The sequence below is a fragment of the Capsicum annuum genome, chromosome 11 (genome assembly GCF_002878395.1).
Source record: "Capsicum annuum cultivar UCD-10X-F1 chromosome 11, UCD10Xv1.1, whole genome shotgun sequence".
NCBI classification, from domain to species: domain Eukaryota; kingdom Viridiplantae; phylum Streptophyta; class Magnoliopsida; order Solanales; family Solanaceae; genus Capsicum; species Capsicum annuum.
The window spans coordinates 21,718,143-21,790,231 of NC_061121.1; the positions used below are offsets into that span (position 1 = coordinate 21,718,143).

The following is a 72,089-nucleotide window of genomic DNA, read 5'->3' on the forward strand; positions in this document are numbered from 1 at the left end:
TATTGGTGGAGTAGGATAAAGAGGGATACTTTAAAGTTTATAGCTAAGTGCTCTACATGCCAGCAAGTTAATATTAAGCACCAGAAGCCTAGTGGGTCCATGCCAGAGTTCAGTATTCCCACTTGGAAGTGGGAGGAAGTGAACATGGATTTTGTGATAGGTTTGCCTCGTACCCATTATCAGCATGATTTTATTTGGGATATCATAGACAGGATGACCAAATCAACTAATTTATCACCAATCCATACCTCTTATTCAGTCGAGGACTATGCCAAACTCTATCTTATAGAGTTGCTTAGGTTGCACGGTGTTTCTTTATCTATCATCTCAGATAGAGGTACCCAGTTTACCTCTCATTTCTGGAAAGCATTCCAAAAAGGTCTTGGTGCCCAAGTCCATTTCAGTATAGCCTTTGTAACGCTCTGGATCTGGTACCCAGAATTCTACACGGTGCTCATGACCCTGAAGGACCACAAGCTAACCCATGACTGATGACTGAACATGATCTGAATGATATAATATCTACGCGGGGTAACAGAATACCCAAAACAAAACTAAAAATACTAAAGTCTGAAACATGATAGTCTAGAAAGCCTCTAACTTACTGAACTGTCTGAGTAAGGAGCTGATGGGGCATGTCCCCAACTAACTCTAACTAATAAACTGATTAATGAGATAACAGGGAAATAATCATGTACTCAAAAGATGAGGACTCACTTTTAACTCTATCGCAGGTATCTGGAATCTATTATTGCTCTAGAGCTTGTATCTCTGAACCTATGGTATAAGACACTAAAGCACAAATGTGCCAGTACTTTGAATGTACTGGTATTCATATGAAATAGGCTGAATGCATGGGGTTCATATGCATGAACAATAATAATAACCGACTAACTATCATGAGTGTGAGAATACCTGCATGAGACATAACAACAAATACTATTACTATGATAACATAATTACTGAATCTAAATATGACTGATAACATGAGTGACTGTATATGATAGTCTTGAATCTGATGGAACTATCTGAGTTCCGTAATATATCTGAGTTGACTGTATATGACAGTCCTGAAATTTGAAGAACTATCTGAGTTTTATTACTGAGACTGATTGACTGTATCTGACATTCTTGATTCTGTAACATAAAACTGTGGCAAGTAGTTATCTAACCGACATGCCCCTAATATGCCATTATGGCTGAGTTGGGGTCTAATCTGTAAACCTAATTGGAAAGGGTGTCAATACCTCCCCACTGGTAAGGACAAGCTATGGGTGACCTTTATCTGATAGCGTCCCTAAAAGAGAATGGTGGGGCCCTTATATGACAGTGCTTATCCACCTCATCAACCCTTATCGGACAGTGTTGATGTCTCAACCTATACTGGCTATATAGTTCTGGAATGCAAGGATGATTTCTAAGAACAACACCCTCATCTGATAGAGTTTGTTCTCATCCTTGGGTTCACTCGATGCTAATTCCTACTCCCATATGAATAGACTCTGAACATGATTTACTGAATTGAACATGGGCTGAGTTACTGAATTCCGTTGAATGATGAAATACTACTGATATCTGACAACTGACTGAGTTCATAAGATCATGGAGATTTCCTGAGTCATAAGACTATCTGAAGTCTAAGGATTCATAGCTTGACTGAGAGTATCATCAAAACATGACATGGCTCTAGGCACACAGCTAATGTTTTGGGTACGAGTACCCCCAGGACTCGATGAAAGGAAACTGACCAAGCATAACTTACTTGAACATATAACTAACATCATAATCCATAATACATTTATAGAAGCATTTCATCAAAACATATGGTAGGCATAACTTGTACATACATGGGGATTTCATGGTATCATGCTAGTTAGGTACTTTTCCTTCATCTAGGCATTTAATCAAACAGATGATAGGCATAATATATGTAGACACCATTATTCAACAATTACACATCATGATTCAACATCTAATTTCATCATCCTAGGATTTAATCATAGGTTCACATGAATATACATCTATACAAATCAATTCCACATAACATTAATAACCCAACATGGATTTGAATTCAATTGATCATTCTCAACATAAACAAAAAAAACCCAACATGAAGTTCATAAAGAAAATCTAAAATCTTGACTTTAGAAAAGAGGTTCTTGGGCTTCATGGACGAAAGGAGTCCATGAATGAACACTATGCATACCTTAGTTCATGATTTCGTGAAGATTGACGGAGGAAATTCTTGATTCTAAATCTTCTATGAAAAGCCCTAGGTTGTTCTTGAGAGGTTTTTGGGAGAAGAGAGTGTATTTTGGGTGAAACGTGAACGAATCACCTGTTAAAGAGCTTAAATAGGGGTGGGAAGTTGACCTTTTTAACCTTGGATATGTCATTTAATTTCTGTAAAATTTTCCTAAACTAAACCCTTGGCGCGACATGGCGCTATCGTGCCGTGTCACTGGAATTTGACAATTGGGAAACTGAGGTATGGAGCGATGCAGAGCCATCACGTTGCCTCTTCTTTTGTGACCTGGAACTTTGGCACGACGTGGATGAAATCGTGCTAAGACACTGGAAAAGGATAATTCTAAATTTGAGCCCTGGCACGATGCGCCATAATTGCAGACCCCTACTGGAACGGGAACTTAAAATAGTTGTAACTTCTGACCCGGTTATCAGATTTGGGTGAATCTTCTATCGATGGAAAGCTTATTGAATTTCCCATATGTTTAAAAGTGAAAATCTTGAAAATTCCTCATGGAATAACGATCATTCAATTTATAATCTAATACTAGACATTCTTGGGGTGAAATTAGCTAGGAAAAAGTATGGGGTATTACAATATCTCCCCTTTAAGAATATTCGTCCTTGAATGAGACTAGATGAGAGGGGAAAAAGAAAACTGACTTACATAATGAACATAAATAACTGGAATATGATCTCATGACTGACATGACTGACAAGCTGAACATATAATACTGAACATGTATATCTGATGCATGTGTAACTGATTCATGAATGCATGACTAAGTGTTTTGAAGAACTAAGTTTCTCACAATGAGAATGCATATCTAATGCAAAATTACATAACTGAACTGATACATGTGTGCAAGACTGAATATGCAATGGTTCTTGATACCAAGTTTCCAATGGGAACATGAGAATGAAACTGTATACCAAGTTTGTGATGAACACTGAACTTGAAACTGAGTAAGCTTAAGGAGAACTGTTACCTTGAGATTGATCTGAGTTGGCAAAGAAGAGGTGAGGATACTTGGTAAACATGTTTGCCTCTTCTTCCCAAGTAGCCTCCTCGACGGACTAGTTTTGCCAAAGAACCTTAACTAGAGGGACTTCTTTATTCCTCAATCTATGAGTTTGATAGTCTAAGATTTTGACTAAAATTCTTCATAAAAGAGAGTGTTCTGAACATCAATGCTCTGAATAGGGACTACAACTGATGGGTGACCTGTGAACTTTTTGAGCAAAGAGACATGAAAGACTGGATGAACTGAGTCTCGATATGAAGGCAATTTAAGCTCATAAACTACCTTGCTGAATCGATTGAGAATCTTGAAGGAACCGACATATTAGGGACTGAGTTTTCCTTTCTTGCCGAACCACTTAACTCCCTTCATGAGAGAGATCTTTAGATAGACATAGTCACTAATCTTAAACTTGAGATTTTTTCTACGAACATCTGCATAAGACTTTTGTCGGTTCTGAGCATCCCGGAGTCTTTCTATAATCAACTAGAATTTTTCTAAGGCGTAGAATACTAAGTTAGGCCTTATAACTGAGGCCTCACTTACTTCAAACCAACCAATTAGAGATCTACATTTCCTACTGCAGAGAGCTTCAAATGGAGCCATCTGAATACTGGAATGGTAGTTGATATTGTATGCAAACTCAATCAAAGGTAAGTGGTAATCCCAACTTCCCTTGAAATCGATTGCACACGCCCTTAGCATATCTTCTAATGTCTGAATGATCCTTTCTACTTGACTATCTGTCTGAGGATGAAAGGCTGTACTAAGATGAACTTGGGTATTAAGCCCCTTTTAGAATGCTTTCTAGAAATGAGAGCTGAACTGGGTGCCTCTGTCTGAGATAATGGACAACGAAATACCGTGCAATCTGACCAACTCCTTGGTGTAGAGTTTGGCATAATCCTCGGCTAAATCAGAGGTATGAACTGGAAAGAAATAAGCTGATTTGGTCATTCTGTCTACAATGACCCAGACTAAATTATGCTGATGACGAGTTCGAGGCAAACCCATCACGAACTCCATGTTCACAACTTCCCACTTCCAAGTAGGAATACTGAAATCCTGCATGGACCCACTAGGCTTATGATGCTCTATCTTAACCTGCTGACATATAGAGCACTTAGCCACAAGCTCTGCATTATCTCTCTTTATCCCACTCCACCAATAGATTTCCCGTAAGTCGCGGTACATCTTTGTGGTCCCTGGATGAATAGAGTAGCGTGCACCATGCACTTCTGCAAGAATTCGTTGCCTTAAGTCATCTAAACCTAGAACACAGAGACGACCCTGACAACGAAGAAAATTATCTCTCCCTTGGGAGAAAACCTCTATTTTCTGATCCTGAACTGACACTTTCAATTTGACAAGGCTGGGATCTCTATCTTGCTTTTCTTTTACCTCGGAAACTAGAGATAATTTTGAACTACTCTAAACCCATATATCACTCTCATATTTATCGACTAAGCGAATGCCTAGTCTGGCAAGCTGATGGACTTCCTGAGCTAACTTCTTCTTACTATCCTCAACATGAGAAACACTACCCATGGATAGTCTATTGAGAGCGTCAGCCACCACATTGGCCTTGCCCGAATGATAAAGGACACTCATGCCATAATCTTTCAAGAGCTCTAACCACCTTCTCTGACGAAGATTGAGATCTTTCTGAGAAAAAACATATTAAAGACTTTTATGATCTATGAAGACATCTACATGAACACCGTATAGATATTGCCTCCAAATCTTCAAGGAAAAGACTACGGCTGCTAACTCAAGATCATGAGTAGGATAATTTTTCTCATGTGGCTTAAGCTGTCTGGTGGCGTAGGCTATGACCTTACCATGCTTCATGAGGACACAACCCAAACCTACTCTGGATGCATCACAATACACTACGAAACCATCTAGACTATCTAGAAGATCTAATACTGTAGATGAGGTGAGTCGAGTCTTCAACTCCTGAAATCTCTTCTCGCAAGGATCTGACCACTACAACTTGACTTTTTTCTGAGTCAATATGAACATAGGGGATGTAATAAAAGAAAATCCCTTAACAAATCATCTGTAATAGCCGACCAAACCCACTAAACTCCTAATATTTAATAGAGATACAGGGCTAGGCTAGTTTTTTACTGCTTTGGTATTTTGAGGATCCACTCTAATGCTATCACTAAAATTAATATGACGAAGGAGTGCTACAGACCTTAGCCAAAATTCTCACTTACTGAACTTGGCAAATAGCTGATGATCTTTGAGAGTCTGAAGTACTGTTCTGAGATGGTCTACATGATCATACTCACTGCAGGAATAGACCAGAATATCATCTATGAAGACTATGATGAACATGTCCAAGTACTACTTGAACACACGGTTCATCAAGTCCATGAAAAGGACTGGGGCATTGGTAAGACCTAAAGACATGACTAGGAATTCGAAGTGACCATACCGAGTATAGAAAACTATTTTGGAATGTCATATTATCTGACTCTAAGATGATGATAGCCGGATCTGAGGTCTATCTTAGAGAAATAACTAGCACCCTGAAGTTGGTCAAACAAGTCATCAATTCTGGGAAGAGGATACTTGTTCTTGACTGAGACCTTATTGAGTTGACGGTAGTCTACGCACATTCTGAGAGAACTATCTTTCTTGCGCATGAATAATATTGAAGTGCCCCACGGGGAAATGCTGGGTCTGATGAATCCCTTATCTAAGAGATCCTTCAATTGTTTTTTCAGTTTTCTGAGATCTACAAGTGCCATTTTGTATGACGGAATAGAGATAGGTTGAGTATCTGGAAGAAGATCAATACCAAAGTCTATTTTCCTTTCGGGAGGAATTCCTGGAATATCTTTGGGAAAGATATCTGAATATTCATTCACTACTGGGACTGATTCAAGACTGGGAGCCTCAGAATGAGAATCCTTAACATGAACAAAATGATAGATACATCCCTTAGATATCAATTTTCTTGCCCGAAAGTATGAAACAAGCTGACCTCTGAAAATGGATACAGTACCCTTCCACTCTAGGACAGGTTCATTTGGGAATTAAAACTACACTATTCTTTTTCTGCATTCGACTGTGGCATAGGAGGAATGAGGCCAATCCATGTCGAGAATGACATCAAAATCAGTCATCTCTAATTCGGCTAAATTTGCTAAAGTGACTTTCTGAAATATCATAATCGAGCAGTTACCGTATACCCACCGGGCTATGATGGTTTTTCCCACTGGGGTAGAGACTGAAAAGGGCTCTGCTAGAATTTCGGGACTGACTCCGAATTCGACTGCTACATAAGGAGTAACAAAAGATAAAGAAGCTCCTGGATATAGCAAAGCGTAAACATGCACATGAAAGATCTGTAACGTACTAGTAAATACATCAGGAGAATTTTTTTATCCTATCGGGACTAAAGAGCATAAAGACGATTTGGGTGTTGCCCACTAGTAGCACTAGAGGTGGCACCCTGCTGATTTGGGCGACTGGACTGAGTTGAGGAGTGGAGATGACTTTGATAACCAGACTGAGGGCAGTCTCTAACTCTGTGTCCTGGCTTGACACAACCGAAATAGACATTGCTACCAGCTCTGCAAGCACCCTTGTGGTTCTTACCATAATTCTGACAAAGGGGATTTGTTTTGGTATTGCTAACACTGCCCTGAGTCCTAGAGCCTAGCGCTCTATCTCTGTTACCCTCCCTAAACTTAAGAACTGGAGCACTGGCTGAAGAAGGAGTTGGAACTGATGACTTAGGATGAAACTGGGAACGGTTTCCTCCTTATGATTTAGGCTGAGCGAAGTTGAAACTACCTTTCTTCGCTCTCTTATTCTGCTTCTCCCTCTACTTAATCTTCTGCTTCTCTATCTGCTGAGCATGAGTTATAAGCCTGGCTAAAGTTATGTCACTATTTAGTATGGCGGATCTGCACTCGTTTACCATGCTATCATTTATCCCTGAAGTGAACTTACTCATCTTGGCTCTGCTGTCTGCAACCACATGAGGGGCATATCTAGCTAATTGAGTAAACTTAAGAGAATACTCTTTCACCATCATATTGCCTTTCCTGAGGTTGATGAATTTTAGCACCTTAGACTCTCTAAGATCTTGGGGAAAGAATCTGTCTAAGAACGCAGTGACAAACTCCTCCCACTCTATAGGACCTGCATCATCTGGCCTTTCTCACTTCCACTATTTGAACCAACTATGAGCCACATCCTATAACTGATATGCAGCTAGCTTAGCACTCTCAATATTAGTCACCCCCATGATGTCTATCACCTTCTGAACCTGATTAATAAATTCCTGAGAGTCCTCATCTACCTTAGACCCGAGAAAGAATGGAGGATTCATTCGGGTGAAGTCATGAATCCTAGCTACAGTTGAATTGTCTACTAGGTTGGCCAGAATGACTGTTGGCCATTCATTTTAAGAGGTAACTAACTGAGCAATAGTAGTGAATATAGTCCTGAACTCCGCATGAGAAACACAATCACCCAAAGAATCTTTGGGCTGAAGGGCTGACTAATTTCCATTTCTTCTTTTAGGAGGCATGTTCTGTAGAAGAAAGGAAGAAATGGATTAGACTAAGAGATTGACTTGAGATTATGCTCACTGGTATGACATGAATACTAAAAGAGGGGACACTATTCCTAAAACATCATATAGCCTCTTGTACATAAATGAGGCATGAAACACACTCATGTATAAGATCTACTAGATGTGGCTTTCAGACTTCCTAGGACTCTATTGATCCTAGCTCTGATACCAAGTTTGTAACGCGTCAGATCTGGTACCCGGAATGCTACACGACGCTCAGACCCCGAAGGACCACAAGCTAACCCATGATTGATATCTGTACATGTACACTGCAAAATATGACATAATAATGTGGAAACATGCTCTAAAAGGCCATAAAGTTCAATACTGAACATGATCTGAATGATATAACATCTGTGAGGGGTAACAGAATACCCAAAACAAAATTAAAAATACTAAAGTCTAAAATATGATAGTCTAGAAGCCTCTAACTGACTGAACTATCTGAGTAAGGAGATGATGGGACATGTCCCCAACTAACTCCAACTACTAAACTGATTAATGAGATAATAGGGAAATAATCATGTCCTCAAAAGATGAGGACTTACTTCTAACTCTGTCTGTGGGTATCTGGAATCTATTGTTGCTCTGGAGCTCGTGTCTCTAAACCATGGTATAAGACACCATAGCACAAATGCATCAGTACTTTAAATATACTGGTATGGATGTAAGGTAGGCTGAATGCATGGGGTTCATACGCATGAACAATAATAATAATCGACTAACTATCACGAGCGTGAGAATACATGCATAAGACATAAAAACTAAAACTAATATTGTGATAAGATGATTACTAAATTTGAATATGACTTATAACATGGGTGACTGTATCTGACAGTCCTAAATCTGATGGAACTATCTGAGTTTCATACTATATCTGAGTTAACTGTATTTGATAGTCATGAAATCTAAAGAACTATCTGAGTTTTATTACTGATACTGATTGACTGTATCTGATAGTCCTGATTCTGTAACATAAAACTGTGAGAAGTAGTTATCTAACCGACATGCCCCTAATATGCCATTATGGCTGAGTTAGGGTCCAATCTGTAACCCCAATTGAAAAGAGTATCAATACCACACCACTAGTAAGGACAAGCTGTGGGTGACCCTCATCTGATAGAGTCCCTAAAAGAGAATGGTGGAGCCCTTATCTGACAGTTCTTATCCACCTCATCAACCCTCATCGGATAGTATTGATGTCTTAACATATGTTGGCTGCATAGTTCTGAAATGCAAGGATGACTTCTGATAATCACACCCTCATTTGATAGTGTGTATTACCATCCTTGGGTTTACTCGATGTTAATTTCTACTTCCATCTGAATAGACACTGAACATGATTTACTAAACTAAATATGGATTGAGTTATTGAATTCTGTTAATTAATGGAATACTACTGATATCTAAAAACTGACTGAGTTCATGAGATCATGGAGATTTCCTGAGTCATAAGATTGTCTGAAGTCTAAGGATTTATAGCTTAACTGAGAGTATCGTGAAACTATGACATGGCTCTAGGCACATAACTAATGTTTCGGGTACGAGTACCCCCAGGACTCGATGAAAGAAAACTGACCAAGCATATCTTACTTGAATATATAACTAACATCATAATCCATAATACATTTATAGAAGCATTTCATCAAAACATGTGATAGGCATAAATTGTACATACAAAGGGATTCATGATATCATGTTAGTTAGGCACTTTTCCTTCATTTAGGCATTTAATCAAACATATGATAGGAATAATATATGTAGACACCATTATTCAACAATTACACATCATAATTCAACATCTAATTTCATCATCCTAGGGTTTAATCATAGTTCACATGAATATACATCTATACAAATCAATTCCACATAACATTAATCACTCAACATGGATTTGAATTTAATTGATCATTCTCAACATAAATAAAATAAACCTAACATGAAGTTCATAAAGAAAATCTGAAATCTTGACTTTAGAAAAAAAGGTTCTTGGGAATCATGGACGAAAGACGTCCATGAACACTATGCAAACCTTAGTTCGTGATTTCGTGAAGATTGACGGAGCAAATTCTTGATTCTGAATCTTTTATGAAAAGCCCTAGGTTGTTCTTGAGAGGTTTTTGAGAGAAGGGAGTGTATTTTGGGTGAAAAGTGGTTGAATTATGTGTTAAAGCGCTTAAATAGGGGTGGAAAGTTGACCCTTTTAACCTTGGATGCGTCATTTAATTTCAGTTAAATTTTCCCGAATTGAACCCCTGGCACGATGTGGTGCTATCACGCCATGTCACTGGAATTTGACAATTGGGAAACTGAGGGTTAGCGCAACGCGGAGCCATTGCATTGCCCCTTCTTTTGCTACCTAGAACTTTGGCGCAACACGAAGGAAATCGCGCTAAGACACTGGAAAAGGACAATTCTGAATTTTGGCCCTAGTGCGATGTGCCATAATTGTGGACCCCAAGTGGAATTTGCCAAAAGCCATTTAATCTTGTGGCATGGTGCGCCACTGACTAATATGACGCTGTTTTACGACGAGAACTTGAAATAGTCGTAACTTCTGACCCGGTTATCAGATTTTGGTGAATCTTACATAGATGGAAAGATTATTGAATTTCCCAGATGAAAAAAAAGTTAAAATCTTGAAAATTCCTCATGGAATAACCATCATTCAATTTAGAAGCTAATATTAGGCATTTTTGGGATGAAATTAGTTAGGAAAAGTATGGGGTACGACAGCCTTCCACCCTCAGACAGATGCTCAAGCAGAAAGGACCATTTTGACTCTTAAGGATATGCTGAGAGCATGCGTAGTTAATTTTAAAGGTATTTGGTATGACCACTTACCTTTGATTGAATTTGCATACAATAACAACTATCATTCCAATATCTGTAAGGCTCTGTTTGAGGCTCTCTATGGTAGGAGATGTAGATCTCTAATTGGTTGGTTTAAAGTAGGTGAGGCCGCAGTAGTAGGGCCTGACTTGGTTTTTGATGCTTTAGAGAAGGTTCAGTTGATTAGAGAAAGTATTAGGGCTGCCCAGAGCTGATAGAAATCGTATGCAAACATGAGGGACAAATGATCTCGAGTTTGAGGCCGGTGATTTCATGTACTTGAGAATCTCTCCCATGAAGGGAGTGAAGAGATTCGATAAGAAAGGTAAACTCAGTCCCAATATGTCGGCCCCTTCAGAATTATCAGTCGTTTTGGAAAGGTAGTTTATGAGCTTGAGTTGCCTTCAGATTTAGCCTTAGTACACCCAGTGTTCCATGTCTCATTATTGAAAAAGTGTATTAGTGATCCAGCTATAGTTGTTCCCTTATAAAGTGTAGATATTCAGAACAGTCTTTCCTTTGAGGAAGTTCTAGTCAAAATTCTTGATCATCAAGTTCCTAGATTAAGGAACAAAGAAGTTCCATTAGTCAAAGTTCTTTGGTGAAATCAATCCGTTAAGGGATCCACTTAGGAAGAAGAGGTAGATATGCATACCAAGTACCCTCATCGCTTCTCCGCGAATCCAGATTCAGTATAAGGTATTAATCTTCTTCAGATTTCTCTCTATCATGCTCAGTTTCAGTTGCACATCATGTTCATGTCAATCGTGCATTTACAAACTAGTTCATTCATGCATTCCATGTATTAAATATGCATGTTCAGTGTATAATCTTAGTCCATCAGTTACCGCAGCTTAACCAGTTTCATTCGAGGACGAATAATCCCAAGGGGGAGATATTGTAATGCTCCGTATTTCCCTAGCAGAATCTAAGTCCCAATACATGAGTATTCATATAAATAATTTTCAAAATACTCATCATTTTCCAATTTAGAGCATTCCATTGTTTAGGAAATTCAATTAGCTTTCCAAAGATATAAAATTCGCCTAAATTCGATAATCGGGTAAGAAGTTATGGCGATTTTTAAGTTTTAGTCATTAGACACCCTCATTTTAAACCTTAGCGCATCATGGAGTTAGCGTAAATAGAAATTGTCAATTTCCAGTATTTCTCCATGATAGTGACAGTTGTGCTATAGGCCAGTTCATAATTGTCCAAATCCAGTGAGGCAGCGCGATCATGGTGCGCCGTGCCAATGGTGAAAATTAGAATCAAAAGGGCACCGCAATTTCTTCGTGTCCCTTCATCAGCCTAGTTCCTAGTTGTCAGTTTCCAGTGATACAGTGTGATATTGCCGCATCGCGCCAGGTGCCCAATTCGAAAAAATTTGACGAAAATTAAAAATCTTGTCCAAGGGTATAACAGTCCTTTTCCCTAATTTTAATCTGCCCAAGCGTGCTTTTAAGCCCTAAAAATATTTTTAAACTCATTATTTTAATTATTTTCTCCAAAATCAAGAAGCTTTCTCTCCCAAATCAAGAACCCTAACTCTCCAATTTCCAGGCCAATCTTTAAGAACTCACCCAAAACTTCAAGAAATTCACTATCCCAGGTATATTAGATGTTTATCCATGGATTTCTTTCATCCATGGAGTCCAAGTAACCTATTGAAATTTCAAGTTTTAGTCTTTTCAAGTTATTTGACTTTAAATTATGATTCATCCATGAATCTCCATGTACTATTGATTTTATACCATGTTACCATGAAATTATTGTTATTATTCAATCCTTCATGTTTTAATATTATTATTTATTGAATTAAGCCATGATTTAGTGCTATTATGATGAGTTCATGCTATTCCTACAAGTTTCATGACTTTCCTATGATTGTTTTAAACTATGAACTACAAGTGTTTGATAAAATGCCTACAAGAGTGGTTTATTTAATAAGAGTCTTCGTGTTTTGATCTCCAAGTTTTAGTGTCATTTTACTATTATTATTTTGAGTCCTGGGGGTATTGAATACCCAAAATCCATAGCTGCTTACTTTATCTAGTATCAATACATTGCATAATAGTCTTCAGAACATACAATGAGAATTATCAGAACAATCAATTACAAGTCAGATGAACTTAAAATAGTCTAGTATTTCAGTGTCTTTCAGTTGAGAGTAGGATTTAGCACCGAGCGAGTGTAGGCAGAGTCATTAGTAGAAGTCCCTATACTCCAGAACTATGTAGCCAGTGTAGGGTATGAGAAGTCAATCGTCAGATTAGGCTTGACCATCTCGTAGGGTCACCCATCAGTTAAGGCTTGACACCCTAAGTCCTTTGGACATTATATCAGTTTAGTTGATCCATAAAGCCATCAGTAGTACTCGTGGCATGATTTAATACCCTTCCAACTGGGGTTACAGGTTGGACCCTGATTAGCTCAAATTGTGAAATGTCGGTTAGATGATACCTCCCACAGTCTCAGATATAGTCTCAGTTACAGTCTTAGTTCAGTTATGCAGTCTTAGAGTTGCTTGACCAAAGCATACAGATATCAATATTTTGTCAATATTTTAGTTTAAAGGTTTTACTCAGTCCATGTTATATACTTGGTCATGCATCCTCAGCTTCTACAGATTTTCACGTATCTTCAATATTTACAGACTGTCATGCATACTCGGTATTTACAGAATCATCATATTTTTTGTATCTACAAATTTCATGTTCTCTAATTAGTACTCCATGTTTTAAATGTATATTCAGTTAATTATTAGTTCTATTTATGAAACCATGCATATCAGCCATCCTCATTTAGCATACCAGTACATTCAAAGTACTGATCGCATGCCTTTCTTTTTTGCTATGATGTATTATATCATAGGTGCGAATGTTCAATTCCCAGTCCATGGTTAGACCTCACTCCTCAAGCTATCAGTAGTACAGTAGCAGTGGTGAGTCCTCATCATTCGAGGATCTATTATTTTACTTCATACCTCTATTTCAGTAGTTAGCAGAGTTAGTTGGGGGCCTGTCCCATCAACTCATATTCAGTCGGTCAGTTTTAGTGGCTTTTCAGACATTAGAGTTAGTTATTCAGTATTCAAACATTACCGTTAGTTATCCAATTTATCTTTATTTTATCAGATTCAGTTAGCTATTTCTATAGACTCATATTTTAGTTTTAAATTCAGTTACTAAAACCTTATGGCATGTCAATATTCTTCCGCATTTATAATCATGTTATCCAGTGCTCACAGCAGGTACTAGCTCATGAGTTAGCTTGTAGTCCCTCAAGACTGTAAGAACCGTGTGACGACTAGGGTGTAGACCCGGGTCGTTACACCTAATCTATTTACCTAAGAGAATTTTGATAGAGTTTGGGTTCTTAATTATTGTTATGAGGAAGAAAATAAAATAATAATATGATATAATCTCTCAAAATACCCTAAAATGACTTGATATAGGTCTAAAAAGCTTGGAAAAGATCAAAATAACCTTTATTAAACGTACAATGAAGTTTTTGAAAAATTACAATAGGATTCGTGTGTTGGACCATACGGTTCGTGTACTTGACACATGGTTCGTATGTCAGCTCGTGGGTTCAAACAACCTGGCAATGCTTTACTAAAATGGTCAAAACTTCTTACTCCGATATCGAATTAAGGTAAAATTGATTGCATTGGAAACAAGACTCAATGATATTTTATTTGGTGGGTCTTGAGATAGATAATTTCTTATATTCTATACATTATACTCATTTGAATTTGACTATAGAAATATCCTACACAAGAATTCAATCTTTAAGGAAACTTTCAACTTGGCCATGTGCAAGGAACTATTTATGGCCTTAATTCATATCTAAATCACTTCTCATACTATCAAATCACTAATTTTTGTTCTATATAAGTTTGAAGAATGAATCTAATCTTAGCTTGAAGTTTTAGGATTTTATCTCTCCCTTGGGATTATTCATCCTCGAATAAAGACTAACTATGCTGAAAGGATAGGGAAAGAGATGTAAACCCAATACTGAGTTTCAAAGAGATAAATACTAATGTAATAACCTGAATTTTTGAGTTTTCCATGTTTATATATTTTTCCCATTTTACCTTTTCTATAATTTCTATATTTTGTTTTGGAGTTTAAAGATGGATGGCATGATTCTCGATGCAATTAGGAATGATTTGTGCAAGTTTGCAATTTTTAGAGGCTTGAGAAGCTATATAGTTGACTTCAGTCAACATTTGTTGTTATGAGTGTCAAATGAATAAAGAAATTCTGTCGGCAGATCCAAAATGTCAAATTTGAGTTAATAGCGGGGTAGGTTCAAATTGTGGCTTTTATATCTCATTTTGATCCTCGATTTAGAAATTAATAAAAAAGAAATTTCGAGGGTTAATTTGAAAACAATATTTTTTTGAAAATCCAACATTGCCATTAAATCTGAATGTCAAGATAGCCTATTAGCATATATGATTTATTTTGGTCAGGTCCCAAATGAATCTCGAGGGTCCATTCGGTGTATTCAGAAACTTAGAAAAATCAACAAAATATTGATACTTAGTGAAAATCAGATGCTCTTTCGCGAACACGGGCCTCTGCCTGCGAATGTAATGGAGAATTTTTTTCTTATTACGATAACAAAAAGGGAACCACAATCGTAAAGTGTTAAGGGTTCCGGGTTGGGTTAAGTCCACTACGCAAACACGAAGCTACGAATTTGTAGACCTTTATGAATGCAAATCCTTGGCTGCGAATGCAAAGGCCAACAATTAGGACAGTCAAAATTTGACCCTTGCAATCATAAGGTGGGGTTCGCGATCGCAAGGTACTATTTACTGAACAATATATAAGGTTTATTTTCATATTTTCCCTCTATTTTTGGATCTTTGAGCTTCGAATTTGGGTGATTCTTGAGGATTTATTCACTATTTAAGCTTGGTAAGTTTCAAAACCTTATTCCCATTTTTTAAAATCGATTATATCATCAAAAAGACCTCTAAATCATGATTTTAAAATGAAAAATTAGGTTTTTACCTGTAAAGTTTAAATAGAGCCTTTTTTATTTGGATCACGTTTTAACACATTTTTGTGTTGGTCTTCTCCCGTAGACTCCTATAACCTTGGGAAATATATTTCTAAAACAAAAAATTCAGTTTGACCTATTTCTTTCTCAAATCCATTTTTGACCCAGTCTAAATATGAGCAATATGGGTATCGTTAGTTTTGTTTTAATGCGTACATGGTATATTTGAATGTTGTAGTAGACTCTGAGGCTTTTATGAGGGAAATTCTTTGGGTTGATGCACTTTATACTGAGATTTTTCTATTTCGAGTAGGTTATGGCTTAACTTCTTTTAGATTGAGTTGAGTTGTTAATAAATAAGTAAAGAATGCTATGTATTGAAAAAATAACTATAGGGATTCTATTTTGAGGTTATTTTTTTTTTGTGTGCACGTCTGAAGGCTTATATTCTATTGCATTTATTTTCTGGTATCTGATATTGTGTGTTGCCCATGTCCAGGGATTTACTTGACATCAATGACCTACTATACATTTAATGTCTTTATTCTAGATGTGATGCCTGTGTGGAGGCTTACTTCGATAATATAGGCCTTTTTAAAAAGAAAATCGAGCTGTGCGCCCTTTATTAGGAAATCAACAATGAGTTCCAAGACCAGGTCCAAAAATGGCCTGGCCCAAATACAACAAATATCTGATAAACACAAACACAATAATCAACTTAGAAAGTGAAAGGGCAAAGCTTCCATTCACCTGTTAATATCTTGAGGTTGTTCCAATGAGTGCTTCCAAATCCCATCTTCCATGGAAACCGATCTCTTCTTTTTCCATTTCTATTAATCTCTACCAGTTCAAGTTTTTCAACCTTTGAGTTCCATGAATTTTTCACTTTCCTTGCCTCCATCCGCTCCGATTCCAATCTACAGCTAAGTACTCTTGATGTTTTTCACTTATTTTCCTTAGATCGATGGGTTGAACCTCTTTTGGGGTTGATACCACCATCTAATCTTTAAAACCTAAGCTTAAGCACACCAATTTCATGCTACTAATCCATTATACAATGATGCGGGTTACTCCTTCTCAATCGTTTTTAAAGGATTCACCTCTTGGAATCAACCATTGTTCGGATACTTACATCTTTATTACCTCAAGCTCTCACTAGGCAATGATACTCATATCCAATGAAATTTATTCAGACAAATGGTAAGTTCCTATTTTGTGACTCCTTTATGACCTGTTAAGATTAATTTCCCCTACAAATATTTGTCCACTATATGTTAGTCCTGCCTTATTCTCCTGATGTGTGGAGTTCTCTATTTATCCAACTTTATGTTTTTTTCTCCCTTTTGTTGGCACCTCTTCAAAGTAGTTAAATTCAAAATCACCTACAAAATCAAAACTAGGTTAGTAAAAAAATTTACAAGAGTGTTACCTTCCCAAAGGAAATGTACCACTCTTACTATCATGGTTGCCATCAATGTTTTAATGGATTTGACCTCCATTGTTACACTCCATGGGGGTTCCCATACCCCTTGAACAATTTGAAACATAATCCACGAATCTATTTCAATCATTATATGTGCTATAGAGTTCTCTCTACAATATAGTAAGCACTCTCTAATTGCTATAACTTCAGCCACTAGACTTGTTGTATCAGGAATTGTTGAACCTTTAGCAACCACCAAATTTTCATCTACATCCCTAATACAAAAAGCTATTGAGCTAGGTCCTGAATTTCCCCTTGAGGAACCATCTGTGTTTCCTTTTAACCATGGATTTTGAGGGGGAAACCACCTCACTATTATAGTCTGAAATGTGTCCTTGTATGCTTGCAATGCATCCATAATATTAGGCCAGGACCTTCCTGCAAGCTGCATCTTAAACTTTAGCTTGATAAATTTCAGAATATTATCATTGATCTTCCAAATAAGTTTTGTCTTGTGGTAAGCACCACCATGTAGTATAGTTTTTCTTATTTTCCATAAAAACCACAAGATAAAAATAGGTACCACCTAATATATAGTTTAACCCTTGAATTACCTTCAGCCTTTGTCCATATCCTCACACTATGCTTTAAATTAGTTCTTTGATCAACTAATCCTATAGTTCCACAGTAATACTGCCATACCTCCTCTGCCACCTCCCCCTTTAGAAACAAATGATTTATTGTTTCCTTTTTTGGTATAATGCAGCAGCCATACTGTTCTGATATGTTACTATTCCATGTATTCATCATAACTGCTACTGGTACTTTTCTAAGACAAATCATCTAAGTTAGGAAAGAAAACTTAAATGGTAATCCTTTCAACCAAATAGCTTGTATATCCTCATTGACATCTGATCTTTGACTTAACATCTCCCAAGCACTTTTTATAGTGAAATTCCCTGCTACTTCTTATCCACCATGGTCTGTCCTCCTTGTTCTCATATCGTACATATCTCAAATTCGATCTTACAAGCTCTATCACATATTCAGGAATGACATCTTGTATTTTAGCAAAATCCCACCCTTCTTCGTCCAAAAATCTCCAATATCTATCAAATGATGGCATGACTGAACTTCTGTTGGATACCTATGCAAAGGCCTCATTTTAGTACAATTATCATACCAATAATGGATGTCCCACCTTTTGGCTCCCACCATAAGAATTGTTCAATTTTATCTTTGTTTTATAACTTGGCTTTCCACACTTGAGACCCACCCTTCCACTGTACCAATGAAGGAATTTGATTCTTACAATACTTATTCCATAAAAAGCTAGTCCAAAGATTTGTTTGTGTTCTAAATATCCACCACAACTTTGCTTACATAGCTCGGGACACATATTTTAAGGATCTAAAACCTAGACACCCTTTCTTCTTGGGCACACATACTTTGTCCCAAGCTAACCAGTGCTTCCCTCTTCCATTTTCTTTGTTATTACAAAAGAATTTTGTAAAAGTTCTATGTAGTTCTTTAATAACACTTTTTGGTGGAACAATAGCAAAAAGAATGTATATGGGAATGCTCTTCAGAACACTTGTTAGCAACACTTCTTTTCCACCATAAGATAATATTTTACCTTTTCATGCTTGCAACTTACCTTTTACCTTGTCAAGTAAATCTCCGTAGTGCTCCTTATTCTTCTTTGTATGAGAGATTGGACATCCAAGATACTTCAGAGGAAAAAATCCCCTAGCCATTCCTATACTTTGCTCCACTTGCTGCCACAAAACCTTAGATGTACTTTGATGCATATTAAAAAAACTTTATCCCTATTCACCTTCTGTCCAGATTGTTTTTCATAATTCTTCAACACCAATATTATTTTCTTCATGGAATACTTATTAGATGATGCAAAAATTATGGTATCATCATCATAGGCTAAGTAGTTAAGAACAGGACTTCACTTAGGCATCTCATATCCTACAAATGAGGAATCTTCAAACAAATGATTAAGTGCTCTTGTCATAACTTCAGTAGATAATACAAATAGAGCCGGAGATAAAGGATCTCCTATTTTACACCCCTCGTTGAATGGAAGAAGCCCACAGATTGATCATTTAGTATAATAGAATAGTAGTTGTTATAAATCAATCTCCATACCACATCCACCACCCTATCCAAAAATGCCATCTTTCTAAGCACTTTTATCAAGAAGAACTAGGAAACTTTATCATATTCTTTAGCCATATCCAACTTCAAAACCACATTAGCAGGCTTTTCTCTTTTACCTATATCAATGATAAACTCTTTAGTTAATAATACATTCTCAGTAATGCTTCTCCCTTTGACAAATCCATATTGATTTGAAGAAAGCAGCCTTGGAAGAATCTTATCTAGCCTATTATAAAACATTCTAGATAAGATCTTATTCACAAAATTACTTAAACTAATAGGCCTCAAATCTGAGAACGGCTGAATACTGTCTTTCTTAGTAATGAGTACTAGATTAGTATGAGTAATAGATTTTGGGAGGTATTTCATACAAAAAAATCTAACACTATTCTGCAAATATCAGGACTTACTATCTCCCAACAAGTGTAATAGAACCTCCTAGAGAGGCCATCGGGGCCACATGCACTATCACCTTTTAGGCTAAAAACAACTCTTTTTGCTTCTTCTTCATCAGGGACAACCCCTAAAGATGCATTGTCTTCTTCAGTTATCAGTTTTGGGATGTGTTTATGTAATGAAAAATCAGTACCATCTCTTTCTTGTGTAAATTATATATGATAAAACGTAAAAGCTTCTTCAGCAATCTGGTCTTCGTTCTCCAACCAACATCCTTGATCATTGAGAATCCTACTCACTTTCAACCTATTTATTCTCTCCTTTACAAGACTCTGAAAAAATCTTGTATTTCTATCTCCACTCTCAAACCAGTCATTACCAACTTTTTGTTGCTAAAACCTCTCTTCCAAATGAAGGTATTTAGTATATTCTGCCTTTGCCTTCTGCATAACAGCCCTATTCTTTGGGGAAGGATCATCTTCAAATAATTTTTACTTAGTTCTAGCAATCTCCTCTCTAATCAATAACTGCTAAAATATAGCCCCATATGTTTCTTTACTCCATATGGATAAAGCCTTTTTGACATGCTTTATCTTTCTCTTAAAGTCCAAGAAAGGGTTTTCAGTGAATTCTGTATCCCACTTTTTTCTCACCACCTATTTGAAAGTTTTATGTTCAGTTCAGAAGTTAAGAAATCTGAATGGCCAGCTAATTTTGGATACCCTACTCGCAACCCAGTAATAAAGGAGCATGGTTGGATCCATCTATTGGAAGATAATCTATCTCAATATGAGAAAAAAGGCCCTGAAACTCTTCATCACTCAAGATTCTATCTAGCCTTTCAAAAATACAATCTGGGCCATCTCTCACATTCCACCAAGTAAAAAGACTACCTTTAAATTGCACTAGGAACAGATCAGAGGATTCAATGCATGTTTGAAAATCTTCCATCTCTATGGCTCTTACAGAATTACCACCTATCTTTTCTGAACCATTTAGAACTACATTAAAGTCACCACATACTATCCACGGTCTATTCAAACCAGTTGATAATGTGTAAATGTCCTCCCATAATGCCAACCTTTCTTCCCTGTCATATTTTGCACATACAATAGTAACCAGAAAATTACGATGTAGAAATATATTTTTCTGAACAAGGGATAGTTGTTGGTCTATATTTCCTATCACAGAAGCATCAAATCCATGATTAACAAAAAATGAAATCTTTCCATTTGAATTATGAAAAACTAGTTGCATATTTAATCCACTTCTGTAACTCTAAATGGTCCTTATATGTTGAAATAGTTCTAATAAAGATACGAAAGCAAATTTATGTAAATTATGTATCATCTGCACTCTCTGAAAATCCCTTTAGAACTTAACAGATCTAGTATTCCAAAGAAATGCTTTTATCATTTTTTTGCAAATTGCGACACCATATTTCTCTTTGGTTAAACTCTGATAGACTGCATACCATCATCATAACCTTATTTCCTTCTCTTCATAGTAGATTTTATTGACTTAATTGCTCTAGGGGATAAATCTGACTAGAAGTTTCCTCCTCTTGATACTCTAACAGACTATCCTTTGTTTCTCTTTCTAGTAATTCATATTCCAGAACATTATGAGTAAGAATGTTATGAAGCATATTATTTGGAGATTCAACTTGTCCAGTCCAGAGATATGTTTCATCTGAAGATACAATTATGGGTACATACACTATTGCCAAATTATTATCCCTTGAATCATCATTATTTTCACATGCTTGAGTGTCCCCTATTCCAGCACTTGTATTTTTGAGATCTTTTATTTGTTGCTGACCTGGTGTCTTCTCTTTTTGTATTTTTCCCCTTCCCCTGCACTTATATATCTATCTTTTGTTACCTGTGGATCTATTATAAACTCCTTTTGTAGATCACTTGCAGGAACTTTATGATGATTTTTATTTCTTTCCGATGCTTTTACACCACTTGTCTTTTCATAGGACTCATCTTTTCCTTGACTTCTTCCATATTTAGATATATAATATCTCCTTACATGTAGTTGTGTCTTTCTTTTGAGCAGCAAAGGACCTAGATATCCAGTATTTTGTGGATTCTTTCTTCATCCTTTCCCATTGACAAGTTTTGTTGTTTGCCTGGTTTATGATTTGAAATTATTATCCTTTGCTGTATTTTTAATTTCATCATCTTTATCTTCCAGCACTCCAAAATAATTCACATTGCACACTTCCTTTCTAGGTGTAATAGCCTTTTCACTTAGATAACCCTTGTTGATGAATCTTCTCTTTATGGGGTTTGACTGTTTCCTTTGAAAGCCTCTCTCATACACTTCACCATCCAAATTTATATTTTTCTCTTCCTCTTTGTTATCTTTGTCATACTGTTCCTCATAGGCTTGCTTTAATTCTGGATGATAACTCTATAGTCTAGTTCATTGTACCCCTGTAACTTACTCTTCTAACAGTATTTAGGTAGAAAATCATATTGAATTTTTACCTTTTCCACTCTTGATTCATTAGAAGTAGTGTTGAAAATTTCCATCTCAACAAACTTTGGTAAGTCTGACAACAGGTCTACTTGCATCTTCTCCTTAGCACAACTAGGTCTAGTTTGTTCTCTGTAGCCATATCTAAGTGAATTGGTTTCCCAACTGCCGAAGCCAAGGAAAATAACGATTCCTTCACAAAAAATGTTGGTTTTATATCGGGGAATAAAATCCAGACCATTGCTTGGGTCATCTCCTCATCTACTTTGAATTTGTATCATAGATCAAAGGTCTCATTTGATAGGAGTATCTGTCCTTCGCATTAATATAATACATACTCTTTGACACTGTTGGATTTGCACATGGTGTTCATCGACCTAGAAAAGGCGTACGACAAAGTCCCCAGGGAGGTGCTTTGGAGATGCTTGGAGGTGAGTGGAGTACCGCAGGCATATAGCAGAGTAATTAAGGATATGTATGAGGGAGCGAAAACCCAGGTGAGGACGGCGGGAGGAGACTCAGAGCATTTCACTGTCCTGACAGGATTGCATCAGGGATCTACTCTTAGCCCCTTTTTGTTTGCGCTAGTAATGGATGTGTTAACGCGGCGTATCCAAGGGGAGGTGCCGTGGTGTATGCTTTTTGCAGACGATGTAGTCCTGATAGATGAGACGCGAGGGGGTGTGAACGACAAATTAGAGCTGTGGAGGCAAACTCTGGAGTCTAAAGGGTTCAGGGTGAGCAGAACCAAGACAGAGTATGTGGAATGTAAGTTTAATGACGTAAGGCGAGAGAATGAGGTAGTGGTGAGGCTAGAAGCGCAGGAGGTAAAGAAAAGGGATAAGTTCAAGTACCTCGGGTCCGTGATCCAGAGTAACGGTGAGATTGACGAGGATGTCTCGCACCGTATCGGGGCGGGATGGATGAAGTGGAAACTTGCATCGGGGGTGCTGTGTGATAAGAAGGTGCCGCCCAAGCTTAAAGGTAAATTCTATAGGGTGGTAGTCCGTCCGGCCTTGCTGTATGGAGCGGAGTGTTGGCCAGTTAAGAACTCCCACACCCAAAGAATGAAGGTGGCAGAAATGCGGATGTTGCGCTGGATGTGTGGACTGACCCGAAGGGATAGAGCTCGGAATGAGACTATCCGGGAGAAGGTTGGGGTGACTTCAGTGGAGTGTAAGATGCGGGAAGCACGATTGAGATGGTTCGGACACGTGAAGAGGAGGGGCATGGATGCCCCGGTCCGTAGGTGTGAGAGGCTAGCGTTGGATGGTTTTAGACGGGGTAGGGGTAGACCGAAGAAGTACTGGGGTGAGGTGATTAGGCGGGACATGGAACAGTTACAGCTTACCGAGGACATGACCCTAGATAGGAAGGTCTGGAAGACGCGAATTACGGCAGAGGATTAGGGCCTGTTCGGGTCGCTAATGTAGGGAGGTAATTGGTGGGGGTGTATTCCTGGTATGATTCCGTATTCAATGTTCTGTTCCGTGTTCCGTGTTCTATGTTTGTTACGAATCTGTGTGCTTTCCTCTGCTTTGTATTCCTGCATTCCTGCTTTACTCTGTTTTATATTCCTTATGGCTGCAGTATCTATGTTATGTCATCTGCTTCTGTGCTGTACTATGTGTTTGTTTGATATCTCGTAACTTGAGCCGGGGGTCTTTCGGAAACAGCCTTTCTACTTCATCAGAGGTAGAGGTATGGACTGCGTACATCTTACCCCCCCCAGACCCCACAAAGTGGGAATACACTGGGTTTGTTGTTGTTGTTGTTGTTGTTGTACTCTTTGACACTGTTGTTACAAAATCTTCAAATAGATCAAATCTTATAAGTATATTCATGTTCCTTATAAACCAATAGTGCAACCAACATTCATATTGAGTTGTTTAGGAATTTGAATTCTCAACTCTTCCATTTCAGGCCACCCATAAGAAAACTTATCAATTATATCATATTACAAATTTTCAATTTTGTTCATCCTATTGACTTTTTCTTCTTCTTATTATATCCATACCACTCTTGGACCCTATTATTATATGTAGGCTTTTTGAGCGAGATTGGTTCTATTGATGATTTCAACTGAGATTTAGTTGAATTAATAGTGACTAGTTTCATCATATCAGCATATTGACCTTGTCGGGGAGAACTTGGGGATTACTCTTTTGTAGGTGATGAATCGCTGGACATAGAAATAGCACCATAAAGGATAAAAATTTAGGGAGATGGGAAGTCTTCCTTGATGATTACTGAGGGGGACTGGTCAACTATGGGAGCTGTCTGTTCAGTGGCCAGATTGGCCATTGCCGGTGGAATTAGGGTTCAACAAGTTAGAGTTCAGTCTTTGACATGAATTAGGGTAGAAGATTAGGGGGATTGTAAAGGTACAGTTGCACATCCCCATAGTATGCCAATTTCAACATAGGACTTATTTGAGCATTGATTTCCTTTATTAGGATAAAACATCCAAGTTAGTGGTTGATATGATATTAATAATGTCTTACATACATGGTTTATTTTGATGGTACCTAATTAGAATTTATGATCCTGAATTATGGACATATTGAGTTGATTTGCGATGTTACTTGTATATACATGTTGGATGGATTGGATATCATAATATTGAGTTGATTATGAGTATTACATTCTTATTCCATATATATACATCCATGATATATTAGTACCATTGAGAAATACTAATTTTTAAAGAAAATAAGACATTTCTATGAAAACCCTCTCTGTGAACATGAACTAGAAAGGTCGAATGCGTTGAGACTGATATTGAGATGTATTATATAGATTACGAGTCCCCATGGGTCCTACTTGGAATCTACAAGCTCAGTGGGTGTATACAAAAAGTTATGCGATAACTTTCATCATTCATTCCATCCACATTGCATTGCATTGTATTTGCACATGCATCTTGCTTGATTTTTTTAGTTTTCTTGACTTATGTGTAGTTTCAGTGTAGTTTTGTATATTTTTGTATTGTTTTTATTTCTGTGTAAATATATACTAAACGGTTAGTAGAGACAGTGTGAGCTACCATTTGGGACTTTTCTACTTATAGGTTACGTGCTCGTAGTATATTTTATTTACCTTATTTTCTACTTTGCTCAGTCAGTCTATGATACCTATTGAGTACAAATGGATCATTTTCATTCCAACTGTGTCTCTTTTTTGTAGATCCTAGTGCAAGCACCTCGCCTGATTTTGAATATTGTACAAAATACTTTTACACTATGACACCAGACTTTGGGATTGAATTTTATGATTTTTTTCATGTTTGTTTAATTATTTTCTTGTTTTGCTTGACTTCATTCTTAGAAGTCTTACTTTGGTGTATATTATTTTATATTCATGTTTCCTTTATCAATTTGGGTGATTGACTTACTTATCAAGGCCGAGCAACTATAAGTGTCATCATGACCTTAAATTTTGAATCGCGTTAACTGACAAGAGGAGTCTATAATTGAAATATGGACTGGATTGAATTCATGAATGCATCTAAGACATGTGACCAACTGAGAAATATGAAATTGAAAGAAGTAATAAGAAGGAAATAGTTGCCTTGAACTGATTTTAGGCCAGGAATAAGACTTCCCTGTATTTAAACATAACATGAATGCACATAAGAGCTCGCATTGAATAGGAACAAATAAGGGCTAGAGAGAGTACACCTAGAAGGAAAGATGTGAAATTAGAAAAACTTATTTATCTAATCTCTGAACTGAATTGTTAGCCATATGGACTTTCTCATGCTGAGAGTTTAGAACTAAACTGAAGCATTTCTAGAATAAACATATATGTGTAATTGCAACTGTTGGATAATGACATGAAATTTCTAAGAGTCATTGAGAAAGGAATATTTGTTACCTCCAATGATCCTTATAAAAATCCCTAATACCATTAGAGAGGGAAGAATTTTAGGCATGATATGAGTGAGAGATGTAAATAAAGATTCTAACATGGTATGAACATTTAGTGTACTAATCTGAGTTCATAGAATAGGTATGACTTAGACTGAAACATGAGACGTCTTTGGTCTGAAACTACCTCTTATGAAACACAAGTGTCTTAGGCCGAAAGTATGGATAAGACTAATATACTTTAAAAAAAGTAACTGATAACCTTCTAACTTGGAAACATTCCTCAACCATGCTCCTTATTATGGATATACCACATCTAGATGCTAAAAGCTATGTCTAGTCTAGCTGAACACTCTCCCTTTGTTCAATCTTAACTTAGAGATGGAAAACTTTATCACTAAAAGACTACACTGATCTTAATTATAGAAATTAGTATTCTATAACTACTAGGTTCTATCACCTAAAAATATACTTCTCCTTGCTCCCTTAAATAATCAACCTGAAGTTCTAGTTAAAGAGTCACTAACTACCAGAAATTTTTATCCGCATGTATATTCAAAAATCATTCAAGCCTATGACTCAACTGTGATCAACATCACCATCAAAACATGAGAAGGGTCAATAAATAACTATAACATGAGTATCTATAAGAAGAGGAGTATCGTGAAATCTTGACTTAAGTACTTTCATAACTTTGATACTGTAACACCCCGTAGCATTCTTGACTTGATGCCATATTTAGTTGTATGCTTAAAGAGCTAACAACCTAAATTTTTCCTAAGTGTTAAAAGGAATTAGTCATACGTTAAGCTCCTAAACTTCGATGAATTCTAAATCGTCCTTTCTGACCCCGAGACATAAAGTTGTGAGTTGATCATGTTCAGGGGTTTACAGGGGATGTCTTAGGGGAGTTTCAAATTTCTTCAACGGGTTTGGAGGCGTGTTTGGAATTTGAAATAGAAGGTTACCGCGATTGCACTGCTTCGCGATGGCTATAACGTTGGGGCCTTTGTCACATTGTGATAAATTTCAAATCAACAATGGTCAAGTTCTAGTAACTCATCGCTATTGCACCGTGTCATGGTGGGTATGGTGATAAGCTTGTCATCGCATCGCGATGAGTACCAGATGCAGGTTTCTACTAAACTTTTAAATTTTAAAGGGTAGTTTGAACTTTTTCTCATAATTCCAAGTCGTGTAAACAGTTGATTAAAGCATTATTAGGACACTATATGCCCATAATTACTCAATTCCATCAAGAACAAAAAACCTAACTCTCCTTCCAAAGGTTAAGAATCCATTTTTAAGTTAAAGATTTCCAAGAAACGAGTCAAGATTCGAGTCGTATTCTTCGAACTAAGTAATCTAAGGTATGTGGGATTTTCCTAAACTACATGGGCATGATGAAATCATTTTAATAAGGTTTTGAATTTTGAGAAATCATATCTTATGAAGGGTTTTGAATTACATTAAGAAGTATGCATTGTGAACGGTTTGGTATTGAGGCCTCCCCTTAAACTTGAATTTTCACTCGTGTTTATGTATATATGTGTTTTCATTTTTGAAATATGAATAAAGAGCATGAATAATGTATTTCCCTCTCATTGTGTTATTTCTTTATTTACAAGTTATGGGCTACTCAATTTCCTATCTTAAAGAATAAACCAAGGGTTTTATTATCATTTTAATGAACTTTATGTTGGTTGTTAATTGAAGAGAGGGATATTTCTTGTTTTAAAATATTAAATACGATTATTGAAAGAATCGTATGGTTTTCTACGAATTAAATGACCACATGTTTAAGAATTTAAAGAGAGAATCTTTGCATAAGTTTTCATGTACTTCAATATACAAATTCTTTGTACTATTGAATGATTTGGTTGTTAAAACAACTTGTTTTGAATGAAAATATTGTAACATGATACTATATGGATTAGACATATGACTTTCAAGTCTTTGTATAACGATACCAAAGCATTGAATTCCATAACAGAGTACAATTTTTAGGTTTTTAATTTCAAAGAATGCATCTCTTAAAGAGTTAAAAAAATGGGCTTAAAGAGAGTTAGGTGATTACCCGAAGAAGGCATTCAGCGTAAGGGCTCATTGTCGAAAATCGTGTTTTACCGATATGTGTTTATTATATCCCCAAGAGGGACCATATGCTTTCCTAGTTTCCTTTGGCGTATTAGAGATTGAGACTCCAGCCCTTACGATAAATTTGGGTTGAGGGCTTAGCCATCGAGTTAAGGGCAGATTCCATATAGACCATGTGATTGTAGAGTTGTAGAGTGTACCACCTAGCTCAGAAGTAAGATAAAGAATTGAGTTGTAAATTACAAAAATATTTTGGAAGCCTATTGATTAAGATCATGCATTTTCAACAGTTTTAGACTGACATCTTTTTTTTTTTTTTTTTAAATTACTCACTTACGTTGTGTAAAGTACACTATTTTGGATTGCTTTGTGTATTAGTACATCTGTATTGACCCGCTAAATTTCAAAATTTGAGGCACAGTCCTGGAACTATGCTAAGCAGTTGATTTGTGTGTCTGAGATTTGCAGTTGGTGAGTCTCCCCTACTTCGGAAGGCCTGGATTATATGTCATTGTTATTCTATTTTAGTTCATGGTCCGAATGGGGACTTGTCCTAGTTTCAGAAGGATGTTGTTTTCATATTAGTAGAGATTTCGCAAACTAGTGATGGTAAAATGTTTATGAACTTATATTCGTACTTATCAATTTAATCATGAGATTTTCCATGGTTCTGTATGATAAGTTTTCCATACTTCCTTTTTGATTGTACGATAATTGTGCATGATTTCCAGATAGTGATGGGAGCCTGGGCCTCTAAGATTCGGGATGCTCATCGAGGCTAGGGCCTCGGTTCGGGTCGTGACAGGTACCTAACTGAGGCCTAAGGAGTAAAATATTATGAACAAATTTGTACAAAAGATATGATCTAAGACCATGCATGACATGGTGTGATCTCATTAATTATTTAGGATGTATTATGTAACACCCTAGAAATACCCCTTGGACGTCACACAGTGCTCATAGCTCTACACTAACCCATGATATCTATTCAACTTGAAACTCACGTGACAAGTAAACTAATATGTATAGAAGAGGAAGATAAACCATTTCATAACTTAATATGAATCCTTTACTTCATAAACCTTAAAACAACTCCTTGAACTTAGAAAACACACAGTTTGACAAGCCTCTACTAAAGACTAGAGAACCACTGGGATAGAACCCAGCTGACCCAAATGTAAAACAGAAATCAATAATCTAAAATAACTTTCAACAATGCTAGGAGTCTGATAAGCTGTGTCCTCAGATTATGAGGACTCACGAAATGTTTGGATGTAGGTGATGATGCCCATAGTCAATCGTACTGCTAGAAACGAGTACCAGAACTTACATTATAAGACAATGTAACAGATAGCCATATATGTGGGTCAATACTTTTGGAATGTACTGAGTATGTGTGTGGTGGTGGTGGGGGGGGGGGGGGGGGGGGGAGAATGCATAGTTAAAACCAAAACTGTATATATATGTGCACTTTCAAAATGATACATGCTAAGTGTAAATGACTCACCTTGGACTTGAGTATAAATAATAATTGCAAGATCACAAAACATGGATAATGAAGCATATGAGTAAACTTAGTAATCCATAGGACTTAGTTTCTAAGACCTTTACTTTTATTCTTTTCTATGGGAGATTCTTCTAATCGACTAAATCAACTAAGCTACCATGGAGTCTAGACGTTGGGGAGAACTGTCCTACCTTTGCCATCAGAATAGGACATTATCTTAAGTGATCACTATACTTCATCCATATTGAGAAAATCTTAACCTACGATGGCTCGTAGTTTCTAGGAATTTAGGATATGCTCATCCGCATTCCCCTCTCGGTGCTAAATACTACTTCCAGAGTACATGTATTCTCAAACTTAAGAAATTCACCTTAAAATAGCATAAAAGTTTATAGAATGAAAATCATTTATGCTTCTCTTTACTTTAAATCATAATCAAGATGAACAACTGTGGATTTCATGTCTTATCTTTAGATCAAAAGATCAAGCTTTTCTTTAAATCATGTTATAGAACATATCAATAGAGCTTAAGAGCATAAACTTTTTGTAAATTCCGTACTTATATTTAGGACTTGGAACTCATGCTTTACTTTATAGAAATTCATAGAAAAACATTATTCTCAACAATCACCTTGAAATCTTTCAACAACATACCAGTCAAGATAATGAATTTCAGATCACAATATAAATTTTACAACTCAAACATGGATGTATGTCAACTTTGATATACTTAAAGCCTTATATCTCATGGTAATGTCATACTTCAAGTATATGGTTATTTCGGTATGAAATCTAATTCAAAACAAGTAAATCAAATCTTAAAATCATGTTTTTTGGGCATAAGGATGAAATAGTAACCTTGTTCAAAACCCCACATACCTAGAATTTCTTGACTTGTGAAGAGAGCTTGAACTTTGAGGTGTTAAAGATGACTTATTAAGAGAAACCCTAATATTAATGATCTTGAGAATAGGAGGAGGAAAGTATTGATAATTGACTGAAAGTGGAGGAAAAATAACGCTCATTTTTAGGTTATAAGTCGTGGGTTGGGAGTTAATAGAGGAAAAAAGACCAAAATTCCCTTTAACTAAACATTACAAAAATTGATCGCCAGTCTATACGAGTCATTAATACAACTTGTATGGTGAAGGTGCGAGTTAGCCTCAAGACTTAAGCTTTGCAGAATCAAGATGGTATATATTGGTAAACATACGAGTCTAAACCTAGGACTAGTAACATCACAATATGACTTATAGAACTCCACTCGTGGCTTGGAAAGAAACTTAGTGAACCTAGGCTACTTGTAATACCCGGTAAATTCTTAGCTCAGTTCAGCTTTTAGTTGCAAGCATCAAGGGATTAAGCCCTAAAAATTTCACGAAGTGTTAGGGACTTAGTCATTTTTAAGGCCTTTAAAATTTAAGGATTTTTAATTTGGTCTTCCCAACCTCTAGATGTTAGTTTTTGAGTTACTTTATGTTAAGGGGTGTAAGGAGCATGTCTCAAAGAAGTTTCAAATTTTTTGGACGAGGTTTAGGGCATGTTTAGATAACGAAATCTGAGGGTTATCGCGATAATCCTGCGTTACGGTGTTATTTCTGTTGTCATGAAGACCACGTCTGGGTGAGGGAAATGTACGACTGTGATAGGACCACGTCGCAGTAAGCTTGTCGCATCCAGTTTCAAATTTAAATGCTTGAGGGGAAATTGGGTCTTTTCCCCCTCAACCCAATTGTTCATAACACAAACTGGCATCGGTTATGGCATAATTTTTCCCTTCTTCTCTAATTTTCCTCCTAAGAAAGTCATTCCCTTTCCTCAAGAACACAAATTTAATTCATTTCTCCCTAAGAAATCATGAATTCAAGGTCTCCAAGTTCAAGAACCTTCAAGAACGAATTAAGATTGGTGTTTCTCTTTCAAGTTAAAGGTTTAATATATGTGGGATGTTAATTCATGGGTTTCTTTCACCCATGGAGCCCCAAAATCCTCTTTTCGATTAAATATAGATTTTTTCTATAATTATTGTATTTTGTATTCCTTAAGATGAGTTTAATTCATGTTTTCATGGTAATTTAAATGAAATTTATTACATGTATGATCCCATGAAAGATTTTGAATTCCTCATGCTATGAATTTCAGTTTCCATGTTTTAGCCAAGTGAACTTCATGTTGTTGAATTCTCATGTTTAAAATACTCCCCTGTACAAGTCCATGCGTTTTTACACATTTGATGAAATGCCCATGTTTTTGAGTTGAACTACGATTCAATATCATAGTTTAAGTTTAAATATCATGTTTTAATAATCATTCAGTGCTGGTGGGTTATGAACACCCGATACCTACGTGTTTTACATGATTTTCAAATTTTCAAGTATGATTCAGTTAAACCATAAATATTACTATTTATTTAGTTATTATGATCATAATGAGCACTATCATTCATGAAATATTGTTCAGTTAAACTTAGTCCAATTTCAGTTCCAGTGTCAGTTCAACTAGGAGTAGGATTGTAAGATTCCGTAAAATTCTAAAGCTTAATGCAGTCCTTTAAGAGTGTCAAGGGGGTCCTAGACTTAGAAAATTTTAGCTACATTCCAGACTTAGCTTAATTTTTATTGATTCATGATCAGGAAGGTCAATGGGTATTCCCAGACAAGTTTTGAATTTTTAAAAACTCACTTAGATCAAGATTGGAAGTCCAAAATAGTGGACCAACACAATCTTGGTGCACCGCGACGCCAATCGTGTTGGTCACCAGTTGTACAGACTGCCAGAGCCAAAACAACTGAGGCTCGACACATTCATGGCATGCCGCGTCGGGTATAGCATCACAGCCCTTGACGCGCCGCATCACTCATAACATCGGTGCCCAGTTATTTAGTCATTAAATATCAATATTTTTAAGGGCAAAGAGGTAATTTTCCCAACCCTATATAAGGCATAAACACGGGATTTAGCCTCGTTTACACCAAAATACACCCTTTTCTCTCAAAATCCTCTCAATAACACATTTGGGTTTTCAATTGGGGATCCAAGTTCAAGAAAATTTCTACGTGGATCATCAAGAATCTTCCATATAAGGTATGCATAGTGTTAATTCATGGACTCCTTTTATCCATGAAGCCCAAGAATCAAGTTTTAAATTACAAATTGTGATATTTATTCTATGAACTGAATTATGTTCATGTGTTGTTGTTGTATGAATTCCAAGATGGTACCTTTATTATGTCTTTATGAAGTTATGCTAATATGTGGACTGAAATTATGAAATTGGGTGGAATTGCAAAGTAAGGTTGTATTAAATTCATGCTCATGCCTAAGCCTTAATTCATGGAATCTAAGTGTTTGATAAAATGCCTAGAAAAATAGAAATTATGCTTGATAGTTAAACTGTGACTCAAGCTATGAATGCACGTGTTCCCCTATGTTTAAAATGATTTCCATGAGGATTGTTGTGTAATACAATTGCGTGATGATGTAATTATGATATTAAAATGATGAAGTTAAGACATGATCATGTGCATTCAAAGCTATATACAAGATTATGCTAACCATGTGCTTCATGAAATATCCCCTACTGTCGTAGTATGAATTGTTAATGTTGGCCATGTATTTAAGAAAGTCATGCTTTATCAGTTTCCTTCTATCAAGTCTTGGGGGTACTTGTATCTAAAAAATATAGCTATGTACCTAGAGCTAGTGTTATGTTTCACGATATCCTTAGTCAAACCATGATCCATAAAACTCAGTCAGTCATGTGGCTCAGGAAATCTTAGTAAATTCAAAAATCTCAGTAGTATTTCATCAGTCAATGAAACTTCATGAAATCAGTCTAGTCCAGTTCAGTTAATTATGTTCAGTATTTATTCAGATGAGAGTAGGAATTAGCACCGAGCGAACCCAAGGATGGGAACTCACTTGTTATATGAGGGTGTGATTCTTAGAAGCAATCCTTGTGTTCCTGAACTACATAGCCAGCGTAGTTTGAGACATCATAGCCAGTTATATGAGGGTAGATAAGGTGGATTAACCTATTAGATGAGGGTTCCCACCGTTCTCACTAGAGTTACCTGTTATATGAGGGTTACTCACAGATTGTCCTTACCAGTGGCGCGGTATTGACACCCTTCTAATTGGTGTTATGGATTGGACCCCAACTCATCTATATTGCGATTATTTGGGGCATGTCGATTAGATAACTACTTCCCACAATTTTAGTTAAAGAATTAGGAATGTTAGATACAGTTATTCAGTATTAGTAATAGAACTCAGATAGTTCTATAGAATTCAGGACTGTCAGATATAGTCAACTCAGAATAGTACAAGACTCAGCTAGTTCCATCAGAACATAGACTATCAGATACAGTCGATTAGTATTAGTTATATCAGTTATGCTAGTTATCTCAGTTATATTAGTTATCAATAACTCATGTTACCAGTAATCAATTTCAAAACTGTCAGATACAGTCAATCAGACCAGTTTTTCAAAATCAGAACTGTTAAAAATAGTTATTTCTGTATTAGTAATGTACCATCAGTTCCCCAGTATTTAGTAGACCCAGTTATCTGTATCAGTAAACCTAGATGTTAGTAAATCAGTATTCAGAACTCAATACCCTGTGTCAGTACGGTCTCAGTTACAGTTACTTGTTCATGCATGTGTTCTCACATTCATGTTATACAATCATTTAGTATTGTTCATGCATACGAACCTTTGAATTCTACCTACCTCACATGCATACCAGTACATTCAATCGTACTGATATATTTGCGCTATGGTGTTTTACTTTACGCCATAGGTTCAGAAGCACGAGCTCCAGAGCATCAGTAGCATTCCAGTATCTAGCAGTTAGAGTTAGCAGTGAGTCCTCATCCTTTGAGGACATGATCATTACTTTATCATTTCAGTACTTAGTTCATTTCAGTAGTTGGAGACATGTCCCATCAACTTCTTATTCAGACAGTTTAGAGGCTTTCAGACCATAGTATATTCAGACAGTTTATTTCAATTTTGGGTATTTCTATACCCCATTTAAACATTGTTTTATCAGATTTTATATTTCAGATTTGAACTATATGGCCTTACAACTTATGTTTATGCATTTATATACGTATATTATACAGTGTTTAGGTACAGATATCAGTCATGGGTTAGCTTGTGGTCCTTCGGGGTCATGAACACTACGTAGCATTCCAGGTACTAGATTTGGGGTATTTCAAACTTAGTATTAGAGCATAAGGTTCAACAGCATCCTAGGAAGTCTGAAAAGCTGCATCTAGTAGGATCTTGTACATAGGTGTGTTGCGCGCCACACTTATGTGCAGGGGGCTATGAGATGTTTTAGGAATAGTTTCCCTTCTTTTAGTATTCATGTCGTGCGAGTGAGCATTAGCTTAAGTTGAACTCTCAATCTAATTTGCTCCTTTCTTTCATTACAGAATATGTCTACCAAAGGGACTAACGAAAGAAGTACCGAGAACCAGTCGGTACTTCTGCCCGTCCAAGTAGATTCCATGGATGAGCATGTCTTTTATGGCAAATTTAGAATCAACTTTCTTACTATATCCTATTCAGTAGTAGCTTAGACCAATCAGCAAGTCATTGTCCTACCCAGGTATGTGATTCGCACCTAGCAGACCGAGGTGGCAAAGCATAGTAAGAAAGAAAGAAAGAAAGAGAGAAAATAAGAGAGCTAGAACAGGTAGCCTCAATTTCAACCCGCCTAAGTTAGAGGGTGGTAACCGCTTTCAGTTTTGCCCAAAGTTTTTAGTTCCAGTTCCTTCCTTGGCCAGTACTCCTGTCCCTAAATTTAAAGATAGAACGCTAGGTCCTAAACCTCAGGGCAGTGTTAGCAGTGCCCAAAGCCATCTTCTTTATCATACATGTGGTAAGTATTATAAGGGTATATGTAGAGCCGACAGTGATGTGTATTTCGGATGTGGCGAGTTCGGTCACAAAGTCCGATACTGTCCTAGGCCCAGTCCTCAAAAGTAAGCATAATCATTGTTCAGCTCAGTCTAGTCGCCTGAATTAGTAGGTTGCCTCCTCCAACTCCATCAGTGGGCAATGCCAAAACAGATTCCATGCTCTTCATCCGTGACAAAATCATGAAAGTCCTTCTAATGCGGTAAATTTAATGTTGAGCTCATACTAAGTGTTAATAGGAACTTTCTTAGTTTCCGCCCTAGTGGGTCAGTCTATCATAGCCCGATAGATATACAGGCACTATTTGGTTATGAAAGCTCAGAAAGAGTCAAGCCTTCAGATTTAGTAGTAGGGCCGGCAGGTATAGGAAGGCAGTAAGGGAAAGATAATTCCCAACCCATCCTTATCTTAGTGTAAAGTTTCATACTTCAGTCAGCATAATGACTTCGCATGTTTTACATCTTTGTTCCATGAACCCAGTTTGTATTCACATGTTTTCCATGGAATCATGTACAATTCTAGTTCCATGTATAAGCAGTTCAGTTTTACTCCCCTTAGTAATCTAAGTCATGACCCACGAATGCAGAAAACTCCAAACTCTGGTCATGCAGCTCATGACTCATGTACACATGTCACGCTTTACAGTATACTCAACTTCCATGACTCATGATACGCTCCTATTGATCAGTTAAATCCATGATATGTCATGTATCCACTATATCCTTAGTTCAGACCTTTTTGGGTAAATCCAAGCTATTGTTATTATATTCTTCAAGCCTCAGCCATGTGTTAAGTTTAATTAGTATCCATTATTGCTTCAGGTCCTCCTGATTTAACCCTTCAGTGAGCTCTTTTTATGAAAACAGTTTAGTGATGAGTAGTTTCTTAGAAGGAAGAGAGTAAATATTTTATGTTAAGAGAAGATTGTTGAATGCTTATTTTACCCAAGGGTGTAGTAATGAAGATAGGCTTGAATGTCATGTTAAGTGTGCATGAAAAGGTCTAGCAAGAGGTTGTAATTAGAAGTTTGGAAAGTACAGAGTGAGAGTATACTTTTAGATCCTCGACTTATGTGAGTCTTCATTGCGTAACTATCAAAACTTAGCTGCCATCTCAGTTACAGTTCTAGCATTCAGTACTCAGAAATCAATGTTCAGTCTCAGAATTAAGTACTTCAGTATCAATCTAAACCACAGTTAACAATGTTCAGTTATCAGAACCTGATATTTAGTTTCAGTATGAATCTTAGTTATATTGTCAGCTTCAGTTCAGTAATCAGATCAGAAACTCAGTTCAGTTCTAGGCTTGCTTGACCATAGTGTACAATTGTCAGATACTCAGTTATTAGTATTTTAGTACCTCAGTCTATGAAATATTTCCTAATCATGTCATACACTCGATCTTGCATCTGCAATTAATACATTTTTTATGAAATTCATGCTCAGTTACCTTATGATACCCAGTAAGCTATTAACTTCTGTGAATAATACTCTATAGTCTCAGTCCAACTATTTAGAACAAGTACAGTTCAGTCTTACATGCTCAGTATTCAGCTGTCAGCTATCCAGTCAATCAGATGAGTAGTACATTTATGCACTCGTGTTCAGCACCTATGTAAATCTTTTTAGTAATCTTAGTTGTAGTTCAAGAGGCTTAGTCATTTCATCTTAAATGGTGTTCGTAGGCCTTAACTCATCTTACCAAACTTTAGACATGTAATGATTTTCTTATTCAGCTGTCTTATTTAGACAAGGCCAAGATTTCCTCATGCCCTAAAGCCTCTAGAACTCTATAGAAAGAGTGTTAGAGAAAAGGCTCCAGTCGACTATAATCTTTCAACATGAGTTAGTCCGTAAAACCAGTAATTCAGTTTAGCAGTCAGACAGAAAAGTTTGCATGGTTTGGGTTCCTATCCCTTCCATCTAGACGTACTATCCTAAGTCTCATGAATATAACCATTCTAAAGTGAACCAACTAAATAGACTCAAGCTCAACTCAGTTCATGTATTATGTTTCAATTTCAGATCCCAGTTATTCAGTTAAGACTCAGTTCATAGGTGCCTTGTGTATCGCTTCAACTTTCCCAGCAGGACATCCAAGTCAGTATTCTTTAAGGGACATAGTGTCCCAAGGGGGAGATACACTATAATCCCCCAAACTTTCATAACATGAGCATCCCATTCTCTCTTCACGTAATGAATACAGTTTGGAGTAGGGGATACTCATAAGTTAACCCTCAAGTTCTAATCTCAGTCATGAGCCATGTATTTAGAGGCTCGATTCAGTTTATGATATTCAATTCATAGTATTCAATTCATGCATCACGTTCTAGACTCAGTTCATGTCATCCGTTATAGACTCGACTATGTTCTCATGTTCCTATTTATGTGTGTTCAATATTGGTGACTATGTGTATCGCAAGATCTCTTCTATGAAGGGAGTGAAGTGGTTCGACAAGAAGGGAAAGCTTAGTCTTTACGGCAAGATAGCTCATAAGCTCAAGTTGTCTTTAGATCTAGCCTCAGTTTATCCAGTTTTCCATGTCTGTTTGCTTAGAAAGTGTATAGGTGACCTGACTGTTGTAGTCCCTATTCAGAGCATAGATGTTCAGAACAGTCTCTCTCATGAGGAAAATCACTGTCGAAATCCTAGACTACCAGATTCACAGACTGAGGAACAAAGAAGTCGCTCTAGTCAAAGCTCTTTGGCCGAATTAGTCCGTTGAGGGAGATACTTGGGAAGTAGAAGAAGACATGCTTACCAAGTATCTTCACCTCCTCTCCACTAATTTAGGCTTAGTCCAAGATAAAAACTTTCCTTAAGCTTACCCAGTTTACATATTCAGTTTTATTACCAACTTGGTATTCAGTTTCATGTTCAGAATTCTGTTATAAACTTGGTAATAAGTAGCATTAGATAATCAGTCATGCATTATGCCAGTTACATATTTATGCATCAGATATGCATTCTCATCATGAGAAAACCCAGCTTATCAAAACACTTAGTCATGCATTCACGTATCAGTAACACATGCATTAGATATGCATGCTCAGTATGATATATTCAGTTATCAATCATATCAGTTATAGAATCATGTTCCAGTCGTTTATGCTTAGTACGTGTTTCAGTCTATCATTTCTCCCATCTCAGTCAGTGTCATTCGAGGATGAATATTCTCAAGGGGGATATATTGTAAGACCTCGTAAAATTCTAAAGCTTAATACGGTCCTTTAAGGGTGACAAGGGGGTCCTAGACTTAGAAAATTCTATCTACATACCATACTTAGCTTAATTTTGGCCTTCAAAAGTTGGAAAATTTATTTCTCCACCTTAATGTCCTTTAATGGTCCGTATTTTTATTGATTCATGATCAGGAAGGTCAATAGGTGTTCTCGGACAAGTTTCGAATTTTTTTGGAAACTCGTTTAGATCAAGATTGGAAGTCCAAAACACTAGACCAATGCGATCATGGTGCGCCACGTCACCAATCGCGTTGGTCACCATTTGTGCAGACTGCTAGAGCCAAAAGAACTGAGGCTCAATTCGTTCATGGCGCACCACATCGGGTATAGAATCGCAACCCTCGATGAGCCGCGTCACTCATAGCGTCGGTGCCCTGTTATTTAGTCATTAAATGTCTGCATTTTTAAGGGCAAAGAGGTAATTTTCCAAATCCTATATAAGGCTTAAGCATGGGATTAAGCCTTATTTACACCAAAATAACCCTTTTCTCTCAAAATCCTTTCAAGAACACATTAGGGTTTTCAATTGGGATCCAAGTTCAAGAAAATTTTTTCGTAAATCATCAAGAATCTTCCATCTAAGGTATGCATAGTGTTCATTCATGAACTCCTTTTGTCCATGAAGCCCAAGAATCAAGTTTTAAATTACAAATTGTGATATTCATTCTATGAACTGAATTATGTTCATATGTTGTTGTTGTATGAATTCCAAGATGGAAGCTTTATTTTGTCTTTATGAAATTACACTAATATGTGGACTGAAATCATGAAATTGGGTGGAATTGCAAAGTAAGATTGTATTAAATTCATACTTATGCCTAAGCCTTAAATCATGCAATCTAAGTATTTGATAAAATGCCTAGGAAAATAGAAATTATGGTTGATAGTTAAACTGTGACCCAACTTATGAATGTATGTGTTCCCCTATGTTTAAAATAATTTCCATAAGGATTATTGTGTAATACAATTGCATGATGATGTCATTATGATATTAAAATGATGAAGTTAAGACATGATCATGTGTATTCTAAGCTATGTACAAGATTATGATAACCATGTGCTTCATGAAATATCCCCTACTGTCGTAGTATGAATGGTTGATGTTGGCCATGTATTCAAGAAAGTCATGCTTTGTCAGTTTCCTTCTATCGAGTCCTGGGGGTAGTTGTACCCAAAAAATATAGTTGTGTACCTAGATCCAGTGTCATGTTTCATGATATCCTCAGTCAAACCATGATCCATAGAACTCAGTCAGTCATGTGGCTCAGGAAATCTCAGTAAATTCAGAAATCTTAGTAGTATTCCATCAGTCAACGAAACTCCATGAAATTAGTCCGGTCTAGTTCAGTTAATTATGTTCAGTTTCTTTTCAGATAGGAGTAGGAATTAGCACTGAGCGAACCTAAGCATGGGAACTCACCAGTTATATAGGGTGTGATTCTTAGAAGCAATCCTTATGTTCCTGAACTACATAGCCAGCGTAGGTTGAGACATCATAGCTTGTTATATGAGGGTAGATGAGGTGGCTTAACCTGTTATATGAAGGTTCCCACCGTTCTCACTAGAATTACCTTTTATATGAAGGTTACTCACAGATTGTCCTTATTAATGGCGCGGTATTGACACCCTTTCAATTGGGGTTACAGATTAGACCTCAACTTAGCTATATTGCTATTATTTAGGGTATGATGGTTGGATAAATACTTTCCACAGTTTTAGTTATAGAATTAGGACTGTCAGATATAGTCATTCAGTATCAGTAATAGAACTCAGATAGTTCTACAGAATTCAGGACTGTCAAATATACTCAACTCAGAACAGTACGGAACTCAGCTACTTCTATCAGAACATAGACTGTTAGATACAGTCGCTCAGTATTAGTTATATCAGTTATACCAATAATCTTTTTTATATCGATTATGTCAGTTATTAGTAACTCATGTTACCAGTAATCAGTTTCAGGACTATCAGATACAGTCAATCAGACCAGTTCTTCATAATTAGAACTGTTAGAAACTATTAATCCTCTATTACTAATATACCATCAGTTCCCCAGTATTCACTAGACTCAGTTATCAATATCAGTAAACCCAAATGTTAGTAAATCAGTACTCAGAACTCAATACCCAGTATCAGTATGGTATCAGTTATAGTTTCTTGTTCTTGCATGTATTCTCACGTTTAAGTTATATAGTCATTTATTATTGTTCATACATATGAAACCTTGCATTTAGCCTACCTCACATGTATACCAGTACATTCAATTGTACTGACGTATTTATGCTATGGTGTTTACTTTACGCTATAGGTTCAGAAGCACGAGCTCCAAAGCATCAGTAGCATTCCAATATCCAGCAGTCAGAGTTAGCAGTGAGTCCTCATCCTTTGAGGGCATGATCATTACTTTATCATTTTAGTACTTAGTTCATTTGAGTAGTTGGAGTTAGTTGGGGACATGTCCCATCAACTCTTTATTCTTTAGAGGCTTTCAGAATATAGTATATTCAAATTGTTTATTTCAATTTTGGGTATTTTTATACCCCGTGTAAACATTATTTTATCAAATGTTACGTTTTAGATTTGAACCTTATGGCCTTACAGCTTATGTTTCTGCATTTATATATATATATATATATATTATGCAGTTTTTAGGTACAGATATCAGTCATGGGTTAGCTTATAGTCCTTTGGGGTCATGAGAACCGTGTAGCATTTCGAGTACCAGATTTGGGGCATTACAAGAATTTAACATCGAGCGAACCCAAGAATGGGGGCCCACCTACCAGTAGAGGGTGTGACCCTTAGTAGCAATTCCCGAGTTCTAGAACTACGTAACTAGTGTAGGTTAGAGATGTCTATTTTCCAGTTGAGGATTGACAAAGTGTTTACCTTTCAGTTGAGGGTGACACATATCTTATTAGAGTGCCCACCAATTGAGGGTAACTCATTAGTAATCTGGGACACCAGTTTAGTAGATCCCCATAGCAAGTGTTAGTACTCGTGGCATGGTACTGAAACCCTTCCAACTAGGGTAACAGGTTGGACCCTGATTAGCTCAGATTGGGGCATGTCGATTACATAATACCTCCTACAGTCTCAGTACAGTATTCAGTGTATATTCAATTCATTTTTGCTTAACCAAAGCATACATATTTAGAGTTATTTAGTTATACAGATTTTAGTCTTTTAGATTTTAGATTATTTCAGAAATATATATATTCTTGGTCTTGCATTCTCACATATAACAGTTTTCATGCATTCATGCTAAGTTATTTCATGTTGTTCAATTAGTCCTTATCTCATGGATACAATACCCCATGCATTTCAGCTAGACCTTATCTCATTTACTAATACATTCAAAGTACTGACCGCATACTCTTCTTTGTGATATGATGAGTTATATCATAGGTTTGGAGGCTTAGTTTCCCGACCGCAGTTAGACAATTAATGTTATTCAGCAGTAGTAGTGGTGAGTCCTCATCCATCGAGGACATGATTGCTTACTCCAGTGATTTGAGTAGTTCTCTATATTTAGTCAGACGGAGTTAGTTGGGGGCTTGTCCTATCAACTCTTCAGTCAGTTAGAGGCTTTTCAGACAAATAGTTAGACAGTTAGTCAATTACTTTTAGTCTTATCAGTCATCTCAAAACGACAGTATTACATATTTTAGTATTTCATTTTTCAGTTATTTATCTGCTTATCTTTTGCATATGTTATATCAGTGTCATTTTATTCAGTGCTCACAGCAGGTACTAGCTCATGGGTTAGTTTGTGGTCACTTATGACCGTTAGCACCATTGTCGCAGCTAGGGGGTAGCCTTGGGTCATGATAAAACATGGTATCAGAGATAAAGGTTTTATAGTATCCTAGGGTATCTGAAAGCCATGTTGAGTAGAGTCTTGTGCGTGGGTGTGAAGCGCGCCATGCTTATGGACAAGAGGCTACGAGACATATTAGGAAAAAGTTTCAGTTCTTTCAGTATTCATGTCGTTCGAATAAGCATAGCTCTATTTAAACTCTCTTTCTAACTCATCTTTTATTTCGTTTACAGACTATGGCTCCCATAAAAAAGAATGAAAGAAGGGATGGGGACCAACCCGTACCTTCGCTTATTCAGAAAGATCCTTTAAATGAACATGTCTCTCACTCTAAGTTCAAAGCTACTTTTACTACCTTAGATCATTCGGTAGCGGCTCAGAACAACCAGCGAGCTATTGCCTCATCCAACCCAATAGAAAATATAGTTCAACTAGGATTCGAGATTTTACCCAAATATATCCCTCTTCAGATTCAGGATCCAAGTCTGAAGAGGATCTGCAGGAATTTCTTGAAATAGTTTAGAAAGTGACAGATATTATGGGCATGTGCCACTACATTGGCCTTGCCTGGGTGATACAAAATACTCATATCATAATCTTTCAATAATTCTAACCATCTCCTTTGACGTAGATTCAAATATTTCTGCGAAAACTCATACTGTAAGATTTTATGATCTGTGAAAACATCAACATGTACCCCATATAAATAGTGCCCCCAAATCCTTAAGGCAAGAACAATAGTTGCTAACTAAAGATCATGGGTAAGGTAATTCTTTTCATGGAGCTTAAGTTGTCTAGAGGCATAGGCCACCACCTTGCCCTTCTGCATCAAAACACACTCCAAACCAACTCTGGAAGTATCACAGTACACAACAAACCCATCTGAATAAGCAATGTCAAAACTATGGCTGTGGTGATTTGAGTCTTCAACTCCTGAAAACTCTTCTCACAGGAATCTGACCACTGAAACTTAACTTTCTTCTAAGTCAATCTAGACATGGGGGATGCTATAGATGAGAACGCTTCAATAAACTGCCCATAATATCCAGCCAAATCCAAGAAACTCCTGATATCTAATGGAGAGATGGTTCTAGGCCAGTTTCTCACCGCTTCGGTCTTTTGAGGATCAACTCTAATGCCATCACCAAAAATAATATGGCCAAGAAAAGCTACTGATCTTAGCCAAAATTTGCACTTATTAAATTTAGTGAATAACTAATGGGCATTAAGAGTCTACAATACTATTTGGAGATGGTCTGCATGATCATTTTCATTACGGTAGTAGACAAGAATATCATCAATGAAGACTATGATGAATATTTTTGAGTACTTCTTGAATAATTGGTTCATCAAGTCCATGAAGGTTGTTGAGGCATTCTTGAGACCAAAGGACATGACTAGAAACTCAAAGTGACCATACCGAGTTCTGAAAGCTATTTTTGAAATGTCATATTCTCTGTCTCTGAACTGATATAGTCGGATCTGAGATCAATCTTAGAAAAATAATTGGCCCTCTAAAGTTGGTTGAACAAGTCATTAATTTTGGGAAGTGGGTATTTATTTTTAATTGTGACTTTGTTCAACTGACGATAGTCAACACATATTCTAAGAGGACCATTTCTCTTATGCACAAACAGAACTGGTGCGCCCCACAGGGAAATACTGGGCCTGATGATTTCCTCATCTAGGAGATTTTTCAACTCTTCTTTTAACTCTTTGAGTTCGGCTGGATCCATTTTGTATGTCAGAATAGAGAAAGGCTGAGTATCTAGAAGAAGGTTTATTCCAAAGTCAATTTCCCTTTCGGGAGGAACTCCGAGAAGATATTCGAGGAACACATCTAGAAATTCCCTCACTATTGAAATTGATTCAAGATTTGGAGTCTCATTATTAGAGTCTCTGACTCGAACAAGATGATAAATACACCCCTTGGATGTTATTTTTATTGTCCTAAAGTACAAAACAAGCTTACCCCAAAGCGTTGTAGTACTATCCCTCTATTCAAGGACTGATTCATTTGGAAACTGAAAATAAACTACTTTGTTTCTGTAATCAACTGAAGCATAACATGAGTGGAGCCAATCCATGCCAACAATGACATTAAAATCCGTCATCTCTAACTCTACAAGATCAACTAAAGTGACTTTCTGAGATATTATGATCCGACAGTTCCTGTATACTTTCCTAGCTATAATAGAAACACCTATTGGGGTAGACACTGAAAAAAGCTCTACTAAGATTTCGGGGCTACTTCGAAAGTTATGGCTATGTAAGGAGTTACAAATAAAAGAGAAGCTCCAGGGTCTAATAAAGCATAAACATATAAATTAAAGACTTGCAACATACTAGTGACCATACAGGAGAATTTTCCTGATCCTGTTGAGACTGGAGAGCATACAATTTATTTGGACGCTGACCACTTCTAGCACTGGAAGTGGCACCCTGTTGAGTTGGGCGGCCGACTGGAGTTGATGACTAATGAGATTGGCGTTGTTAGCACAAATCCCTACCTTTTTGAGCAACTACCCGACACTTCTGAATCCGATGGACTGGCTTTCCACACCCAAAGCATACATCACTGTTAGCTCTACACTCGCCCTAATGGTTTCTACTATATTTCTGGCATTAAGGATTTGTACGGGCACTGTTCACACAACCCTGCGACTTAAAGCCTGGCGCTCTATCCCTATTATCATTTTTGAATTTGGGTACTGGGGCACTAGCTAAAGATGGGTCAGGAGATGAATATTTCTGATGGAACTAAGGACGGTTATCACCTTTTGACTTTGGATGAGTGAAATTAGAGCTACCTATTCTAGCCCTCTTGCTCTCCCTCTCTTTCTTCTTAGCCTTTTGTTCCTCAATCTGTTGAGCGTGGACCATCAACCACGAAAAGTCCATCTCCTTAATCAGAATCGCAGTCCTACACTCCTTGATCACACTGTCAGATACACCAGACATGAACTTGCTCATCCTAGATTTACTATCAACCACCACATGAGGAGCATACCCTATCTAACTGAGTAAACTTTAGGGAATACTCCTTCACACTTATGTTTCCCTACCTCAAGTTGATAAACTCTAACATTTAGTCCTCCCTTAGCTCCAACCAAAAGAATCTATCTAAGAAGGCTATAACAAACTCCTCTCATTGTATAAGCCCTGCTTCTGTGCCTCTATCTACCTTCCACTGCTTTAACCAAGTATAGGCTACATCCTACAACTAATAGGCAGTCAATTCAGCACTCTTACTAGAAGTTATCCCCATAATATCAGTTACCTTCTAGGCTATGTCTAAGAATACCTACGGATCTTCTTCAGATTAGGGTATCAAAAATAGAGGAAGATTGATTTGGATAAAGTCCTAAATCCTAGATGCAGCAGTACTGGACACTGGGTTGGCAAAAATAGTGATTGGATAAAAATTTTAAGCCACTATAGAGCGAGCTATAGTAGTGAATACAACTATAACCTCTACATGAGAAACATGCTCGTTCAGGGGATCTTCCTAAATAGGCAAAAGTGCTGGCTGGTTTGCGTTCCTTCTTCTGTTTGTCTTTCTCGAAGGCATGTTCTATAAATGGAAGGAAGAATATCTTAGTCAAAGAGTTTAAGATGAGAATCATGCTCAATCGCACAATATAAATATTGAAATAAGGGAACTTTTCCTAAAACGCCTCATAACCTCTTGTCCATAAGTGTGGCGCACTTCACACCCATGTACAAGACTCTACTTAACGTAAATTTTACACTTCCTAGGACATTTTAAACCCTTAGGCTCTAATACCATATTTGTAACACCCTGAGAGTACACTCTGGGTGCCACACAGTGCTTACAATCCTGAGGGACCATAAGCTAACCCATGAGTTGGTATCTACTATAACCACTGAATAATAATAACAAAAGAACAGATGCAAAATATCTGAAGATGCCATAAAGTTTTTAATAATAATGCATTTCTGAATCATGAATCTGGAAAACATCTATCTGAAACAATTGCCTGAAACTGATAAAAATAAAGATAAACTATCTGTCTGAAGTGTTTGAAAGCCTCTAAAACTAACTGAATAAGAGTTGATAGAACAGGCCCCAACTAACTCCAATTAACTACTGAACTAAAAGTATGAAAATAAATATGTTCTGTCCTCAAAATATGAGAACTCACCACTGCTACAGCTGATAATCTAGTAGGTCTATACACGATCCGAGAACTGAGCATCCGAACCTATGATATGATACATCATAGCACAAGAAAAAAGTATGTGATCAGTACTTTGAGTGTACTGGTATGCTAAATAAGGTAGGCCGATATGTATGGTTTAGTGGGCATAAGTAATAACTGTCTGTATGAATAACATAAATTACTAAATACTATGCATGAAATCTGTAAATATTGAGAATGCATGACCAAGTATAAAATATGTCCTGAATATATTTTATACACTAAAATTTGATAACTGATATTTGTATGCTATGGTCAATTAAACCTGATATTTGGGATCCAACATGTGACCCTAGTTAGAAGAGTGTCAGTACCATGTCACGGGTACTAACACTGGCTGTGTGGATCCACTAATATGTTGTTCTGAAGGACTAAGGGTGTCAAGCCTAAACTGACTGGTGACCCTGTGAAGTAGTCAAGCCTAAATTGATGGGTGACTCCCCATATCCTACACTGGCTACATAGTTCTGGAGTACAGAGAATGCTGCTAATGACTCTGCCTATCTGATTGGGAAGCCTCCATCCCTGCACTCGCTTGATGCTAAATCCTACTCCCAACTGAACTGACTCGAAATACTAGACTATTCTAAGTTTAACTAATTATGATAACTGACTGAACTAATAATACTCATAACATATTTCTGAAATCATTTTGAAGATACTGAGACTAAGTAAGAAACTATGTTTTTGGGTATTCTTAACCCCAGGACTCGATAGCAATAATATCAAGATATTACCAACACTTTGGGGACATAATATAAAAGCATTGTTCAAAATTCATTCTTGTAAGAATTTCATCAAACACTTGCAATGCATGGTTTAAGCTGCGAATGGGAATAGTTATAAGCTTGTAGTAATAGCATAATTTCAACACCAACATCACTAATTATGAATTAAATCAGTGAACAACAACCTTTAAACATGTGGGGTTTAATAACAACTATAGTTTCATGTAAACATGGTATAGAATCAAAGTTCATGGGAATTCATGGTTAAAATCATAATTTAAAATCACAATAACTTGTAAAGATCACAACTTTGAATTTAAGATTTGATACTTGAACTCCAAGGGTGAAAGGGACCCATGGATGAACATTTAACATACCTGAGTTGATGAATTCATGAGATTTATTGGGGTGTTTCTTGAGAATTGAACTTAAATCTTAAAGGATAAGGTTTTTTCTTAAGAGAACATTAGTTTCTTGGAGAGGAATTACGAGTAATGGGGCACATAATGCCCCATTAGGGTTTTAATTTCATCTTTTGGACGAGTTTAGGCCTTGGGAAAAGATCAAACGGTCCCTGTAAATTAAATCGTAAAATTGGAAATCCTAATTTTGCATGCTGGTGTGACGTGGTGCTTATCGCGTCGTGCCACTGGAAAAGGACAAATCCCCATTTTATCCAACGGCGCGACACAGTGCTATCGCGTTACGCCACTGGAAAAACACAATTCTGAACTAGAACCTTGGTGCAACACGGACCTATCGTGGTACCCCATTGAATGTGACCCTTGGCATGATGTGGCGTCATTGCGTTGTTCCACTGGAAAAGGAAAAATGTGAATTTTGCCATCACCGCGATGTGGCCTTATTGCATTGGGCTACTGCTTTTCAGTAAAAGCACCATAACTTCTCACCCGAGTATCAAATTTAGGTGAAATTGATATCGTTGGAAAGATAATTCAATTTACTATAATTTGGTAGGTCTTGATCTAGAAAATTCTTAGTATACCAAAATATATGCTCATTTGAATTTGACTATAGCAATATTCTACTAAAAAATTCAATCGGTAAGGGATATTTTGATTCGCCTAATAGCTGGGAGTTATTTGAGTCTTTAATATACATCAATATCAATCATAAAATTACCAACTGACTATAATATACTTTTCATAATCTTGGATTATGACTCTAGCATTGGTTTTAATGTTTGGGGTACTACAGTTGTATCATCGGGCAAGGCCAATGTAGTGGCAGATGCCCTTAGTAGATTATTTATGGGTAGTGTTGCTCATGTTGAGGATGATAATAAGAAGTTAGTTAGGGAGGTTCATTTTTGGCTATATTGGGTGTCCTATTAGTTGATTCAGCTGAAGGTAGTACATGGGTTCAGAATTTTCTTTAGTTGCTGAAGTAAAGGAAAAGTAATATAGGGATCCCAATTTGGTTAGACTGAAAGAGTCAGTCAAATATCAGAGAATAGAGGTTTTCTTCCAAGGGGGGATGATGTGCTTCATTGTCAGGGCAGGTTATGTGTTTCATGTGTTGATGGTTTGAGGCCGTAGATTTTGGCAGAAGCGCATTATAATGTCTCGATTTTCTGAATCGGAATGCTATATGGTGCTCATGACCCCAAGGGACCACAAGCTAACCCATGACTGATATCTGCACCTATACACTGCATAATATGCATATAATATACATATAATATGCAGAAAACTTGAACATGTAGGCCATAAGGTTCAACTAAAGAGATATAGTAACATCCATAGGGTAATGAATACCCAAAACAACTGAATATAAAACTAAATACTGAATTTGATAGCTAAATCTGACTAAATCTAAAATCCTCTAAGTACTGTCTGAATAAGGATTTGAAGGAACATGTCTCCAACTAACTCCGTAAAACTGAACTAAAGTAATAAATGAATAAATCAAATCATATTATCCTCGAATGGAAGAGGACTCACTGCAACACTACGACTGGAAACCTACTGCTGGTCTGGAACTCGTAGCTCTAGAGCTATAGTGTAACATGGAAAGAAATCACCATAGCGCAAATGTGTCAGTACAACTGGACTACTGAGTATACGAGTGAGGTAGGCTAATGCAAAGGGTTTACATGCATAAATAATGCTAGCTGACTGACTGATATGAACGTAAGAGTACAAACATACATACATAGTAACTGAGATCATGAGTACGTGGTAGCTAAATCTGTATGCTAATACATGACTGGAACTGTAGTTTTGATAACATGAGCGACTGTGTCTGACAGTCCTGAATCTGGTAGAACTCTTTGAGTCCCGTGCTATAATTGAATTTAATTGTATCTAACAGTCCTGGTATACTGATATCTGAAGAACTGTCTAAGTTCTTTTACTGAGATTGATACTAAAACTGTGGGAGGTAGTTTTTTAACCGACATGCCCCATGTATACCATTATGACTAAGCTGGGGTCCAATCTCTGCCCCGACTGAAGGGGTGTCAATACCGTACCACTTGTAAGGACAGTTGTGAGTGACCCTTATCTGGCAGGTACTCAAAGTGAGAATGGTGGGACCCTAAACTGATAGGTTAAGCTACCTCATCAACCCTAATCTAACAGGTTAAGATGTCTCAACCTACGCTGGCTATGTAGTTCTGGAATACAAGGATGACTGCTAAGAATCACACCCTGAACTGGCATGTGAGTTTCCATCATTGGGTTCACTCGGTGATAACTTCTACTCTCATCTAAAGGGACTGAACATGATTCAAATGGCTGTACATGGACTGAATAACTAACATTCATTGACTGACGAAGTAGTTCTATTATCTGAGAGTTAACTGAGATCATGAGATTTCTGATGTTTCCTGAGTCACATGACCGACTGAGTTCTATAGAGTATAGCTTGACTGAGATTTATCGTGGCACATGACATGGCTCTAGGCACACAACAAAAATTTTTTTGGGTACGAATACCCCCAGGACTCGATAGAAGGAAACTGGCACACATGACATGACTTGATCAAAAGATTAGAGTCCAAAATTCACAATATTATAAGTAGGGGATAGTATACTTCATGTATTTATTCATATCTCAACATGGTAGGGAGAGCATGGATATATTTCGTGTATATAATTCATATTTCCATTATCACACATGCTTCATGCCACAACAACAACAACAATACATAAATAGCATAGAAATTCATATGGAAGTGTATAGCTAATATGGACTTGCCATTTAGATATCATGGAATCATGTAATTATGGGTTTCTAGCATCCTAGGCATTTTATCAAACACCTTGCATACATTCTTTAAAACATAGGTGGATTTCATACTTTCATCACATCAAACCACCTAAAGTTTATGTTTTTCAACTAACAACCACATATATTTCATGAAAACATCTTTATATATCATTATGAAACTTAAACAATAATCATCAACATGTATATGCTTATATCACCACAAAAAGTTTACAAAATAACATTTAAAAACATGGTTCTTGAGCTCTATGAACGGATTGGATCCATAGATGAACACTACGCATACCTTATATTGGTCCTTATAAAATTTTGAACCATTTTAGGAAGGTAGCTTATGAGCTAGAGTTGCCTACAGATTTGGCATCAGTGCACCAGTGTTTCATGTTTCTTTGTTAAAAAATTTATTGGCAATTCAACTATTTTTATTACTTTAGAAAGTACAGGTGATCAGGATAGCCTTTATTTCGAATAAGTCCCAGTTGAGATCCTTGACCGTCAGATTCATAGGTTTAGGAACAAAGAAGTTCCCTTGGTTAGAGTTCTATGGTGGAATCAGTCTGTTGAGGGAGGTACTTGAGGAGCAGAAGCAGATATACGTAACAAGTAACCTCATCTTTTCTTTGCAAACTTAGACTCAACTTGAGGTAACAGTTTTCCTTAGAGTGACTTTTTCCCATTTTCAGTTCTATCTATAGAATCATTCTCATGTCATTTAATGTATTCACAAAATCATTTCAGTTCATGTATCAAGTTTCAGACTCAGTTATGTATTCATGTTCCCAGTTATGCATGTTCCGTATGTAATATCAGTTGCCTTAGAAAAGTACTCTTAGTCTAACCAGTATTATTCAAGGATAAATATTCCCAAAATGGAGATATTGTAATACCCCACAGTTAGACAACCAGTATTACTCAGCAGCAGTAGTGGTGAGTCCTCATCCATCGAGGATATGATTTCTTAATCCAGTTATTTTAGTAATTCTTTGTATTCAATCAAACGGAGTTAGTTGGGAGCTTATCTCATTAACTCCTCGATAAGTTAGAGGCTTTTCAGACAAATAGTTAGATAGTTAGTTAGCTACTTTCAGTTTTATTAGTTATCTCAGACACAATAGTATTACGTATTTCAATATTTTAGTTTTCGGTTGTTTATCAGCTTATCCTCCGCATATTTTATATTAGTGTCATTTTATTCAGTGTTCATAGCAGGTACCAACTTATGGGTTAGCTTGTGGTCACTTGTGACCTAAGCATCATTATCGCGGCTAGGGGGTAGCCTCGGGTCATGACACTACTGACCTTACGACTCATCTTCATACAACTCATAAACTTACGACTCTAAGGGTTGAGTCATACCTAAAATAGAGGGTCAACCATTTCACAATATTTTAGATACGACTACAACACACTACTCGTATGTTGTTTTTATGGCTCAAAGAAAATGGGCCGTATGATATACAGAGGCTTCCAGACATGGAGTATTACATACTATGAATAACTGAAGCTTAGTATACTGTAAAACATGAGTCTATAAGTCATGAGCGATATGTCACAGAACTAAAAATCATAGATTCATAGAGTATGATTCATACTATTAAGTGAGCTATTACTCCTTATACTAGGGCTTGAGAATGGACATGATTCTATATGAGCTATATGAATATGAGCTATGATCATGGAGCTAACTGCAAGGCATGAGTAGAGTGTCGTATTGACTGAAGTACAAGAAATATATTAAGATAGGAATGGATTAGGCATCTGCTCCCCTAGATTTGTTCTAGAATTTACTAGAATTACTACTAGAATCTCAAAACCTGACTTAGATGATCACTCTATCATCTTCCCTTAAATTTGAGCCATTATTCTAAGTTCGTGGACCTATTCAATAAACTCTAAACTAAACTGTAATTACTTCACTTTAGTGGTTGGGATGTAAATATACTTATAAACACTAACTCCCCTAACAGATTATATTTGAAAGTGTAAAACCTACTGCTTGTACTTCCTTCTGACACACCACGTTTAACTCTCTATGACCTCTATAGTCATCATACTATAACTTAAATTTTTACTATCTTAGAATCTTCTAAAGTATCATAATACCTTGAGTCTACACCTTTTCATTTTAGGATTCAAAACTCTTCTCTCTATTAGTCTAACATTCAAAATTCCTTCTCTGGAACTAACACATAATATAGATATCCACACAATTCCTCATACACTATACCAACGTACTAATATAATAATACTTAAGGAATGCAAGTCTATTAAACATTTATGAACATACTCAATCTTAACAAGTTTCTCTATCTTTTCGGTCACGCCTAGGCTTGACCCTTGCTAAAGCATTGACCTACTCTAAGTCCCCTTAATTGGTAAATCTCTCTCAAAGTGCTATCATAAATTATACACAACACCTTGCTGACTTAATGAATACATAATCTACTAAATTTAGATAAGCAATATCCTACTCTACTGCTATTAAACTTCTAGGGTCATGCTTCTAACTCTAAGTCATTCTATCATAGGATTCTGAGAAGGGATTCGAGGCACATCCGACTTTGGCTTAGTGTACGATTTTCATGAACAAGAGTGGACTCCTTTAAAGTTCTGAACTTAGAAGATAGATGGAATACTTTTAAGTCCATGTGCAATCTCATAACTGTCTGTAGGGACTATACTAGAAAGCTTTATAGTAGAAATTTAAGCTTGACTATTTATACTACCTTAAAAATAAGGCATAGCCAGCAGGAAGGGAATGCTTGAATTTGTATAAATTTCTTAGAAAACATCTATACTGTATGATATGAGACATGAAAGAAGTAACATAGTTCCTAAATGACTTGTAGCCTCTCAAAGAAAAGTACAGATATTTTAGTACCATTCTATAAGATTCTATTAGATACATCTTCATAGATACCCTAGGATACTTAAACTCCATGCTCTGACACCAAGTTTGTCAAAAATTGAGGCTACCGTTTGGTTGTAACACGGTTCTTAGAACCATAAGTAATTCTAAGCTAATTCATGATAATGGCATACTACATGAGTAACTGATTAAGACATAGATAAGGGCTAAACTGACTAAGTGAAACGATAATCATGAAATAAACTGATCCAGTACATTTATTATTAGAGAGTTTACTTATAACATCTGTAATTTGAAAATAAAGAGAAAGTGAATACAACTCTGATGAACTATCTATAAAGCCTCTGCTAATTCTGACTATAGAAATTCGGGACATGACTCCTCAACTATCCCTAATCAATACATATAAATAAAAATAAAATAATGGATCTGCAACTAACTTGAGTCCTCGAAATAAGAGAATTCATCGCCTGCTAGCTAGATGTTGTGATCTGCTTGACTATAATCTTGATAGTAAGCACTTGAATCTACATCATGTAGGCAAAAGAGATATGTGATCAGTACATTTGAATGTACTTAGTATATGAGATATGCACTAGTCATGAAAACACTAAAACTTGCTTTAAAATTGAGGGCATAAACCCTTTACTAAAATATGCATTTGAAACATGTATGTACATAAAAGTTGTGATACATAATGAAATTTCTAAATCATGAGCTAAAATATTTTTAGAAATTGAAAACCTGTAGAAGCTTAAATATTTTATATGATTTAAAGTTAGTGCTGAACATGCTGTAAAACTATACTAGATACTAACTAAATGCAAAGAAGTTGAACTGAAGTACAATGCCCCTATATGAAATACCCCAAATACTAATCTGCAATGATAATCTGAAAAGTCATAGTTTAAAAATATGTAAAACTAAACTGAGGGTTATGTACAAATACTGAGTCTAAAACTATGGGAGATTTCTATAACCGACATATACCATATGAGAAACATGAAATTCAACCTGTAGCCCAGGTTGGGAGGGTGTTCTATACCTTTCCAAGGGTAAGAAACATGACTGGTATGAATTCTCTCATGAGACCATTTAGGGCAAAGAAAACATTCTCAACTTGCGAGGACCTCTTTAACCTATGCTGGTATGTAGTTTGAGACTTGGATTTTCTGAACCCGTGTTCTCTCGGAACAAAGTACTACTCCCAACTAAAAGTAAATTGCTACACTAAAATTCTTAATTAGACTATTATTCTAAAATTGAAAGATAAGTGCTTGATCTGAAAGCAGTCCAAAGCATGAAAATTGAAGTACCGAGTGTTTGATTAACAATGCATGATACCCAAGGTCATGGGGTGTTCATAACCCGCCATCTCTGAAGAATGCAACTACTACTAATAATTTATTAATCGAACGGAGAAAGAAAAATTTTCTAGTACAAGTGAAAAATGCTGAATATCAATATACTGAGGATCCATAAAATAACAAGTCTGTAAAGATAACGAATTTCATGAAAAAACAAGGCATGCCAACTAATATAGACAGAAATCTACCTAAACATGCATAATTCTTCACATATTAAAATAACTGAGTTAAAATCACGAAAATCATGCATAATAACTTTGAATGAGAATAATAATAATAAAATAACATAAGAGAATCAAATTTCAATAATTAGAATAGTTAGGTGTTAGCCCTAGATCATGAATTCATAGAAATCATAACAATTCATATTTAAAAATAGGTTTTATGCATATATGGGTGAAAGGAATAGCTTATTGAATACTCACATACCTGATTATGAAGCTTTTAAATCAAAAACCTTCGTGGAGACTTGACTTTGCTTGAGCTTGAGGAGAAAATCCTATGGTCTTGACTTGAGAGAATTTTGACAGAGTTTTGGAGCTTGATCGTTTTTATGAAGGAGAAAATAAAATAATAATAGGATATAATCCCTCAAAATTCCCTAAAATGATTTGATATAGAGCTAAAAAGCTTGAAAAAGACCAAAATAATCTTTATTAAGCGTACAACAAAGTTGCTGAAAAATTGCAGCAGGAGTTGTGCGTTAGACCATACGGTTCGTGTCCCTGATACACGATTCGTATGACAACTTATAGGTTCGAATAGCCTGGCAACGCTTTATTGAAATGACAATAACTTTTTACTCTAATATCAAATTAAAGTAAAACTGGATGCTTTATAAAGAAGACTCAAAGAGTTTTTATTTGGTGGGTTTTGAGATTCAGAATTCTTTATATTCTATAAGTTATACTCATTTGAAGTTGACTATACAGAGTTCTACACAAAAATTTAATCGGTAATGAAGGTTTCAACTTGGCCATGTGCTAGGAGCTATTTATGGCCTTGATTCATATCTAAATTACTTCTCATACTACCAAATCACTATGTTTGGTTCTATATACGCTTGAAGAATGGTTTTAATCTTAGCTTGAATTTTTGGGACGATACACCTAAATAAAGAGATTCAAAGTTTCAAACTAACAAAATGAAGTGACAAAAGTAGATTGCGGTTGTATATTAATATAGAGAGATTTGATTTAATAGTCACAAATACTATTTGATTACATCGCCCTTTTTATAGGAAAATTACTAAAAATAACATAGAGAAATCTGAGCTGTAAAAATGATTACATAAACAATACAGTGCATTTATGGATGAGTAAGAGTATACAACCTAGCTTGTAAAGCTCGCAATGAATCACAATGTACTGTTTAATTAGTGTTAAAGTATGTCATGTCGTTGGCTCTATAAAGCACATGAAACAATGACTCATATATATATATATATATGAGGGAGTCAAATGAGAGTGTTTTGATTGGATTTGAGGGAGTTTAAATGGGTTAAGTTAATAAATAGATGAATGTGTTCAGGCTGAAATGAGTTGGGCTAAAATGTGCTAAAAGACGGGTCATAACCCAACTCTGTCAATTCTTACTAGTAAGTTTTAATTTCTTTTATTTATTCTTTCACAAATTTTTAATTACCTAGTAAAACTATATTTTGTTTGTTATGATTTATGATTATATTATCAAATTCGTAAAAAAAAAATATTTTTCAAAATATCTTGACCAAGTTTCTATGGGTCAGTTGCTACATATCAACCCAATTTTTAAATGAGCTTAAAATGAATTGAAGTATAAAGAGCTTAATGAATAAATGAATGAGTCAACAGGTGGAACAATTCATGTTTTTATGGGCTAATTTTGCAACTATATAACATGAAAATTGTTCTTCCATATCTTGGTCAAAATCTTTTTGGGAAATGATTTGATTAGTCATGAATCAATTGAAAAACCTACATTAGAGAGTTTTTACAACACTATTCCAAAACTTAAACTAAGTCCAAACTAAAAAGTACCCAAAAAAGAAAACAAAAACAAAAATCCAAAAGAAAGAAAAAGAAAAACTAACTTCTTGAAAGTAAAAAACACATGACTAAAAATTAGTACTACCCATGGGGTCAAGTGTAACACTTGTTAGTAGAATAACTTGTAGACATTTCACTACTAGGACAAGGAGAAGAAGAATCCCAAAGCAAACTTGTCTTCCATGCATCAGCAGCCACATTTAATGGAAAATTATTCACCAATGGAAGTACTCCAATATTAGATCTAACAACATTTCCCCATTGTTCCTCCATATGTTCCATATTGTTGATCACATTATTTGCTTCCTTTAAGGCTGTAATTGTCTCTTCATGAACACCACCACCACCACCACCTTCCATACTCTCGGGTAACGTGATTGAATAATCTCCAAATATAGAAGATGACATGTTTAAGAGCAAAGAAGAAGCATCAATATTGTTCATATTTTCAACACATGATGAAGAAAATGTGTAACTTGTTGTAATAGGGTCATGGTGGTTTGAAATTGAAATTTGTTGAGGTGGTTTATTATTGTAACTAGAAATTGAGTTGAGGGTTTTGTAAAGAGGAAGATCTAATGTGGAGAAGCTAGCCAAGTTGTTGGATGAGTTTTGTAAGTCATTAAATTGGATTGGTGATGTAGTATTTGTTTTGTGTATAAATAATGACATTTCATCTGAATTACTGAAGTGGCTACTTGCTAGAAAATCATGAGATAATGTAGTGTTACTTTGAGCTTGAGGTAGTGGTGGTGGTGATACCCAAGAATGAGAAAGAGCTCTATGTGCATTGGAGTTTGCTTTCTTAAAAATCCTACATATTGCCCATGAGTCCTAAACCAACAAAAAAAATTCATTAGCAAAGACTGACTAATAATATATATATATATATATATATATATATATATCAACTGAAATAATTATAGGTAATTCTACAAAATAAGTAGTATTATTTACTTGAAAAATAAGGCCGATTGCCTATTATAATATGTTAATTAAAAGATATTGACAACTTAAATAAATTATTTTCAATATCTTTTAATTAACATATTATAGTAGGTAATCGGCCTTATTTATATATATATATATATATATATATAAAAGATATTGACAACTTAAATAAATTATTTTCATTTTCACTGAATATAAGTTAGATTCATCAGGAAAGAGTTTAATCTACTATAAATGAAAGTTTAAATATTTTATACTATCAGATCAGGTAACTGTTTGTAATTAATAGAAATAGAGTACTCAATATACATTGTCAGTGTTTATAATTTTTACAGCATCAAGTCATCTATACCTGTTATAGCTAGCATGTAATTAAAATATCTTATTTTCAAGATTATTAGATCTCATACTTTAAGGAGACTTACCTCTAAATATTCTCTGGATTACTTGATAGTGTAAAAATATTTACACAATGGATCAAAATTTAACTCTGTGTAATAAGTGAAACTATTAACTTATTTTGAGCTGAGGATTTCGGAGATAATCTCTCTACTTCCAGATGCGAATCTAAAATTTTAAACTTGAGGGTTCCTAAATAAGGTAAATTGATAAAGGAAAAGAGGCCAAAAAAATGATGTTGCCACTAAGATTTGATCCCCCATCGCAGGGAAATGAGGGGATTTCGCTGGCTCCTTAACTGTTGTTGGATGACCATCCACAATCTTTGAGTATGGGTTTCTATCATTATGTTATTATATGTTAACCGTATTCTAAATATAATATCGAGTTTCCAAAAAAGTTAGGGGTTCTCGGGAACCTCCTAAGTAGATCCGTCCCAGTCTACTCCAAGGTATGAATAAGATCTGATTAGACTTCACTTCCTCCAAACTTGACTCGTAAAACTATACTTGAGTATATTATTATTATTGTCACCTATGACAGCAGGTTAAAGTAATCTAATAGTATCAAAAGTTGAGTATATTATTATTATTGTCACCTATGACAGCAGGTTAAAGTAATCTAATAGTATCAAAAGTTGTTAGTTTTGAGAAGCTTACATTTGGAGGAATATGTTTATCCAAGAATCTCTTTGGTGCAGTGGAGTCAGTAATAGAAGGCAATCTAAACTCATGCATCATCCAATCAGTTTTAACCCCTTTTGCAGCTCTACCTTTGTAGAAAACCAGTGATTTCTTCAATCCAATGCATTTTGATCCTTCAGATGAATAAATTGGCCTATCAGTGCCTGTTGCTTTCCAAAAACCAGCACCAGTTACTCTATTTGGCCTTGCACTATTTCTGTATTTTCTATCCCTTGGACAATAGAAATACCATTCTTTTTCTCCCACTGCTGCCAACTCTGCTAAGGAAAAAATAACAACAATAAAACAAAAGAGTAGTTAGCTAAGTTCCATGTTCTAAGGACATGATGGAAAAAGAGAAGACACCAAGAAGAGAAAATGAAAACAACAATATAATAAAAACTACGCCACAGTCCGAAATAAGTTGGGATCTAGTTGTTTAATCTACGTACACGATAGAGAAAATAAAATTTTGTACTATCAAGTCAGTTTTATCTGTTATAGCAGATAACTTATCTTATTTTCAAGATCTTACAAATCCTAATTTTTATGAAGGATTTAGTTACATGAAAATATCTTTTGAATGACTTGATAGTGTAAATATTCTTTATATACTGTCGGTGTAAGTTAAACTCAATCTTAAAAGTAACAACAATTAGTATAGTAACTATCCACAATAAGTAAATAAAACTAGTTAGCTCTTTGGAAAAACCAAACATGTTATGTGTCATAACAAGTTAAACTACACTAATGATAATGTAGAAAAGCAAGTACCAAGGACAAAAACATGAGTGCAAAGGTCAAAGTCATTCATATAAACAACAACAACAAAAAACTATGATACCATGATGCAAAAGCATGAAGATGGCTGATTTGTTTTCTTACTTGGTAGATCCCATGGATCATATTTGTAGATATCAAGTTGCTTGATAAGTTCAATGGAGATTGGTTTTTGTTGAACCTTCCTCCTTAGATAAAACCCTACCAACTCTTCATCAGTTGGATGAAACCTAAACCCTGGAAGCATCACTTCATCCATAGTACTTTTCTCTTTCTCTTTTCTTTCTTCCATTAAAACCCTAAAAGAACTTCAAGAACAAACCCTACCTAGCTAACTTAGACAACTTTTTTCCTAAACCAAACAAAAAAAGAAACTTGTTTAAGGAAAACTAACTACTAATATTGATGAAACCCTAATAATATTGGAGAAGAAGGAACTAGCTAGGAAAGCAAGTGTGTATAATATGAAGAGAATTAGGAAAGTGAGTGATTATATTATAAGGTTCCTCAAGAGGGGTCTTCTTCCGAAGGATCAGCCGTTTTTTCTGCTGACTTTTAAGCCTCTCTCTTTTACTATTGTTTGCCTCTTCTTTGCCCAATTACTAGTACCATTTTTGGCTTTATCTTTAGGTAAGAGATTATTATTTTGTGCGTATTTTGTATACGTACTATGATGTAAAGAATTTTTATGTTGTCACTGTATTCAAAAAAATAAGTAACTCTATGCATTAAGCTTGATATGGTATGTTAAAAAATAAAGTAATACCCCCTCTATTTCAAAATAAATAAATTGTTGAGCTATTTTTCAATGTCCTAAATAAATAAATTATTCATTGTTCAAGAGACATGTTAGAAATTTTTTTCAATTTTACCCTTTCATTTAATGAGGTTCTTACGTACTTCACATCTTCTAGGAGAGAAATTTAAGAACAATTAAAAGAGTAATAGTGCAAGGCGGATGTAGAATTTAAAGTTTGTGGGTTTCCCATATTAGATAAAAATAAAAACAAATACTCCGGTCCCAAATTTTCTAATTTGATTTCCCATTTTACTTGTCCTTTTTCATTAATCAAGAAGAGACGATTTTTTTTTCATGTTTTACCCTTTGCATTAATTACGTTTTCTTCAAATTAAAATGTAAATATCATTTAACAGGGGCACTATGGTAAACTAGCCATGTTATTAATTATTTTTCTTAATCAATATGTCATCTCAATTTGGGACGGGTAATTTGGGACAGAGGGAATAGTAAGTAATGGGATTTGAACCCGCAGTCATGAGGTCAATGAAATTTTTACAAGCCCCTCTACTTCACTAGACCAACAATACACTTTTGTTATGGTTCCCAATTTATAATTTTTATATATTTACTATATTTCTCTATATAAATACTAGATTCGTGCGAAAGTTACCGGGGTTCCCGGAAACCCCCAACGGGACCCCTAGATCCGTTCCTGTAATAGTGGAAAGTAACCTACAATTTATATCCTAAAAGATTTTTCTTAAGGGATGTATCATATCCAACAATTCAATTATTTTGAAATGAAGGGAGTAACAGGTTATGTTACAGTTACAACGATGATGTAAATTCTTTTTACATTGTTAGTGTATATAATATACTAAAAGAAGATTTGACTTACGTATATAGATAGTGTAATATCGTTGAGCAATATCAGTGTATTTCAAAACGTTGTAGTGGGTAGTGACAAGAGTCATATGTAATTTTTTTCTTTTGGCAGAAAGTCATACCAAATAAATAGGATGAACAATTTTAGATTCCCTTAACACACAAGTATATGTTCAAATCCCATGCGCCACAAGTTTTTTTTTTTGGCTTATTTTTATGTTGCAATTCTTGTTTTTATGGATAATCACTTGTAATTATTTTTTTAGGTGATCTGACTGTATAAAATCTTTGAGTGAGTTATCAAACTAAAATACTAACATAGAAGAGGGAAAAATAATGTCAATTAGAGTTAACCACCTACCAAGGAACTCCAAGGTCAAGAAAAAAATGGATTCCCAGCAATGACTCTTATTTCTCACTTCAATGTCTTGTTGTAACCATTTGTGTTTTGTTTATTCTAAATGTAAGAATCTCAAGAAACTCTTTAAATTGACCCTTATGGGGATAGGATATTATTAAGTGTTGTTTTCATAACTATTTATATTGAACTTTAAGGCCACAATTATTAATAGTATCATACTTCCTTCATTTCAAATTATTTATAGTATATAATTTTTAAAATAATTATTTTAAATTCTTTGTTATTTTATAAGTTTAAGTCAATTAATTATTTTTTCCTATTATATCTGCAGTGGTCTAATTGCTCTTGATATCACAAACACCTCAATATAACAAATATTTAATGAAGATAGATCATATCTTAAGACATAAATTAAGGTAAAAATAATTGAAAAATGCTCTTACTTAATACTCTTTCCGTTTCATAATAAGTGAATTGTTAAATTTTAATACATAGATTAAGGAAAAAATATTAAAGATATAAATTTAACACAACTTTCTATTTTTATTCTAAAAAAGAAAAAAATTGACCTTGTAATACCTTTTTAAAAGTTAATTGGTTGTCAAATTAGAAGGGTAAATTTGAAAAAAAAATTAATGATTCACTTATTTTGAAACACCAATAAATACCCTAATAATTCACTTATTCTGAAATGGAGGGAGTAATTTTTAAGGGGCTGCATAAATGAAATACGACAAATAATTTGAGACGAAGAAAATAGTATGTAATTAAGGAGATTTAATAATTTGTGTATATCAAGACAAAGCAAACTTCCAAGTACTTATATATTTTATCAGTTGCTAAATTTGAATAGCTTTTTTGGAAACAGTGACCAAAAAAAAAAACACCTTCCCAAGGCAAAAGCACAAAATTATATTCAAAATGTAAAATTCTCTATGTGAGTAGTCTCAGACTTAGGATTATATTTTAATAAAAAAAATAGTTAGAAGACTATAGTTTATCTCAGGATCCAAAAAATCTATTTCCTTCTATTCCATTCTTTCACAGCTTCTATTCCACTGACTTGTCAGATTAAATAAAGTTTCTGCTAAACTAAGTAATTGACTATATTATTCTAAAAAGATACCCTCCAGCTAAGATAATTAAGGGCTGATTATTATCTTAATTATTAAAAACTTGAGGGGTATTTTAGGACAATAACTTTTCTATGTCCTAAACAAAATTTAGTCAAAGATTTTTTTGACTTTTTTGTCATAACATTAAATCTTCAAGCCCTAAGATAATTATATTGCTCTTGAAGGTTGAATTAACTAGTACGTAAATTGTTAATCTTTTTTTTTCGAATTTGCGTAATATCTCTTTATCTTAGTATACAATGCTAAGAAGCATTATATTGGGTTTATATTTCATTTTTATGTCTTTCTTTATCCAATTTTAGGATTACTTATGAACATTTCTTGACTAATATTAGCACTGTAATTCAAACAAAGAAAATGGAGGAAATATCAATGGTATATTATTAATTATGGGATACACCAATAAGTTTATTATAATTTCATCATCGACACATAATAAATTGATGTGATATATTCATATCATAATATATACTAGCAGTAAAAACTTGTAATTTTATTGAGACTATAACTCATAAAAAAGAAAAGCAATTTGTATATAAATTTAAATATGCAATATTTCTAGCTAAAAAAAATTTAATTAATGAGAAAAAATTCAATATATTTTTAATGCCGAATTCGTATAGACTAGGGGAAGACGGGAATCAACCAACTCACAAGCCCAGGAGAAAAATTAAAATAAATAAAAATGAGATACTAATCTTGTATCTTACAAAATGAAAGGAAGATAAAAAAGGATATTATACATTAGAATAAACAGTAAAGTTGTATACGAATCCCAAACTACTCTGTTACCCAAATACCCACTCCACTTTCATTTCTCTCTTTGGGTCATTTGGTAAAATGTATAAAAATAGTGTAAAATATAATTTATTAATAATATCTGCATTATATATATTAATTATATTTGTATTAGTTATGCTATTTTTTATGTCATATTTGGTTTGATGTGTTAAAAATAATTTTTATTGTATATTTTTAAATAAAAAAATTATTTACAAAAATATCTTTCACAAATATAATGAAAATAATGTGAAAAAAGTTTTGAGAGACTATTGTATCTTTATACCTGCTGATGCATGCATGCATTAAAGTCCATTGCACTGCTAATATCAAGAATTTTCGATGTATTAATTATGCATAACATAATATACAATAAAGTGTATAATTAATGCTTACATTACTTATATATAAATTAAAAAAATGTATCCAACAAGATATTAGTAATTTCAGAGAACTAATGAATGTAACCTTTTTTTCTAATCCACCCTACCAAATAACTGTGATAAGAGACAAAATGAATTACTACTAAAATTTGCTTGAACAATGAAAATGACATAAATTTCCTATCCATTAAAAGTGGTCATTCATATTCTTGAAATAATATGTATTTTTTCAAAAAAATATTTTTGAAGAGAAACTATTTTTTTCTTCTAAAAGATAACTTCTTATTCCCAAAAAATAATTATTTTTTTCTTAAAAACTTGATCAAGCACTTTACAGTTTCAAAAGAGTTAATGGTTCAAAATAGATCTACTCATTTTTTGAGTTTTATAACTATTATAAATATAAATTTCTTATCTAAATTATCACCTAATGGCCAGCAAAACACACCTTGACTAATTTTTTGATTGTGTGAATTCCACAATCTCTTTTGTTTAAAAATTCTGCGCCACATGACACTCCATATAGAAAAATAATTCCACGGAGGCAAAGCTAAATAAATTAATACTAGGTTAAAAGTTAAGATTCAACAACAACAACAACAAACCCAGTGTATTCCCACCTAGTGGGGTCTGGGGGGTAAGATGTACGCAGTCCATACCTCTACCTCTGATGAAATAGAAAGGCTGTTTCCGATAGACCCCCGGCTCAAGATACGAGATACCACACAAACGCATAGTAAAGCACAGAAGCAGATTACATAACATAAATACGGCACCCATAAGTAATATAAAACAGAGGAAAGCAAAGGAAAGCACACAGATTCGTAATAAAACATGGAACACGGAAGACGGAATCATAACAGGAATAAAACCCCCACCAAGTAATTCCCTACACTAGCGACCCAAACTGGCCCTAATCCTCTGCCGAAATTCGCGCCCTCCAGACCTTCCTATCTAGGGTCATGTCCTCGGTGAGCTGTAACTGTTCCATGTCCCGCCTAATCACCTCGCCCCAGTACTTCTTCGGCCTACCCCTACCCCGCCTAAAACCATCCAACGCTATCCTCTCGCACCTACGGACCGGGACATCCATGCCCCTCCTCTTCACGTGTCCGAACCATCTCAATCGTGCTTCCCGCATCTTGCACTCCACTGAAGTCACACCAACCTTCTCCCGAATAGTCTCATTCCGAACTCTATCCCCTCTAGTCAGTCCACACATCCAGCGCAACATCCGCATTTCTGCCACCTTTATTTTCTGGATGTGGGAGTTCTTAACTGGCCAACACTTCGCTCCATACAACAAGGCCGGCCGGACTACCACCCTGTAGAATTTACCTTTAAGCTTGGGCGGCACCTTCTTATCACACAGCACCCCCGACGCGAGTTTCCACTTCATCCATCCCGCCCCAATACGGTGCGAGACATCCTCGTCAATTTCACCGTTACTCTGGATCACGGACCCAAGATACTTGAACTTATCCCTCTTACATACCTCCTGTGCTTCCAGTTTCACTACTACCTTATTCTCCCGCCTCACGTCATTAAACTTGCATTCCACATACTCTTGTCTTGCTTCTGCTCACCCTGAACCCTTTAGACTCAAGAGTTTGCCTCCACACCTCTAATTTGTCATTCACACCCCCTCGAGTCTCATCTATCAGAACTACATCGTCTGCAAAAAGCATACACCACGACACCTCTCCTTGAATGCGCCGCGTCAACACATCCATCACCAACGCAAACAAAAAGGGACTAAGAGTAGATCCCTGGTGCAATCCTGTCAGGACAGTAAAATGCTCTGAGTCTCCTCCCGCCGTCCTTACCTGGGTTTTCGCTCCATCATACATATCCTTAATTACTCTGGTATATGCCAGCGGTACTCCACTCACCTCCAAGCATCTCCAAAGCACCTCCCTGGGGACTTTATCGTATGCCTTCTCCAGATCGATAAACACCATGTGCAGATCCTTCTTCCGCTCCCTATACGGCTCCACCAACCTCCGCACCAGGTGGATTGCCTCCGTCGTCGAGCGGCCGGGAATAAATCCAAACTGGTTTTCCGAAATAGACCCTATCCGTCTCAGCCTCACCTCGACCACTCTCTCCCAGATCTTCATAGAGTGACTCAATAACTTAATCCCCCTATAGTTATTGCAACTCTGAATGTCCCCCTTATTCTTATAGAGAGGGACCATGGTACTCCACCTCCACGCCTCAGGCATCTTTGCCGTCCTGAAGATTTCATTAAACAATCCAGTCAACCACCTTACACCAACCTTTCCAACGAACTTCCAAAACTCCACCGGTATCTCATTCGGCCCCGTCGCCCTACCCCTTCGCATCCTGCGGACAGCTTGTCTAACCTCTTCTACCTTAAAACGTCTACAATAGCTAAAATCCCGACACTCCTCTGAGTGCTCCAGTTCCCCTAACACAATAGCTCTATCCCCTTCGTCATTCAAGAGCCTATGAAAATACGACTGCCATCTCTTCTTAATGTGGCCGTCCTCCACCAACATTCTACCGTCCTTTCCCTTAATGCACCTCACCTGATCGAGGTCACGACCCTTTCTCTCCCTAGCCTTAGCGAGTCTAAACAACTTTTTTTTCCCTCCTTTCTCCTGTAACCCTGCATACAAGCTCTCAAAAGCGGCCGTCTTAGCTGCCGTGACTGCTGACTTCGCCTTCTTCCTCGCTAGCCTGTACTCTTTCCTGTTTACTCGCTTCTCCTCTTTGTCCTTACTTTCCACCAACTTAGCATACGCCCCTTTCTTGGTCCCCACTTTCTTCTCCACCTCTTCATTCCACCACCAATCCCCCCGACGGTGCCCAGCCCAGCCCCTAGAAACACCCAATACCTCACTTGCATTCTCCCTGATGCACCTTGCCACCCTGTCCCACATACTATCCACGTCCCCCCTACACTCCCACACCCCCATTCCCACCAACCTCTCCCCTATCTCCCACGCATTCACTGGCGTCAGGCCGTCCCACTTAATTCTCGGTCTACACTCCTTAGTCCTCCTCTTTCTATTCTTCTTTATACCCAAATCCATAACCAAGAGCCTATGCTGGGTCGAAAGATTCTCATTCGGGATGACTTTACAGTCTTTACACAACGCCCTATCCCCTTTCCTAAGCAACAAAAAGTCAATCTGAGTCCTGGCTACTGCGCTTCGAAAGGTGATCAGGTGCTCGTCCTTCTTTGGGAAGCCCGAGTTCACCATCACCAGCCCAAAGGCCCTCGCAAACTCCAGTAGGGTCGCCCCCTCGTCATTTCTCTCCCCAAAACCAAAACCTCCATGCACGTCACCAAAGCCTCCCGATAGCGCCCCGATGTGCCCGTTGAAATCCCTGCTACAACAATCTTCTCCGAACTAGGCACGCCTCTCACCACCTCCTCCAAAGCCTCCCAAAACCGCATCTTCTCCTCCCCCTCCGATCCTACTTGCGGCGCATAAGCACTACACACGTTTAGGGTAAACCCCCGAACAACCAACTTAATAGTCATCAACCTATCGTTGATCCTCTTCACCTCCACTACCTGACCTCTAAGCTCTTCATCTACTAATATGCCAACTCCATTCCTACGCCTGTCGCTCCCAGAGTACCACAGCTTGTAACCATCCACATACCTCGCCTTAGACCCTACCCACTTGGTCTCTTGGACACACGCAATGTTGATCCTCCTCTTCCTAAGAATCTTCGCAAGCTCTATGGACTTACCCTGAAGGGTCCCTATATTCCAAGACCCAACCCTCAGCCTACCGTCCCGCCCTCCACTACCCCCCCCTCCGCGGCCAAACCTTGGCCCCCCTCCCACTCCCGCCCTCTCCTCATCCCCCGCCCCCCCACGGCCCCACTCCCCAACCCCCTCGGACATGACCCTATCCACCCATTACCGCCCACAGCCAGCACTATACGAAAGTATAGGAAAATAAATAGATATACACGGTGGTAGTATCAAATCAGCAGCAAGGAAATACAAGGCTCACATAAATTCAAAGGAATACTCCCGAAACAAAACTATACTCAATTAGGGGGCAAACACCACCGGACTCAACACCCACCGCCCCAAATACAGTTTTCCAGCCAATAACCCAATCCAAAGCAGTGGAAGAAACGACCACAGCAACAGCAACAACAGACAACAGACAATGTCCACAAATTCCACGCAAGTCAAGGTACAGGGGCTACTACTAGAATAATACTAAGAATGGAATATGAAATAATGAAATAAAATGGAATATGAAATAACGAAAATAACAAAGGTTAGAAGTCACCGGATTACGCTTGGAGCTGCGGCTGCTGGAGATGGAGCGGCGGCTGGAGACCGGGCGGCGGCTGGCTGGCTGACGGCCGAGGTGGAAGGGGGGGAAGGGGGGCTGGTGTACCCCGCGGGGGGCGGAGGGTACGGACAGGACAGGTAAGGGTGGGGGGTGGGGAGGCCGGCGGTCGGGGCCGACGGTCGGCGCCGGCGGTCGGGTTGGGGCGGCGCCGAAGGTCAGCGACGGCGCTGGAGACCGGGGGCTGGTGCGAGAGGGAGGGAGAGAGGGTAGGGAGAGAGAGAGAGAGAGATCGGGCCGAGGTCGGCGCCGGGGGCCGGAGGTAAGGTTAAAAATTATCATAGGGTGTAATTTAACTTATTCTCCAGTACTGCGACATTTAACATATCTTTTCTCCATCTTCTTAGCTATGGAGAGTTTAGGGTTTAAAGAATGTGTGTGTGTGAAGATTTTCTGAACAACAAGCGTTTGTAGACAAATATTTGGTCTAGATAGCGTCGAAGTGTGTTTCACTAACCATTAAGTGATAGTTCAGATAAAAAACTGACACTTATAATAGTTCAGATATCAAACTCAAAATAATGAAATAGTTTGGGTCTTTGGGAGAAGGCACAAGTACCCCTCTAAACTACACCCGAAGTTGCTATGAGACACCTAAATTTACGGAGGTCCTATTATCCCTAAACTTATTTTTCATGTATTTTTGTGCTCCTTTTTATTTATGCGACTGTCAATTAGTAGGATGTGTTTGTGCTTCTTTTGATGCTAACTTGACAGCTATGTCTGCACAAAAGGGGCATAAAAGTACAACAAAAAATGAGTTTAAGAGATAATAAAACCCCCGTAAAGTTTAGGTATACCTTAGCAACTTTGAATATAGTTGGAAGGGAATTTTGGATCAAAATAATTTTAAATAAGAAACAATTCCAATAAATGGTTTGTCAGAATTTTCATGACCAAAATATGGTGAAAGCACATGGCGAATGGAGCACCTTCAGTATGCAATTTTCACGTTAAAAAAATAGACGAACCGTTAAATATATTTACATTTAAGGTGCTCTACTTTCATGAGCCTTCAGTAAATCTTTTACGCTTTAATGAAAGGCTCATTATTAGTCATGAGCCTTCAATATTAATTTTATTGTTCAAGAATCTGAAAAGGACTGTCATTTTCTGAACTAATGGATAATATAAGACAACTTTTTCATACTCTAAAGGCTCATGCAAAATAATGCATCTTCACGCAATGCATCTTTAATACATCTTAGGCTCATGCAAAATAATGGACCTAAGATTGTACACTTTCAAATTAATTAAAATTTTTATTTGGAGTTAGATAAAACATAATAATATTTAACACTTTAAAATAAATTAGAGTTTTGCTTCATATAAAAAAATATCTATAATACTATGTAAATAATATTTTAATCAAATTTATTAAAAACATATGCGTTATTGTTGTACTTTATTTTTCTTCTTATTTTGACATTTTACTTTTGTTTTTAATTGATGATTGATTATAGTTTTCTTCTTGAATTCATTAAAATCATCATTTTTATTTTTCTCTATTTATTTATTTAGTAAATTTAAAGATTATATATGTGTTATACATAATCAATAATTGACTATGGATTCTCCTCTTTTGATAAATTTTCATGTTTCTCTTTTAGTTGAAAATTTTTTATCAAAAAATTATACGAAATAAGCATGTTGCAGCCAAATGAAATAGCCGAAATAATTGTTTATGGATTCTTCCCTTTTGATAATTTTTCATGTTTCTCTTTTAGTTGAAATTTTTTTATCAAACAATTATACGAAACAAGCATGTCGCAGCCAAAAGAAATAGCCGAAAAAATTAAAGGTCTATATCTTTCTTTTATTCAACTATTTTTATAGGAATAGTAGTTGTCTTCCGGTTTACCGCAAGTTTTACTCCTTTCATATATATATATATATATATATATATATATATATATATATGTGTGTGTGTGTGTGTGTGTGTGTGTGTGTAGTACTAAATTTTAAGGCAACATTATATAGTGTTGTTATCATATGATTCCTATTGATTTGGTTGTTTTTAACCCCTCTCCGACAGGTTCATATGCGCTTTTTGTTTGCTATATCATGGTTCATGTTGGAAATATTTTATTTGTTGAAACCAGGGTTCTTTTGTTGTAAAAGTAAAAAATAAATATTTTTTTTTTCAGTTTGAAATTAGTCTTTTAGAATGCAAATTAACTTGAATCAAATTTATTAAATACTTATGATTTTTAGGTTTGTTTTTCAATCCTTCTTTTAGTCGTTGCCAATTTTAAATTGTATTGTTGATTTTTGGCCTTACAAGAAAATTACAAACTTATCTTTTTGGATGCTAAATAATTTATTATTTTTAATTATTTATTAAAAATAAGTAATATGTGAATTCATACATGGTAAATATATAGGGATAACTACATAATTTAGCAAACATAGACTCCTAATTATCCTAGTTAGCCTAAGTTTTAATTAATTATAATTCATAGCCCCCTCTTTCCTATTAATTATCTCTAATTATAATTCATAACCTCTCTCATGTATTTTCTCCTTTTCTCTATTTTTGTTATGAAATATAAAGTAAGAACAAGAAAATATAAAGCAAGAACAAGAACAAATAGAGAGAAGAGAGTAATTCTTATTTCTCTTGAGGGATGAATAAGAGGATCTTTGAGGAGTGATTTACAATGAAGGAAGCCCTTCTATTAATAGGGTAAATTTACTCCTAGTTTCTCACTAAAAGACAGAAACTTCAAATCCTGATAGATATAAGATATCAACTAGATTTTGATAGACATTCCCTATAATGTAAACACATTTATAACACTCCCCCTTGAATGTCTAATTGATAGATAATGTGCCTCGTTAAAATCTTACTAGAAAAAATTCAGTGGAAAAAAAATCTAGTGAAGGAAAAGAGTACACATCTCTAACAATACGCATATATGCCACCTCATTAAAAAACTTACAAGAAAAATCCAGTGGGACAAAAACTCATAAGGAAAAAAGAGTACACACGTATTAACTCCCCCTAATGAGAACATCCTTGAACCTTTATATCCCGATCTTGTGAACCATCTTCTTGAAAGTTTACGTTAATATCACCATTCTTTTGTAGCTTATGTGTATAAAAAACTTTGATGAAGTGTGCTTCGTTCTATCTCCTTTTGTGAATCCTCCTTTAAGATGTGCTATGCATGTTGCATTATCTTCGTATAAATTGTGGGTACATTGTCACATTTCAAATAATATTTTTCTCGAATGAGATGTATCATTGACCTCAACCATACATATTCTCGGCTTGCTTCATGAATAGCTATTATCTTGGTATAGTTCAATGAAGTGACTAGATAGACTTCTTTGTATATCTTCAAGATATGGTAGTATCTCTACAAATGAACACATTGAATGTCTGAGATTGAAATTTATGTGGGCTAAATAAATACCCAGCATCAGCATAATCAAAATGATCGAGACTGCAATCTTTAGAATAAAATAAACTCATGTATTATATCCCTTTTTGATATCTCCTAGTAGGA

The 72,089-nt window shown here is 36.1% G+C and overlaps 1 protein-coding gene and 1 long non-coding RNA gene across 4 annotated transcripts; one reads left to right on the forward strand and one right to left on the reverse strand.

Annotated features, from left to right (window-relative positions):
- Positions 1-16,284: 16,284 nt before the first annotated feature.
- Positions 16,285-41,429, forward strand: LOC107870909. Of its 3 annotated transcripts, none has more exons than XR_001674519.2 (3): positions 16,327-16,920; positions 21,315-21,421; positions 41,151-41,429. It is a non-coding gene; the product is annotated as an uncharacterized LOC107870909 (long non-coding RNA). The 3 variants fall into 3 exon arrangements; XR_001674518.2 differs by lacking the exon at positions 41,151-41,429 and adding an exon at positions 25,385-25,570; XR_007047270.1 differs by lacking the exon at positions 41,151-41,429 and having other exon boundaries at positions 16,285-16,920; positions 21,315-21,670.
- A 15,551-nt stretch (positions 41,430-56,980) lies between these two features.
- On the reverse strand, positions 56,981-60,609 carry LOC107872520 (putative NAC domain-containing protein 94). Its single transcript, XM_016719187.2, has 3 exons — positions 60,047-60,609; positions 59,138-59,439; positions 56,981-57,962 (listed from the first exon to the last, which is right to left on the reverse strand). Exons 1-3 carry the CDS (start codon positions 60,231-60,233, stop codon positions 57,222-57,224), a joined length of 1,230 nt encoding a protein of 409 aa, XP_016574673.1. The 5' UTR covers positions 60,234-60,609; the 3' UTR covers positions 56,981-57,221.
- Positions 60,610-72,089: the final 11,480 nt, after the last annotated feature.

Bases quoted from the DNA above. Each gene is read 5' to 3' on its own strand.
- LOC107872520 (XM_016719187.2), bottom strand. From the start codon at position 60,233: ATGGAAGAAAGAAAAGAGAAAGAGAAAAGTACTATGGATGAAGTGATG. The intron at 59,440-60,046 runs GTAAGAAAACAA...TTTCCTTAGCAG, and splicing joins TGATCCATGGGATCTACCAA to AGTTGGCAGCAGTGGGAGAA. The intron at 57,963-59,137 runs GTAAGCTTCTCA...TTGTTGGTTTAG, and splicing joins ATAAACATATTCCTCCAAAT to GACTCATGGGCAATATGTAG.